General features: G+C 39.6%; 1 long non-coding RNA gene across 1 annotated transcript; it reads right to left on the reverse strand.

The window, feature by feature from the left end:
- Window positions 7648-48629, reverse strand: LOC110398720. Its single transcript, XR_002438575.1, has 3 exons — window positions 48534-48629; window positions 12646-12805; window positions 7648-7703 (listed from the first exon to the last, which is right to left on the reverse strand). It is a non-coding gene; the product is annotated as an uncharacterized LOC110398720 (long non-coding RNA).

Consider the following 69954-nt stretch of genomic DNA (forward strand, 5'->3'; position numbering starts at 1 on the left):
TTAACATTGAAACGACAGGTCACATTTTGTCCTACAAGTCTGGTGCAATTTGAGGAAGATATTTGAATACTAATTTATGTTTGTTAAAGCCAGCATGAGTACCTACGCAAATTAAAATTCTTCAAATCTCTACATCAGAACTAACTCATGCGTTTTAGTACGACTTTCCAGGGGGTTGCGGGATTGTAATTGTGAACACAGTAATTCCTTACAGTCCATGATTTCTTGACTGTTGATTTTGAAGTGCTCAGTGCACAAGAGATATGCTTAGAGAACAAACACTGAGCATTTCTGCTTGGACCTGCTTCAGAACCCTCCTTTAGACAGGAACTCAGCAGAAATAGATAGGATCTATTTATTGCCTGGCTGGTGAGATGGGGCATTTGAAAAGACAAGGTTTGCCTAATTTAACTGAAACTTGCACTTACCTAGAAAAAAAACCCACCTCACCCAGCTAGGCACTTTAAAATGTATAGCTGTTAATATGCTTGTGCAAATCCCACTTGCAGAGCGAGCCTTAATCCTTTAGACACTTTGGCTCATTCTGCTACGTCTATAAACCATCTCATGGGGTTTTTTGCAATTGTAGTTAATTAGACCCTGGCCTTGTGTCTCATCAGAGGATATCACCCACTGGTCACCCTTGAGCACCGCTCTGGGTACCAGCTGCGTTCTTGGGGTGAGATCTGGATGGCACACATGAGAAAGAAAGTATGTGGGAGAGCTGAGAAAAGACACAAAACCACTGAAATTTGTACAGGCCTCTGTGCACAGGGTGTCAAATTAGCTAATCACTGCCTTGCCTTCCTATCAGGGCGGTAACTGGAGTCACTGCAGAATTTGTTGACGACTGAGCCAATGAAAACAGCTGAGCCACTGATGGACGCTGCACTCTCAAATATCAGGATCTTAAAACAAGGTCTTACCTTGGCTGTTAGGGCTGTAAAGCATCATTTGAAGATGGCAAGTCCCCCTCTTGTTGCTGTCACAATTCTGTTCTTCTGATGTTCAACCTGCAGCCTGCACGGCTCCATCCTGTGTGAGTCCATAGGCCACGACCCACAGCCACAGTCCCACTGCTATGGCTGCTTCAGGTAGAAATACCATGGGAGGTGGATAAAGCCATAATCACAGCTGTAACTGCCCATCCAGGCTTGGTTAAAGCAAATAGCAGCGTGCCTACCTCTGGTGAAAATCATATCGTCGTTTTGCTGCAGAGGCGTACTTGGCCATATTTGTGCAATGAGTTCCTGGGTTGTAGGCAGCCTTGCAACATAGAGCTGTGCTAGGTGGCACGATCAATGAGAAAAAAAACAAGCATAAAGAAAATGCTTGATGTTCTCCATCAAGTTATCAGATGCTTTGTGCAGAAATGAAAATCTATGATGTGGCCTCCCCATCTAGCTCTAGAATTTTTACCCTGCTGTGAAGGAAGGGCTATTAGATGCAGAGCCTGTAATTCCTTTACTAATACGGATCCCACTTAACTAATTGAAGGGAAATTGTGGGAAAGCGCCACTAGAGGTCACTCAAAATTAATTGATACCCAATTAGCACAATTTGACCCTAAAGTTCAAGATGTTCTACAGCCCTCTTGTTTAAAGTATTATCAATTATGACTCTTCAGCTAACTGTGAGAAAACTCAGAACAGTTGGAGGCAGAAAATGTTTTATCAGTTCTCCCCTCATTCCAAGGTTCCTAAATCAGTTTTGCCTTTCCCTGTGCCAGCAGCAAATCGTTTCCTCCTCAGCAATGAGCTTACAGATGCTGGCAGGGATGGACTTCTAGAAGCATTGGTTTTAGAGGAATTCAAACCTAGCTGTGTTATCTCAAGCACCTGGTCACCCATTTTGAAAATTAGACTAAAATGAATTGTACAAGCGAGGGAATATATAGGAAAAAACAGTTTAAACTTTTCATGATAAAAGCCCTTTTTAAAAATATATATATACATACAAATATATATAAAATTATAACTACTGTTGCATGGAAGGTAAGCACATGTTTTTATAACAATTTTTTGACTAACTAGAAGAGGTGAAAAGCAAAGTTTAAGTTTGATTAATGGGTACGTGTTGAAACATCTCTGCATGTATTCAATTAAAAGCAGGTGTTCTATTTGCAGGGCTTTTGCCATAATCTGTGGTAATGATGATAGCAATTTATTTGCCAAACCCAACAGGAAAAGGAATATCTAATTAGTATGTTCTATAAGATTAAGCCTACTAACCGCTGGGGCACATGCATGCATCTCCTGAAGTATGTCATCAGGAGACCGAGTCCTCCCAGTGCTCAGTATGTAATTCATGATCCTACATAGACCAGAGTGAGGAAACATTCCTTTCTAATGCAGCTCGATGTAGGAAAATTCATGGGCAGCCAAGCTGCCATGAACAGTGCTCTATCAAAAATGAAGCGCTCTTATTTCCTTCCTCATTTCAGGTTACTGATGATCCTCTTCTCATCCCCACCCCTCACGTTCAGCTTAATGGGCCAAGGGGAGGATTAGCTACTCAGCTTATCAATATGTATGAACATGACAATAGGAAAGATTGTGGCAGTTTCTTGAAATATCCCTTCATAACCTCACAAGACCAGCCAAGGAAGGATGCACGGCATGTGTGCAGCTGTGGAAAAAAATGCTAAAGCACCATAACATGTGCAAGAAATGTATGAGGCTCTGGTCTCCTAATTGTTTCATCAAGGTGATAAATAAATAAATAGATCATCAGCATCTGAAGAGCTTTATGGCTTCTTTCTCCGCTTTCTAGAGAGATTAATCTTGCAGAGGTAGAAAGATAGTTTGCCACAAAATCACACTCACAGGCTCAATGAATGGAATTTGAATGTAATTATCATTTTTTAAAATGGTGAGCCATCTTCTACTTTTCTACACAGCAAGACAGCGAAGTCAAGGAAAATAACTTGGCATTTATTCTCTCCCTTAAAATCTGTAGTGACTGAATAATAAGAGCTACTGCTTCAAGGTGTTCAGATATCCCAGGCTTCCCTCATCTGCACATACTGCATCTGTGCTGGTGGCAGTGAAAGTCTTGCATCGTTCAGTCACACCTGCCTATTCATTAGGGCAAGTTTCACTGTTTGGTGGCCACGTTGCTCCCTCTCATGTAGTACTTAGCTGGGCTTGGACTATGCAGTTAGTTCTCCTTTCTAAAAGTGGATGGATACAGAGAAATAAGGGCTGTTTTACAGAAATCCTAAATAAAACCCAAGATCATCAGAGCCTTCCTTTCAGAAAACCTCTACCATTGGAACTCTTACTCTAAAATGAGTAAAAGTGCTGTTGAGTATAGTCTCTTACTCCTAAACGCGCACAGAAAAGCTTACTGAGCACTTCTCGTGCAACAAAGCATACATTTTGAAAGTCACAGAAGAATTAGATAGTGAGCAGCTGAAGACGAAACGCTGAGGCAGAGAAATGGAGGGAAAGAAAGCACACTAAAGAAGAGACAGAGTTAATACAAAATGCCAACGGCTGAAGATTCTTACTAGAGAAAACGAAAATCAGGTGGGCTCAGGTAGAGAGCCCTTTCCTTTCATTTTCAAGGAAAATGACAGCTTTTGATATGCAAAGAGTTATAGAATTCGAGAAGCCTAGAAGGTGAGCTACGTAAAGCCAGCAGTTACCCCAACTGGTTTGCCACAGAGCAATTTTTTGCTAATTACGTATCCCCCATTCTCTGGTCAGTCCATTCTTCCTCCCATTATTGCACAAGCAGCTATTGTGAAATATTCTCAGATAGGGCAAATAATTTCCTATTAATTTCAGTTAGAAACAAAGATTGTTCAGCGATAGAGGAAAGCAAGTTTTCTACCCAGCTGCCACAACGCATTTCCAAGAGTTCTTCTTCCCCCTAAAAGCCTGCCTTTTATTCTGTGTCCCTCATCATCCAAAAGCTGATCTCCAGTTTACGCCCTCTAATAAACTGCAGCCACAAATCTCCTCCTCTCCATCCCCTGTACAAACTTAACCCAATAGTTAGAAAGTAGGGGGGGAAAAAAATCAAATTTTCTTTTCTTGCTGAAAAAAAACCATGCACAGGTGTTTCTTTTACCAAATATTTACACTGTGCCTTCAATGATGCCATTCTTTTTATCAAACTCTAATTTTAAAAGCATTCAGCACTGAAGAATAAATGTAGGTTTTCTACAGAGGGTTAAAATCTTCACAGAGGTTTAAAACCAGTACCTATACAGTGGGCTTTAGGCGCTCTAATTTTTGCAATAATGCTCAAGCATTGCTTCAAAATGACTACCGAATGCTGGGGGAAATCAAATAATTCTGATGTATTAGCAGAATTATAAAGCAGTAACAGAGGGCACTGTAATTGAATGCATGGAGATGATGAACATCTGAACTCACATGGCTTAAGTCTTTTATTTTAAAATAATCTGTAAACTGGTTTAGCAATTCTCTAAAAGCATATAAAGATATGGATAATTCATTTAAAGCGGCATTTTCAATCCAATCTAAAATCACAGGTTTTAAAACAATAAAAAATATATATATGTGATACTAAAAATATTCAATGCTACTGAATTAAAACATTTTTTCACAGGCTCTGCTATAGTGATTTCTGTTGCTTATATCCTGATTTTACTGGGGAAACTGTGACCAGAACTACTCTGAGCTCGTAGTTTTGTGCTATTCCTGGTGAAGAGCTTTAAATATGCAAAGGAATTCTTCCTATTAAAGAATCGGTTTTGATAGAAATTTCTTAAATGAACCAATTAAGAGAGCGTATTTCCTAGCTAAGCTAAAATGCAAGAAGACCCAGCTAGAAGTAGCACATCTGTAGGAAATCAGTGTTGCAAAACTCCGTATAAAAACACAAAACTTTAAAAAAAAAATGGGAGGATTTGGCCAAATCTCTTGAGCAGCACGATGGACCCACTCAGCCTTACCCTTGGTACTCCTAAGATCCAAGGTGTGTGCCTGAGTGGCCCGATCAGGATCACTTCTGTGTGACAGAGCACAAGGGATGCTGGGGACATCTTTGCTTTATCTTCTGGGTTCTGATGCTGGCCAGGTCCTTTTGCACTTTGCCTTGGTTGCGTTTACCACGATGAGCTCAGTAGCTGCATGCACAAATCCCAGCACGTGCAACCACACACCCAGCACTGCATGCTTTGCGTCCTGCAGGAAATCCAGAAGGGGATTGTTTCAAGAGGGTGCGCTGTGATCGCTGTTTCTTCTGGTGTCACACCAAAAGGAATATGGGATTTTAGGCCCAGCCGTTGGTAATGGTTGCAGTGGAGAGCTTCTGGAAGCGCCTGGTTTCTGTACGTTGATTTCTGCTGCCATCACACATGGTAAATCCTGGAACTGCTGCAGCTTGGAAGCTGTCCCAGACAGGGCACAAAAGGGAGATTGGGAATCACAGGCTGGAATCAAAACCCCTACATTTAGTGACAAATCTTGGACAGGAACTAAAGCCTCAGAAGACGGGAAGAGGCGCTTTGCTGGTATTATCTGGTAATGTGGAGCTAACTGCAGATAAGAAGGCTCTATGTGTCCAGAAAAGAAGCCACTGGATTGGATTATATTGGATGGAGACATGAAGGATTAGTGAACAGGCAGCCTGACAGCGCTGCTTTGTTGGTTACATGCATCCAAACCTTGCCCCAAAATGACGTGTTTGTAAATGAAACTTGTAATTTGGAGAAGAGTCATTAAGGATGACTGAGCATTTCTGGGTGCCCAGAGCAGGGGTTTAGACACCTGTGAACCCCTGAAGATGCTATTTTTCTTTTTCACATCCTTTGTAACATCTTCCTTAATCTTTTGCACAATTCTCCTCCCAGACCTGGAAGTCTGAATGGAAGTGACAACTTGCTCCTCTCCTGACTAACTGGGACTAGAGCGTAGGAATTTCACAAGAGAAAAAAATGATGAACTGGTCTTCCCCACATCTGTTGCGTTTGTCTCCATTTTTGCTTTTGTGCTGTCCAGTCCACTCTGCTGGACTGCCAGCCATCTCCTGGGGATGCTTTCCCCTCTTGACAGCAAGTAGGGCTGAGATGCACCATCTGGAGGCTGGACCTGGGCACGAGGTGGCTGCTCAAAGAGTGCCCTGCAGTGATTCCCACCTTCATTACCACTGTGCAGCTGTTTCAGAGCTCGGAGGAATTCAGGGCTAATGAAGGAGGATTGCCCTCCTTCTGCTGACCTATTTCCTCTCCTTGCTTGGCTCTGGAGGAGCTGGTGGCTGAGTTGCCTTTGGCTCAACTCAATCAACTCCATTTATTTCAGGATTTTAGGTTGCTGCATGTGGAAGCCTCGGTGATGGAGGGATCACATGGCTTTCCTTCACTCAGAGATAGGATTTCATCTTATCAGCCTCCGTGTCAGATTTTGGCACTTTATTCTGTACCAGCGAGCGTGGGCTCGTACAGTTCCCAGAATGCAGCAACTTTATAAGTAAAAAAATAATTGAACGGAACAAATTCCCTTTAAATTCAGTGATCCTGAAAATGGGCCCAGACTGACAATTCTGAGGCAGAGAGATTTGAAGCACCTATTTTTTGCCATTTTATTTTTGGAGTATTTTATTCTGAAGCAGTGGATGCTACTTTCTTTGTAGGAAGCATTATGAGAACATTAAAAGTGCTAGGAACTTAGCTAGACCTGAGGAAATTTAGAAGCCCTGTTCTTCTGTACTGCTTTATCATACCACATCTCCTTCTCCATCCCATAAAATGCTAACTTCTGTAATTGCCTAATTCTTATACGTTTGCAAGGTGATCAATAGAATGTAAAAGCTTCTGTTCACGTGCCTTGGGAACGCTGATGTTACATAAAGATAGGTGCAAATCAGACATACCTCTCAAGCTTCGAAAGTGATATGGAGCCACATTCAATTCCTGCACTGCAAGCTACCGAGGCTATAAAACATAGTGGAAATGCAGAGCACAAAGGCAAAGCATGCCAGCCTCTTTAGAAAGCTGTGCCTGTCATTGGCAAGCGCTGGTTGGCATTCATATCTCTCAGTCCTTTGACTGATTTGTTTCTGAGGTGTAACAGCTGCCTACAGGTTGTACCTACACAAGTGAATCCAATGTGACACAAAGCCAGAACAGTGCAGTACATTGCTTCTTGTACTAATAAATATTTAAGCATACAACCTAAGTGCTTCTTCAGCATCAGATCCTTCCTCTGTTGCAAATGGCATAAGGCAACTAGCAAACTGCTGTTCAAAATGGAAAATAAAAAAGGCCATCTATAAGCTTATGATGATGGATGATGTATGTAATTGGTTTTTATTTTTTTCTCAGTAAATTTCCATAAGCCTTTTGTGTGAGAGGGTTGTTTGTTGGGTTTTTTTGTTTGTTTGTTTTTCATAATAGCCAGTGCTGTCCATATACTTATAGGCTAACAATAAGGGAATGGAAAAAAAAAACAAACTGGCTGCTGGCCCCAGTTCGAGACTCTTATTTGTGAAGCCCAAGGGTAATTTTGTCTAGGAAAGGGAAGAAAACTGTCAGCCTTTCAGGAACAGAGCACACTTCTCCCCTCTTTCCCCATTTGGTCTCATGAGAGACTTACCCAGCGCAGACCCCAGCAATGCTCATTAGCAGAATGGCCTGGATCCAAACAGCAATGCCAACATATTTTACAAGCTTACCTTGCCGAGTCAGTCCAGTGACTCCGGGATGAGCAATCACAGCTTTAGCAGAAACCCTGAAAATAATATTTATACAGTTGCATGACAAACAGGCATGGGCAGAATGCGTTTTATAAAGCAGACAATGTTAATTGCTTCTGAGTGTCTAGAGATAACTCTACCTGAAAATATTTGAAGTTTTTGATGAAAACTCATATATTGTGGCACATCGACTGCAAAGCAAACTTTTCACTTGTTTCCTCCCTGGATTTTGAAATCAGGGACAAAGAGAAGAAAAATTCAGTCTGTATCCAAAAAAATAATTAAAAGAAGAGACGTATATTATGTCAGGAGTTGATTTTTAAACTTCCTACCCGGCTGTGTTGACCTTCCTGGCTGGAGAGTCCTCTGACTGAGTCAAATAGGGCACAAATTTGAGATTATTTTCACCTGGAATCTCAAAGGCTTACTGGGGGCTTTCTGGTTTGTAAATTAGCAATTGAGGATGGGGGGGCAAAAAAAAGGGAAAGCAGCTCCACATTTTCTTCCAGAGACACCCTCCATCCTCAGTTCCACAGTGAGATTCGTCTTTGGTTTCTGTGAACCTTTTGTCTGAGTTAAGAGAAAGCCAGTGGTGTAGTAGTCGCTGTATCTCTTGTTGTGATCATTCTTTTCTTCCTCTCTAGAAAGCACCTCAATCAGAGCAAAAGTCCTAAAGCCAGTTTTTGAGTTGCAGGTGATAAAAAAAAGAGGAAAAAAACAAAGCAATGACTTCATACTAAAGGACTTTACCCATCTTCATTTAACGCACCAGAAAATGTTCACTGGTTGAGCCTCACTGTGGGTTTTAATCTCATTTTCTCTAAAATACCTGGTTATTTTTCTCGACTGGCAGAAGAAAATTAACAAATGTAAATATACGTTTCCATCTCTGAACTGCAGAGTGGAGTTAGCTTAGGGAAGGCTTGGAAATGGATGCCATCAAATTTCTGTGGAAAAGAACAGCCATCCAAAATTCATAGTTTCAGTTTTTATGAGGTATGAGTCCATTCCGTTTCATTATAAACTAGAAGGGATTTTTCACTGGGATCCCAGAAGAAAACAGAAAACAAGAAGATGCAGGAGAGATTCAGAACAACTGCAATTTCACATAGCGTAATTAATTCTGCAGGCATGCAGAAGACAAGGAAATGCAGGTAGGGAAAAATCCACAGGAAATGTATGCTACAGAAATATACCTTCGCTTTAATAGAATCCGTATTTGACTTTCAAAATACTTCTCTCAGTTTTTGCACTAGGCTTACTTTGCTAATGAGTTTACCCTGAGAATTGCTCTTCCATTATAACCGAGAGAGGTCTACAGATCAAAACCCACAAGAACATCACTTTCCTTTCATTTCACAACGCGTATGGGGATACTTGCGGCTGTCATAGGTGGGGCAAGGCCGAAATAATTCTGAACTTCAGCCTTGAGCAGTGCGGAAGCAGTGTTTTCTTCCACAATGCAGAAAGGATATGTCCCATTAGAAATGCAAGTTTATAATTAAATGTGAGATTGGGTTGGATTTGGTCAATCCATGAAGGGGAGTTACTGTTCTGAAGGGCTGTTATTTGAGAGGGTGATTTAAGAGCTTTGAATATTGTTGTCCTCCTCAGTGTTATGAAATGCATGTGTCTCAGCGTGCTGTCTGAGAGCCCTCCCAGCTGCTTCCAAAGAGCAGCTATTATCATCTGCAGGCAAGATTGTTTTGCATCACGGCAGTTATTAGAAAGACTCCTGTGTAATCATTTATAGCATGCGTGGATCTTAGCGTTGTAGCTGAATTTTTCAGACTAGGCTGTAATATATTATGGGCATCACATATTTTCTTCATTATTACTCATATTTCTGCATCTCTACAAATCGAAATAAATGCAAAAGGGCTCCTAGTCTGTTAGCAGTGAGCACTGTGGCTGACGTGTTTTGAATGCAGGTTAAGAAGACAAAAAAGGCAAAATAATTATTGTGCGGTGCCACATGAACTCACAGTCAATAGTCCACGAAGAAGTAATTTATGTAGACATATCGACATTGCAAATTTTCAGTGTCCTCTTCAAAAAGACACTTGTTCTGTATTTCCTTCATTTGTGAATGACAGAGGTCTCTGATTCCCAAGAAAATGCAGAAGGACCTTGAAATGAAATGATGCCATAATGACTTGCAGTGATACACTCCTCCCAAGTTTTCAGGACAATTATATGCTTATTACTTTGGAAGAGTTAGAAAACAAGCAAGCTGCAGCTTTTAATGAAGCTTTCATAGCAGCGAGAAGAACTATGAAAAAGCATTTAAAGCAGCTCATCTCCTCCTCTATTCAGGCTCTCTTTCATTTCCAGAGGCAGTTGCGATGAGAAATTGGATGCTATCCAGTTTGGATTTATAAGGAAGCAGAAAAGGAGATAATGGCGGAAGCGTGCGCTTTTTTCCTCCATGTAAATTCAGATAATCTTTAACGTTTGATCAGATTTTGAGGAACACGAGACAAAAAAGCAGCAGATATTTCCAAGTGGGCACTTTAAAAATTCAAAAGAGCTTTGCAGAGTCTCCCTGCGCCCATGGCTGCTTCAGAGTTTCCTTTTATTATTTTTTGGGAAGATAGAGAACATAGTCATCTTCTCAGCTTGGCTATCTGATTATAAAACCCGACTCAGAGCATCTGAAAGTTCTGCTTACAACGTACAGACATATATCCCAGGCCTTTGTACTGTCATGCTGCTGTTCTAACAAGCTAGAAATATGTATGCGAGAGGGGAAGACACATCAGGATCAGAGGAGCAGGCAGTTAATGCTATGTTACTGAAACTGATCTCCTCGTCAGTCCACAAAATCTACATGTGACCCCAGTGAAGATACCTTCTGTTATGGGGAAGCGATTCCCTCACCCTTTGATGACGCTATTTTTATTGCCACCATTATTTACCATTCCCTGATCAGAAAACACAACTCTGCTACACCAGTTTTCACTCCTCAATTCAGACACACACACACATAGGTTATGGTCATCCCGTTGGTGTGTTAGCATGCTTAGTGCTGCACAGTCCTCCTTTCCTTCCCAGGCATCACACGCAGCAGCCATAGGGCCACAATGCTTGAATACGAGTCTTCCCTTTTCTGCTCTAACCCCGTAACCTCACAGATGCACGTGAAAACTTTGCAACAAAAGCTCGTTTCGGGTTTCAGTTCTGAAAGTACATCCCCATCATGTGAAAAAAGTTATTACAGATGACTGAAAAATGCAACCGTTGCTGCGTCTAAAACTTGACCAAGGGAATTTAACGTTGAAAGTGTTATTGGTTGTTGTTTTGTCTGTCTGTTTTCATGAGTATTGCCATTCGTAGTAGAGTATTAAACCTGAACTTGAGCAGAATCAGATATGAAATATTTCTGTCGTCCCCCAAACTTTCTGGACGACTCTGAAGAAGTCTCTTCATGCAGCCAACTACTAATACCAGAGAGGGTGCAGACTGCCCCAAATCTTCCTTTTCCAGGCTTGGAGGAGTCATAATTCTTTGGCATTTTGAGGGATGTTGTGAATCAATTCCCTACTGAGGGTTTCATTTTAAAGACCCAATACATCCCTAAACGTGAACTGCGTGGAAATGGTTCCTCTATTTATTTTTTTTTATTATTATTTTACTTATTTTTTCTGCTGAAGCCTGTACATATTTCAGTGCTCAGATGTCAATGAAGGGGTTTTATGGCAGGTCTAGTAAAGCACAGTTCTCCAATTACAACCTAGCTATAAAATATACAGTAGTTTTTTTTCCTTTTTACTTCCAGGCAATGAGTTTTGGTCATGTCAGTTAAACCCAGCTAAAAGAAGGAGGAAAAAAAAGAGAGAGATGACTGTTCGGTGAACCTCAGGAGAGTTATGAAGTTATACAACCTCAGAAGGATTTTAGGTAGTTTTATACTGCCTGGCTCAGCTCATATTTATATCATCTGTCTCAGTGCCTGAAATGAGCTGAGCTATGTGCTTGATAGAGAAAAGCACCTCCACTGACTGATGTATCTAAGGAATCCAGTTTGGACATGGCTGGATGAACCAGAAAAGAGGATGATAGCTACACAAATCTTGCTGTGATAGATTTCACGTAAGCGAGAGCTAGATAATGCTCAAAACAACAAAATGAAAAGGATGTGAAGGAAAACATTCACTGAAGAGGTAGAATTTTGTTTAAAGTTTAACACTTCCGTGTGAACTTAGTTATGTCCAAATTACTGTTTAAACTTGGAGGAGGAAACTGGAGGAGAACTGCAGTAATCTGGAAGGTTGTGCTGCAGATGTACCACCTACTCTAGGTAACAACCATAAACACAGCCCAATTCAGTGTAATTATCCACTAACAGTTGCATTTTGACTAAGTGAGACACTCAAAAAAACTCTTCCAAGAACCTGCAGACACTTTGCAGAGTAATGTTCTATCAGTGAAGATTTATCTACGGTTTCACCTGATAAGATTTTTCATCTTGTTTCAAATGGTGCAATTTACCATGCTCAGCACGCTGCATTGCATTCATGTATGTAGAGAGGAACCAGACTGATTGTCTTCAGCCTTCCTGCCATTAAACTCAGCAAATTAGCAGCTCAGGATTCCAGCAAATGACTGCTCTCTTTTTTTTTTTTTTTTTTTCTCTCCTAGTACTTAGGGAGAAATTGAGCTGCGAAGCTTTGGCTGGGAAGCTGAGGACTTATTTTGAAACTCCCCAGAGAGGAAATAGATATCTAGCTGTTGTTATAATTAGTAAAGCAGTACAGCAAAATATGAGGCAGTCATAATGTTTTGGAGAACCCAGAGAAATTGAATAACAGAATGGCTTGGGAAGGAATGAACCTTATAGACCATCCTATTCCAGCCCCCTGCCATTTATTCTAAGCCTAGATAAATGCAATGCGACTTTAGAGTGTCACAAAAATAGCAGAAATAAAAGCCTTCAGAAAGAAAGCCACATCTTTACTGCCATGAGGCACACATTACCTCTTCACAGAGACTCAGTTCTTCCTTGCAGGTGAGAGGTAACGCTTTGCTGGGTGTACCTGTGGCCCTTATCCAGGCTAGAAGTGAGTCCAAGTCTGATCCATTCCAAGATGACCGGCTGTCTTTTCTCTGAGGCCAATTATAGAAGAAGTGTCTGTTTCTGCAAGAAAGGATAAACCACGCTCGATGAGTAATGTGTGGTGCTGGAGTAAAGTGCATTTGATGTTAAAATCCTGGGACTAAAATGGCTCCCAGTAGAGGTCAAAGTGTGCACGAGGGTAGCTAAGAAGAAAATGCGTTCTTTGCAAAGATACTATGTATGGATCACTGTATAGCTACCGTGTTATTGAATTAGCATTGTATGGCACAATCCTTAAATTATTTAAATTGATCTGTTTTCTTTCTTAATTATTCTCGGTTTCGGTTTATCTTGTTACTCTTCTGAAAAACCATGGAGAAAGCGCTGGTATTTTCAAATGTTCTATGAGGTGTTGCCTTTTAAAATATAGATTCAGTTGAAGTTTTGAATATTTCCTTAAGAATATTAAAAGTTTTAAGAAGCTGCTGATGGATTTATGTTTCTGCAAATGGAATCATTGAAGTCTTTTGTGGAAAACGTCTTTAACTGATTTAACCGTGGGAGAAATTTTGCCAGCAGTTTTCTCAAGAGCAAGTTTGGAGTAGCTGTATCAACAGACTACCAGATTAAAACAAATTTAAACACAAAGTTTGGGTTGTACGTTGTTTCACTGCATGCTGGATGGGTTTTGAATCTAGTAGCTTTAGCAGAGCCTTTTTAGAGAAACACAATAAGCAATTGCTATGGAGTAATTCGTTTGGTTAATTAATTAATGTATTTCACGTTTCTTCTAGAATCAATTTAATTTACATAATTAGAGGAATCATTTTAAATGGTCTGTGTCTACAGAAATTATTTTCTCACTCTGCAATAGCAAACCTTACTTGCAGAAAATTCATACCTTGCAGGTTTGGCTTCACCCATGCAGTGATATTTCATACGTCAGCCACTCTCAGTTCTTTCTTTCTTTGCACACAGGACGCATACGTAGCCAGAGATAACGCTTGTGAAAACTATAACATGATAGAGCATATAACAGAATACATTGTGGCCTTCTTATTCATTTTGAGACGTAATGAATGAAAATGGCAGAGCCTAGCCCGTAAATTTTGTATACAAATCATCTCAGCTTAGTACCTGAGGGATAACATGCAGAGATTTTTGCAGTCTGGAAGATCTCATGTGCAGCCATCCTTACCCGGTGCATAAATGAGGAGCAAACGCAGCTTCTGCTGCGAGGCGGTGGGACCAGGCCAGGCCTGGCCTAGCTCAGAGAGGGGCCTGAGCTCTGAGCAAAGGAACGTGTCTGAAGGATTAACTCCACTCTGCAGCAGAACTACAACCTGTCTTGGTGAAAGGGAGAGGGGTAGCAGTGAGGCCGGACTAGCACTGTCCTGGACTTCATCAGGCCACTCTGGCTGCTCACATGACACTTCCCTTGAAAATAAATTCTATTAGATTCAGATAGAGTGGCGTGGCTTTTTTTTTTTTTTCTCTCTGACCACGCATTTTCCTCCATTCGCTCCTCTGAACACCAGTCTGCCTGCTGGTGAGCTTCCTACGCACACCACCAAGGCCAGAGTGGCCTTCCGAGCTCCAATGGAGACCCTGGGTGCATGGGAGGCCTAACCCCATGCAGTGAATTTTGATCATTTTCCTCTCATTTCTGTTAAGTCTCATTCATTCTGAATCCCTCTTCTTGCTTTGTCTTTTAAATGTTATTTGTACCATTTTATCATTGCTCTTCATTTTTTCCCTTCCATAAAAAACAATAAAATATTAATGTGGCATAGAAAAATCTGTCTGTGCTGGTAGTCTCTCAGAACCATTGATGAATCCATGAATAAAATATGAATCTTTATTTTGCCTGTTGTATATCAGATTTCAGGTGCTTATTATATTTTCTGTGAAGTAAGCTTGTCCAACAAAGCTTTTGCTTGTTTGTTTGCCTGCTTTTATTTTAGGTAACCTTTGATTTATTAACCTTTGGAAAAGGTAATGTCTGATACGGTCTTACATGAAACATGAAACTTTCATTCGGATCAATTTTCTAGTCTCTCTCATCCAGAAAAGAAAAAAAAAAAGGAAAAACAGCAAAAGCATCTCTTTCATCCTCATGCTGTAGAGCCACATCTTCCAATATTACCTTGGCCTAAGAAAAGATCTTTTGAATGCAAAGATTGATGTTCGCTATAAAACCAAACACCCCCAAACTGGGGTACTGTAACAGGAACACTGTTTGATATGGAAAAAACTGCTATCTTTAGCAATCTTAATCAACATCTTTATCCCAATTACACACTAATCTGAAAGTTTAAGTGTTTTTTTTTTAAACTATAATTATGCCTTAGTCTCTTTGTGCGAGACTGATGACAATATAAATCTGAAGCAGTTTCTCTGGAGATGTCTGCGCTGCCTACAGTTATGCTGCTTCACTGACAAAGGATCTGCTCATTTGGGTGGCATGTTCTTGAGATAATCTTATCAGAGATGGATTTTTATAGCCTCGATTTTCTAACAATCTGTTTAACCAAGGCAAAAAACTTTGTCTTAAACCTATGAAACAGAGATAAAGAATTAACGATGAACAACTGTCCCTCCGAGAGACGATAGCAAACAGTTTATGCCAGCAGCTATAAAGAATCACTGCCCATTTAGGGTTGTGTGGCTGTCACTGTGGGATGCACCATGATTAAAATATAGATCTTCCTGCTCCAGAAATGCAGATAAAAATCCTGATAAGCTGAACTCTACATGTTTGGTTTGGAGAAGGAAAGTCTACCCTCTCAATGAAAAGCCTGTTACAGATTTGTGAATAGGAAAGAATAGGAAAGCTGTTCTATAATCCATAAATAAAATTTAATTCACAATATTAATATGCAAAATGAATAGTATTTTAAAATTCACTATGAATTTTTCACTATTCACTTTGTTTGGTAGCAGTATATAGCAATATGATTGTTTTACAACTGTACTGCAGCCATCTTTGTTGCTGTATATTTCTTAGGTAAGCGTTGCATTATGTTTACCAGGACACTAAGTCCTGAAGCTCTTCAGGAGCCTTTCCAAGAAAAGACATCATTAAAGGCAAAAGGAAGCTGAAGCCCATACCGAGTTCAGGCTGAAGGCAGAAGGGTTAGGAGAGGCTGCCAGAAAGGTAACATCCCATGATAGAAGTCCCCTAAACTCACAAGTCTAAGCAGAGCCTTAAGGGGAAGCACAGTGTTTGGCTGATAGCATGTTCTGCAGTACTTTAATATTTACTGCTAATCTTTAACAGCATACTGCACACACACTGCTGTATGGTGGCAATGCAGCATAGAGGATTTTCTTTCTTTCTTCTTCATTTTAAACAAACAACATACCCAGAGGAGTGTTTTTTTCCCTCTATACTCCTGTATTTCAAAGGGTAAGTACAGAGCTGGGGAAGGAGCCTTCTCCCATTGCCCTCTCCACTTCACAGCTCTCCTGCCTATCTTCTGGAAAGAGTTAACCATTGACTGAGCCCTTAGAACACAGTGATACAGAAAATGTCCAGTGACAGGAAAATAGCAATCTCAGAGCAGTTTGTGTGGAACGGAGGTCAGATGATGCAACAGCCTAAATTATGGCATGGAGTGATTATCAGTAGACAAGACAAATGGCAAATACACGTACAAATCATGACCTACCCAAAGACCCTCTGCAAGCAACCACCAAAGGTTCTATTTTGAAGAGACTGCTTATACCATTCTGCCTGTGATCGAAGATATAAGATGACAATAGGCCTTGCACTACATACAACATAAGGTGAATTTGCTGAGCTGTGAGAAAATTCATCACATCCTGTTTTGGAGGAGGAATCAGAGGTTTCAATGTACTTCTATTATTAGGGTTTCTTTTCTAGCAGAATGTTCCCTAGAGAAAGGAGGGATACTGGGTCTGAGGATTTCAGACAAAAAAAGATGACTTTATTGACTGGCACCCCTTACTACAAAGTTATAATTAAAAATAAGTATTAAAACTGGTTACAGCGTAACCTGGCACTCTAGCGCTGGCAGTTCACAATAAAAATCACATCATGTTCTCCTTGTCGGAAAAGCCATCCCCAATCCAATTTCAAAGTTCTGCAGTGGTAATTGAAGGCTACAGGAGGCTGTTCAGCAAAACTTCAGATTAGGACTCAGCTGAGAACATATCAGCATGCAGCAACATCTCAGCCACCTCCTGAATGGCTTCTGGGCAGGCAGTGTTGAGAGCAGGGCTTAATATTACAACGAGAGCCTTGCAATATGTAAACTCAATAATTAAGAGTATTTAAAGCATATGTCAGGAAGTGGATACAGCAAACTACTTGCTAGAAATTAGGTCTACTAAAACCAAAGTATTGACCTCGTAACTCTGCTAACTTCTGTACTCTGAGAGCAGGATTGTGTGTTTTGGCCAGGAAGAAAAGTACTGCTGCCAGATGATCAGTCTGTGAGACTGAAAGATCATCCTCTGAGTTCCTAAACAGTATGAATATATATCACATAAATATATTTATAAAGATAGGATAATATATGCTTAACCTTCACTGAAAAGGTCAGGACTAAGCCCTTAGGTATCTCATTTCAGAGAATCGCAGAATCACAGATTTACAGGGGTTGGAAGGGACCTCAAGAGATTATCGATTCCAACCCCTAAGAAGCTGAAGCATGCATTTCTGTAGCTGTTCAAACCCAATCCCTCACACTGCTTCTATTATGTTTTAGTTGCCACACCATGAAAAAAAAAAAAGTAATTTTTAATATATAAATTTCCTGTACTCAGATTCTCAGTTCCTAAGACATCACTACACGAGGGTGTTGTACCTCTGAAAAGCACCTCGGTCCTTGTGCAGCTTCTCCTCTACCCCGGTATGCCACCAGAAAGCAAATTAGTCAACTTTTGTGCTTTTCTTTTCTTCTTCTTTTTTTTTTTTTTTTTTTTCTTTAAATGAGCAAGTGCTCTGTGATCTTATCTGGCTCCTGATTTGTGGTAGCTGCTGATCTTCTATGCTTTGGTGGCAGACGGATGATATCAGTTATAAAATATTAAGGCAACGAGAAGGGTAGCCTGTGAGATTACTAATCAATTTTCTAAAGAATTATCTAGCAGAAATGCCAGCTTTAAATTGTTTCCTATTTCTTTTTAATTTAAACAAAGCCATCTAAGGTGGCCTGCTGGCATCTGTCTGTGTTGACTTTCATGTATTTTATTGGTCTTTTAGCATTGTGTCTATTGCTCATCAGTGACTCTGAATGTCCCCATCGTTTCTCAACAAAAATAAAGATGCTTATTGTGGAAATCATTTCCCTCATTTTGGGACACATTACATTTAACAATCTAATGCTGAATCTCTTTTACGTTACTGTTATTAAGTGAACTGCAATTTAGGCTCTCCCATACTAGGTGCTGCAATTCATAATGGGACATACGCCGACACTTGATCTCATGCGCTGAATGAAGGAGATACAACATGGGGAAGAAAAGTTATCGCCTTCCTCTTCCACAGACACAGAGCAGAGGTGCAGGAAGAGTTGTTCAATTTCACATAAAATAGCCTGTGGCACGGTCAGGTGCTGACTTTTGCTGTTGGGCTCTTCATCTCAGCCCCAGGCACACACATTCATCCTCAGACTTACATTTCCAGAGAAACAGGGGTCCGTCTTTCTGGAGATGTTAGAATGAATCAAAGGCAGAAAGCAATAAACTGGTATGCTGTATATTTGAGAGTTATTGTCAATATGAGTAAGATTACAAAAATTGCTGTATATCACTTCTTAAAGTATCTGATGAAACAGCTTCTTTGATTTTAGAATGTAGAGAAAATTATCTGTCAGTCTCTCTAGAATTTGCTACGTCTCTCAGAGAAGAAAGGAAAAAGTCTAGAGCCTTGAAGAACAATAATCAGTGTGTTAATTTGCAACTCTTCACATTTGCCTTCAAATAATCACAGTGTAGCAGCTAAAAAGGACACGTGATTGTTCCTGCAATAATACTGTTTACAACGAAATGATTTGTTTTTGCTATTAATACATCCGTAGAAGTCTTGGCAGAGCTTTCGTAAAAGCTTATTGGACCTTTCCACCCAAATCTACAATACAACATCTGATGATCCCCTCCATTATTTCCATCAGACAGTAATAGTATTTCGCATTACTTAAAAATCAAGGGCAACCTCCTCAGCTGCTTCAAACAAGAAAGCTGCCTGGGCTGGCAGTCCCACGGTTACACCCACGAAAATTTCACTTCTACTTTAAATAATGTAAACCATTTATATCACTAACAGCAAAACACGGCATTTGTCTGACCTACTTCAGGTAAAACACTCCTTAAGTTATTGTTATTTTCTCTTTAGCTTTCAATAGTTTTTCTGGTGGTAATTTTTATAATGAGAGGAAAATCCAGGATAAGACAAATGGTTTAAATATTTGGATATAACGATTAAACCAGTTACAGTAAGCTTACTTAATCTGGAAAAAATCTGAGCAGTGCAATGATGCCGAGAATTAGCACAGAGGCCGCAAGCAGGAGCAAGGCTTGGAGCATCCATTGGTAGCACCGTCAAGCTTGGTAACGTGCTCCTGTTATCGACAGGTCTGAAAGGAAGGGGAAAGTTCTTCCATCGAGCACTGGGCCAACAGCTCAAGTGATTAATGAATAAGGGCTTAGCTTGGCTTCCAATTCAGACAAAATTTTCCCTTACTAAGGGCTTCAGGATGAGACCCAGCATGACAAAAGGCAGTAGATCAAGAAGGACATAACAAGTTTGCAAAATGCTGAATGTCACTTATGTGCATCCAAAGTCATTTCCTAGCTCTTTTCCCAGGCTGTGTGCCAAGCAAAGCAGTGCCTTCACATTACGAACAAATCACAGATTTTACAGAGTAAAGGTAATTTTTGCTCACTGGGTTTATGGAGGAAAATAGAAAAAGAAAACCAAACCATGTGGTTAGAGTTTAGCTAAATATTACAATATTTACAGAAAAGAACGCCAACTCTGACAGTGAGGTCATCCATCTGACACCAGTGCTTTCTTTTCCTTTTAAACTCCAACCGCATCAGCAAGTCTTCACTTTTATTGGACTTCAAGTGTCACTTGCAAGTCCTTGAAAGAGAATAGGACTAAACGTTTATCACAACAGGATCATAATGAAAGAGGTTCGCTTTCTTCTTCAAAGATCTTGTTAACTTGTTAAGGAGCACTTTATTTTTTTTTCCTCCACGCGCCTACTGCAATATATACTGGAGAGAAATTGAAAGACCTCTTTCCCAGCAAAAAGGTCTTTTTTTCCTCTTTATTTTCCCTCTTGCTCTCGAGGACAATAGGTTGTTAGTGGCCTTTCACTCTCCAGCACAGGAAGTTTTCAGGCTTCAGAAATTTTACCCTGTTGACTGAATGCGCTTCATTGAATTGCCTTATTTCTTTCATGTTGCTATGGTCTGTTTCAGTTTTTGATAGAATAATTAACTGCTACGCAAAACAGGAGAATGAAACTGGAAGCATAAGAGTAATGACAAAGAGTTCCTCAGATAACCTCAGAATGGTAAGAGCTGACTTTTCACTAGCTAGAGGTTCTTAAAATTCAGGGGAAATCATTTAAGAGTGGCTGCAACAAAAGCGTTTTAAAACCTATTGAGTGAAAAAGTAAAATTATAGATTTTCTTACGAAATTAAAACTTGCTCTTGCTCTGGGCTTCTAAAAGGCTTGAAACTTGTTAATAATAAATTTCAAAAAAAGATGAAAGCATTTTATTCAATAAAATTTTTACCTTGGGATTTTTTTTTCCAACGCTTTAGCAGTCTTTTGTTGGTTAAAAACTTAGTAGAAGTGGCAAAGTATTATCATATCAGCTTTGTGAATTGATCTGTCTCTATTTTTGGTGGAAAAAGTACAAGCGAAATGCTTCCTGACCACAGGTCTGATTGGCAGATTAGAATAACAGTGACAAGATGCGCAAGGGAAAGAACACATTGCTTTTCATTATCAGCTATTTGGCTTCTTCCTTACCCGATGATAGGCTGGATATTAGGAAAAAAAAGTCTTCTCCAAAAGAGTGGTCAAAGGCTGGAACAGGCTGCCCAGGGAGGTGGTGGAGTCACCATCCCTGGAGGTGTTCAGCAAACGTTTAGACGTCGTACTGAGGGACATGGTTTAGTGGGGGAATACTGCCACAGTGCTGCAGTGTGTGATAAGGTGTCACATTTACTGCGACAGCAGTTGCAAGAATTTGATCATTAAATCTTCATAGCATGTCACAGTATGGGTCACTCAAGAAAAAGCAAAGTCCATACATTTTCATCACTAAATTCATGTGATTTTCATTCTGAAAATGGAAGGACTACATCTGAAGTTACAACACAACAAGTAGAAGCAAATCTAATCCTGGCTACATTTGTTGACATTCTTGAACTGTGAAAGATGGAAAACTTTACTCCATCTATTCTGAAAGGTCACTTGAGGCAATGGTCAGCTTCGAGAACACATCACTGCACCCAGTGAAAATTCGCATATACCTTTATATTCATCCCGCTGAAAAATTTCTAAATAAAGCCCACTGAAATTCATGTGTGTCAAAATTAGTAGGAAAAATAAAAAATAAAGCTGTCAAAGAATCAACAGAAGGAAGAAAGGAGGTGACATCTATTCAGTCTATCGCTAGCTCAAGCCAGAGTCACCTGTCCTGAAAATATTACTGCTATATATTTAATCCTACTTGAAAGTTTTCACTTCATGGCAAATCCATGCAGAATTATACAGCACTCTTGCAATCAATAACACACAAGTGTATATAAGAAGTTCTCTGCCCAAACTTTTTGAACTGATATGCTGTTCAAAGCAGCCTTGCCAAAATAGAGGAAAGCAATCAACCGCCATTAATTATGGATGCGTGCAAAGAGCACATGGATTTCTTCAAAATCAGCTTGTTGAAAAACATCAAAGAGAGTTGCTGTATCTTGTATTACCTTTCTCTCTGGGCAATCTAAGAGAATAATTATGAGGTTATTGAGTGTGTACTGAAAAGGTCACGTCCTCACCCGTGTAGGCTGACTCAGCCTGGTCTAGTGGTTGGCAGCCCTGCACTCAGCAGGGGGGTTGAGACTTGATGATCTTTGAGGTCCTTTTCAACCCAGGCCATTCTATGATTCTATGTAAATTGGGGCTCACATGTCACCAGGTTACAAAGCCTAACACCAGAACTGCCATAAATATAACACGAGCCACACTAGCTGAAAGCTCAGAGACATCTCAGTATGACATAATATGCCTTGCCATAATGCCAAAACTGAACAGGATCTGATGTTTTCCTTATCAGGGGGAAAATGATTTCAGCTGTTAATCTAATTAGTGCACTGAAAGATTATATTTCGTTCCTTGTTCAGTGTCACAGTGCAGAACGGTTTCATTACAATAGACAGAAAGTATAGAAAGCAAGATGTTAAAAAACATTAAGCTGCGTGTTTTTGTAAATTTCACAGCGGAATAAATATATACAAAGGTTATAAAGCATATATGCTTTATAACAGAGTATGGCACACCCACAGCAGTGGCCACTACGTTACGAGTACTGGTACGGATGTCACGAGAGCATGAAAGGCAAAGTACGTTCCTAAGTGGAATAGATCTTGATCTTTAATATTTTACTACTACCACTTCATTTTGTTGGTTTGTTTTTGCTTGAATTCAACATGAAAACAGCTGTTAAAATTTTCATTCCGAGAGAAATTCCACGTTTATTTTTGAAAGCACGGTTATTTCATCTTGCTGTTATTTAGTAGCAAAAAATCAGCAAAGCTTTGTTATTAAGAGCATAGCTGACTGTTTCCTTGCAGCGTTTGTTTCTTTCCTTACATAGTGACACCATCAGTCATAGCATCATAGAACAGCTCACAATGAAATGGACTTCGGAAGATCATTGGGTCCAGCATTTCATGGGGGAAGCCTAGATGAGGCAGTCATCCCTGTGGCTGGAAGGGTATTGTCCTCCTACTAGGCACTGTGAGCTTCTTGAGAACCTGACTACTTAGAGCTGAACCAACAAGGTTGTTCCTTAGTGGTCTCCTTCAGTTATTCTCTCTATGTTGATCAAAAACAAACAAGCTGAAATGCTGTTTTGTTTTTTTCCTGAGAAAGGACTTCATTTTCTTCACCTCCAAATGTTTTTTCTCTCCTCCTCCAAATTTCTGGATCAGCACTTCTAGTTCCCACTTCATTGCCTTCTCATCTTCACAATTTTTTTGGGGCTATTTCATTCTTTTCCCCCCATTTTGGACCAGTCCTGACCACCCCTAATCTGCTCCCCCACTGCTGGCAGAGATGCTCGCTGGGCTCACTTGGCTAACACCGCTTTTATAGCTTGGAAAAAGCCAGAGGCAAAGTTTATGAGTCCTATCTGTAGCCATTTAAGGATATCATATTTAACAGCTGTTTCTCTTTATGTGTAGCATACATCACGTAACAGGTTGTATTTACATTACAGATACTGGCCCGCAGTTTCTGTTCTCTGACAGAGGAGATCCTTAAGCCACACTGCAATTACTTGAGATTTTCAGTGGTGTACAAACAGCTGGGCTTAGAAACCATCAATCAACCACATACTTACTGGCCTGAGTGTTTATCATTAAAACGGTCTCAGAGCTATTTTCATTGTCTGTCATCTGACAAGGAAAACCTGATTTCAGTTTCACCAGAGCTCCTGACATCAAGCCATCAGCTTCCATCCTCCTAATTATCCCAGACTGACTTGTACTTTGGATCTCTTGTACTTCAGCCCTCTTCCATTTAGTAACAATGTAATAATGGCATTTAGCTCCCAGCAACGATGGGAGATGCAGCCAGCATTTTCTGTCACCGCTGCAGCTTCACAGACTGTTTTTAAATAGCTCACTCCATTTTGGGAATCAATCACACACTATATATATATGTATTTTTTTCATTTTCTCACAAAGTGGCTCTTTAACATGTCCCACGGGGCCATCAAATGACCTAGGAAAACCCTACGTGCATCCTCAGGCAGAGCTTTGGCTTGACCTGAAATTAGTAAATCCCTCTCCTCTCTCTCTGAAGTAATGAGCTCTTTCTTTGCCTGGGACGTATTTGCATAGCTCAACTGACACCAGGCAGCGCAACAGGGAGAGCCTGCTTTAAACCTTGCTAACGATCTCCGCCTTTAATCTTTGCATTTGCAGCACATCTCTTTAGATCAAACTCACAGTAAACTTCTGTGGAAAAAAAAAAAAATTGTGTTTTTTCTTTTCTGGTGACAGTATTTATATCCTCCCTCCTTCTAACAGTGGATTTTTTTTTTTTCCTGGATAAAAAGTAGATGTGTTTTGCTACAGATGTTGTTATTAAATGTATAGATGTACTGAGGGACAAGGTTTAGTGGGAAATATTGGTGGTCGGTTGGACTGGATGATCTTGGAGGTCTTTTCCAACCTTCCTTGGTGATTCTACGATTAAATGAAGTAGTACCCTAACAATGGTTGTTAATTCATTAATATCTCCTCAACGTTCTCAGCAATGTGAATTATAAAACAATGTAATTACATTAGTTGTCATGTTAGTTTGAATCTAAAGCAAATTATCAATAAATAAAACTGAGCCACAGTGATCTACACAAGCTGAAGATTAGGCCAAAAAAAATTGAAGTCATCGTGATAAGCACCCAAGTGATCGAAAGAGTGCTATGCATGTTGATGAACTATTTTCATCTTTTCTCAAAAACAGAAATATTAATGATATGCAGAGAAAAATATCAATCTTTACAATATACTTACTGGCTGCTGACAATGGAAAACACATACGTGGCTACTTCTGAAATTTGTAAGCAGCACAATGAGTTGCCTGCAGTGAGTTTTCAGAGAAAAAAAAAATGTTGAGGCTAACATGTTACCAGACAAAATGGAATAGGCTGGTGGTGGGTTAGAACACCCTCCTAGCACTTGCAGCCTCAGAATGCTGCCGTTTTCCCGTTTCATTTGTGATGTTCAGATCTGATGTGCATCTGCACGATCATGCACCGATGTAGAACACAGGGCGCTTGAGCCGAACTGAGCTTTGCTATGTGTATTGTGGTTCCTGTTTTGCTGCTGTCATACTTTCCCTGGTGCATGAACAAGGTGGGGACTTCTATAAATTCTCTCTTTTATTTTTTGATATTGGCTCTTTAGGGCTCTACGCCTCTTTGTAAGAACATACCTGGCATAATAGAGCTCTGATTTCCTTGGCACCCCGGGTGTACTAATGTATACTGTAATGACTGCCACACAGTGTCATGCCGAAATCAGCTGAAAGCCTCTTTGAGCCCACTCTGACTGTGGGAAAGCTGACTGTGGGAAAGCTCAGAGCTAATAAAAACAGATAAAATACAACTCTGAGAAAGTCCTTTTAAACATGCCAGCTATTGGCATTAGGCAGTAGATAAATATCAAATATTAATATTTTTATTAACGGAGGGTTCAGAAAGTAAACTAATTATAGCCCTAATAAAGAAAAATGTTTGCCAAAGACTTAATCACACCTTGCTGTATTTCACTCCATTAGTTTTGAAAACTTCATCTTAAAGAACTGCCTCTGTATCCCATTCTGGGCACCGATAGATGCAACTAATTGGGAGGAAACAGCTGTTGTAGTATCATTTACTATAACCAAAAAAGAAATGTGGCAAGAAAATATTTTGTTACAAATACTGTCAAGACAGATATTGATGATTCTCAAAGCTAGCAGAAGAAGCATAGTCTGCCCACTATGAAAACAGGGCAGGATTTTTCCCCTGCTCCCTACTGGCTCTAAGTCACCACTCGAGCTTGTTCATGCCTTTGGGTGTTCACAGCAACTGTAAATGAGCATGATGGGAGCTGGAGATAATAGCAGCAAGGAAAAAGGAAATATTCTCTGTGCCAATTCTCTAGACCTCAGCTGCAAACAGCAAGAGACACAACATGGTTGTGTCTGAGAATACCACAGCAATGAACAGGCAAAACAAGATGAAGTTTCTCCAGCTCATCCAGTATGAGCCAGCAGGGTTGCTTCCTAGAACAGACACTAAAGTCAGCTTTCCAGACTGGTATTAAGACTCCCAAATGAAGAGATAACCTGCGGGAATATTCTATGATATTTCTGTACCTGATGTTCAGTCTTCATTTTTCTTTTTCTTACTTTTCGTGGAATTACGCTAGGGGATGAAATTGAGCATGTTATGTTGCTTAATTTGACTCTACAGCATACAAAGTGGGAAAAATATTAGCAAAAGGAAAGGAACAGACGCTTCAGTTGAGATAAAGCAGCGCTAATTATTTATGCTACGAAAGGATCCCATTCAATATTTCTAAGTTTCATGCACAACACATAAATATTGAAAATAATTATATAGAGAGCCTTTATCGTCTGTAGGCATAATTGTTTTCCCTTTTACATTTTCTTAATTTACATAAGAAGAAAATGAGTCGCACCGCTACAATGAATTGTCTGAGGTTAGCGATCCTACATCTCTCAGAGTGAGGAATCTTTGCCCTGAATCTCAACTTTCTTCCTTTCTGTGCTCTATACTAATTCATATATGCGTGCATCTCTGTCAAACACAACACACGACACCGTATAAGAAGTGGTTATGCTTTTTTGATCACAAAAAGAGGACGATAAAAGCTGAACACCTCTAAAACCCTGAGGCAAAAAGGGAGTAAGCAGCATTATATGAGTGTGGGTTTAAAAACAAATAAAACGCTCATATGAGATTGCAGAGAAGATGTAAGGAATCGTCTGCCTTGCCAGGCTATAAAATGAAGTGGAAAGCAGCAGCCATAAAACACTAAGTAGGAAACGTGGTTTAAATTCTACGCCGGTTTGTAGGGCTTTGAAGTTGCATACCTCTGCTCAATCCCGACACAGCATGTACACTGCCAAAGACAGAACGTTATTTAAATTTCCTCTAACCCCCCCATCCTTAAAGCATCACTGATAGGCAGCATAACCTTCTGTCTCTTGTGTTTTCTCTGACTCTCTTTGGTAGCTCATATTCATGTGTTTCCAATAATGAGGGCTTTCTGCTGATAAAACTCTTACATATTTAAATGGTGTTTTCAAGTGGATGTAGTCTGCTCTTCTAAACTTCCAGACAAGACAAGCAAAAAAGAACTCAATTTAAAGGAAGGAGCTATCAACCAGATGGGTAAAAATATGGTCTCCGTGTGCCTGCACTAAAATGAGAGAAGTTATAAAGCAAGATGAATTGGTTTTCTAAAGCATGTTAATGTTGTTACTTCCCTGTTTCTCCGTTGTTTTTTTTTTTTTCATGATACTTGAAAAATGCCAGTTTTCCCCTCCTGAATAAATTAAAGCAAGGCTGAGATCAAGCTTCCCTCCAATCTCAGCTGGTGAGCCTTGGCAGTTCAGAGTGCAGCAGGTCTGCAGAAATTATTCTTGAGAAATTTTGACTGCAGATGGACAGGAACAATTCATTGCCAGGACCAGAGAAACCAGGGGTTTGTAAAAGGGATTCACTCAGTCAAAGCTCCGTGTCTTTATTCAAACAGCTACACAAAAGGTCTAATTTGATGTCATGCTGTGCAGCCAGCATCCTCCTTTGGACTTCAGAAGACCATTCTATAAGATGCCTCAAAGTAGCTAAAGAACTTAAATTAATGCAATCAGTTTTCAAAAAGGGTTATTCAAAAGCTTTGATTGCTTAGCGGAACCAGACCTCTCTGTAAAACTCACTTTATTATGACTCTAGGAGCAACACTTAACAGCACGTTATCGAGTCACAGTTAACAACAGCACCTTCTTGGAGAACTCAAATCAAAAGTTAGGCCTAGCAGGAGCTGGTCCTGAACGGTTTGTAATAGGAAATCAAGCCCTGTGGTGCTATTTTGTGTTTGACACATATGCTATGTTTGAAAAGCTGTGGAGCAGGGCCTTGCCCTGGGGTCCCCTCGGGGCCTCTCTGAGATGAGGCTTGGGCTAACATGGAAAACACAGACTTAACACAAGAGGCAAGATGAGAAGAGATGGAATTAGCAGTGCCTACTCTAAATCTTCTCATTTTTTATACAAATATGTCAGGAATAAGGGATTAAAAAAAAAAGAACAGTAAAGAATTCTTCTCCTGAAAGCAATATAAGAGACTAATATCAATTCTACATCAGAAGACTGTGGACCGACATAACTAATCTACTGAAACCTAATCAAGCCTCAACTGATGTGTAGGGCAGAGCTTCTCCCACATTTGGATATATGAGGAAAGTATACTGAAGTCAGAGTAAAGCATGCCAAAATCATTTTCCTGGCACTGGTGTAAAGCCATCATAATGGCAGAAGTGAGAAAGAAAAAGAGAGAGGGAAAGTACAGGCTGGCTCCAGGGATTGTGGAGAGGAAAATAAGATACAAACCAGCATTAAAAGATGTTTTTTCCTTTCCTGTCCCTGCTGCTTAACACACACACACACACACACACAGAGAGAGAGAAAGCCTACTAAGGGACCGTCAGAGGATGAGGGTGTAGTGAAAACTTCACAACAACACTAAAATGCATTTTTTTTTTCCCCACCCACATTCACTTGAGAGACCAGAAAAGAAGAGATAAGAGGAGGAGAGAAAATGATGTGAAGAATAAAATATTAACATATATACAAAATGTCAGAAACACAAATAATGGACTATTTGCCATTTTGACTCTTTCGAGCATTGTGATCCCCCAAAAGGACTTCTAGGTGCAAGCCTTTCTGGATGAAAGGATTAAATTTGCATTACTATCTTTCCTTCCACTCACATACGATCTTAAGGCATTCTATCTGGGAAGAAAGGAACCATCTACAAGGCAGCATGAAAAGGAGCTCCACAATATTTCATCTGTTGTGGCACTGGATGTGCCCTCGCCATCTCCCTGTCCTCACCGAATGTAACATTTTCTCATGGCATTAAAGCCATCGGAAAAACATCCAGTTGAAGTCCAGAACTGCCATCACAACCTGAGAAAACATTTGGCTTTCTTTCTGAACTATTTTTTTTAAAAATATATCAATACATAGTGGTGTTTACCAAGGTAGATGGCACAAGAAACCATCTCCAGAGGACATATGTTAACCTAATTTAAAGTGTTAATCTAACACATGCTGTTTATTTCTACATGCTTTTCCATGTAGCAAGCTATGAAGCAATGACATTCACTTAATTTTCCACTTCTCTTGGATGCAATGAAAAGCTGGGGCTGATTCAGCAGAGTAGGAATAATTTTGATGCTTGCAGTCACCAGATGAGGTTTAATATAGGGATTCAAGCTCTTATGGGAAATCTGCAAGTGCTTGCAGATTCATAAGATCATCCATAAATATTTAAGAATTTGCGAGTATTGCAGGCTCATTTTCAATTGAAAAATAAAAAGAAGAAAATAAAAAGCTTTAAACACTTTGGGAACTTAACACAAGACGTACAGCTAACAGAAATTCACCTCACTGATAGCAGAGCTGGTCCACAGACAGAACAGCTTTGCTAGATATATCACCAGTTCTCCTGCTGGGAATAATGATCACATCTCCCTGCAAAGCCCGCGGTACATCTGTGCGCAGATACACATCTCCCAACACAAAAGCAGCGCCGTTGGAAGGCTCAGCGATGAAATCCTCCCCCTTGCAACGCTTCCTGGGGATGACCTGCTCTGTTAAAGCCCTCCAACAAATCCAGATTGCGGATCTGGAGGAAAGCTGCCACGCAGGGCTGCATTTGGGGCAGCGCATCTCGTGCCAGTGCCCGGTTTCCCTCAAATTCCAGCTGCTGTAGCTCCCAGCTCCACCAGCGCTGCCAGAACGAGGAGTGTAAATGAAACTACAGGGAAAAAATACAACGCACGCAGTTTCTTCAAGGGCCGCGACTGCGTCAATCTACCATAACCTTTCGCATTCCCCTTCTCCCTCTCTATTTTTATCCTGCCTGGACTCTGTTGTTTTGACAAGGCTGGGGCGCATGCCAGGGGCTGCACGCTGCAGCTGGCTCGCTCTTTTTCTTGTTAACAGTTCCCTGCTTTGGTCAGCTTTGGTCACATTGCTGCATTACCTGTGTGATAGTACTCAAAGCCCACACACCCATCTGAAGCCACTTTTCCCTAAGTAACATGCCCAAGAACCCAGCTAGGGATGCAGAAGCACCATGTACTGTCAGTTGGCTTGACAAGAAATCTCACGGTCGTACTACAGTCTGATTTCTGAAAAATATACCAATGGGGGAAAGTGTGCAGTCCTAGTATATCATTTCTGTTGTGTAGATTACAGAAAGCTTTGTCTGAACTGTGGCTCCTTTGCTTTCAGCACTTAAAACCCAGTTGGAGACAAGCGCTGTCCTACTCTTAGTACCCTATCATCCTTTAACAGGCTTCAGCAAAACCTCACGGTGACGTTGCAACCTCCTCAGACACCTGTGTTATACATCTTAAACTACATTGTGCAAGTATACTCAGCCATCTTCCCCTCCCCTTGGTCATTTCAAATGTTATTCAACTCTATACGTTTTTATGCCATACAATGTGAATGGAGCTCCACTGTTGCTACTTTTTTTTTTCTAAACAGGTATCTGCAGAAATTTCTGCATGTTCAGGCAGCGGCAGCTAGGTATCAACAGCCAAGAGGGATGTCAATGAACATATAGACAAAGAAAGTCTTTAAAAACATTCAGAAAGAAGAGCAGGGAGAAGATCAGTGTGCAGAGAGGCAGTCACTGCCATCACCTGCACTGCAGGTGTGAAATGTGTACATAGCAAGACAAATCATTTACTCAAAGCAATACTGCAAATCTGTGTCACAGAGAACACAATCCCCATCTTTTTTCTTCAACAAGGAAACAAACTCATCCTTTCCAGCATGGAAATATTTGTAAGCAGAACTCTTCTGTTTAACAAAAGGATGTTTCTTGTGCAAAGAGATTACACTTCCTATCCATGAATTTTGGAGTCCCGGTTGCAGAGTCACGGGGTAGAGCATCTTATTATGAGCGCGAAGTAGCAGGCAATATATTGGAAGACAGCACTGCTTTTATCTCCTACAAGATTTTCTCTAGGATCTGTCATCTGTACATCAGCCTATTCCCCAGTGGGAGCAAGTGGCTGTTTCTCACAAACATGCAATAAATGATATTACCAAAAGCTACATAAATAAAAAATAAACAGCATGGGAAATTCAATGGTGATTTAAAATATACTGAGACAGGGAGGGATTTGTGATGGAAGGGGACGATCTCGTTATACCTTGGAGTGCATAAAGGATGAACCCTTGGGGCACTGTGACAAGGGCTGAAGTCTGTCTGCAGAGGAAATAGGCTGCCAACCATTATATTTTACCAAACACAATGATAACTCATTATTAGTGAATATTTTGGCATCTCTAGGCTGGAGGTGGTGGTTCAGTCTCTGTTGGTATTTTCTACTCATAACATACCCCCAGGAAATCTGCCTTAGGGAACTTCCCTGTGGCTGCTGATTGGTCAGAGGAGCTGTTCCAGAAGATGCACAGTATCTATCTTTTCAGTTCACAACATATTTACATTCCTAATCCCGGTCTGAAGCCTGGTATGGGATGATCAAGGCAAGGTTAGTGATTTGTTTCACCTTCAGGCCAGGCAGCAGAATTTAAAAAAAATGAGTAACTTAAGGCCTCTCAAAATTTGAATAATTTCTCAGCATCAGATGAGGATACAGGAATAAGGTGGGCTTTTTTTTTGTTTGTTTTGTTTTTAAGTTAGCTCCTGATCTAGGAATCTTCAGAAACAAAGATAGTCTTAAGTAAATGGGATAGAAAATCTGTTTTCAGTGCTTCAAAAGAAGTACAAAGTAGGGAGGATGGCTGATGGGTTAATGCATCAATACTGGTTTTGTGTCTTCCATATCTGTTTTCATGCACTGATGTGGTGCTGGGTCTTGGACATTTAAAATCACTAAGTGTAAACCATTTCTTTTCCACCACTGATTGTTCATATTCAAATGTTTAAAAAAAATTCAGTTGCACAACCATGCTGAATTACTGCTTGCAAAGAAGAAGGGAAAAAATTTGTTTGCTGTGACAACAGAGAATAAGACATGAAGTAACAAACTTAAATTTTGGGGAGGGCGACTCTGCTCACCTAGGGGCTGCAGGATCTTCTGTATGGCATGAAAAAGTTGATAAGCAAGCAGGGCTGCTTAGCTGGTCATGTCTGAGAGAAGGGAGATGCACTAGATGATTCTTGATTGTGTGACATTTTCTTAAATGATGCCCTTGAACTCATTTTCTTTTTCCCATCTTCCAGCTCTGATATATGTTGTCAAATTACCTCAGGGAAGCCGAAAAGTTCATAGGCAGAAAAGTTCACTCTCATCAAAAAGAACTGGGCAATAAAAAAAAGGGAAACCCAACTTTTTTTTCTTTATCCTTTTGCTAAATGACCTTATTGCACTGTTTGCAAACAGCTGAAAGATTGGAATGATAGCATCTGCTAAGGCTAAGGTGCGGGACTAAAATGAGATATGAAATGGAAAAGGACAGAAATGAAAAAAGATAAAATCTCAGGTATCAAATAAATATTGTCTAAGAGTGACAAGATTTTTTTAGCGCTGAGAAAGTCCCATGTGCTTTTAAAACACGTTTGATATGCTTACTGCTTTCAAATGCTTGATTTTATGCACTATTTACAGAATTCTCATCCATGAAGACCATTTTAGAAAGGGAATTGAAAGAAGGGTGCGGACTAGAAATAAGGCCCTTGTAATCAGTAGGAGACTTTAATATTGATTTCAGGTAGTTAATGTACTATTTAAAGATATGGTTGCATTTAAAGATATGGTAGCAAACATGGCAGGAATCATTTGAGAAAGCACAGGCTGAAAGCAAAGTGAAGGTACTCCTCCCTCCGGGAAACACACTCTCCCCTGGAGGACTGATGATCATTTCTGCAGATATTGCTCCCTCAAAGGATTACCAGAGTAGCAGAGAAAACACCCCCGACCCTTAGTGTAGCCCAGATATTATCTGCATTTCACAGCTCCCTCTGAAAATTAGGCTGTATCTCTTTGTTGGAAGTGAAGGCAGCAATCTGGAATATCTCCTGTATATTTTTACCTGCTAAGGTAACACACGTCCTACAATAATGTATTTTTCCATATTCAATCGCTATTCCATTTCCATTGTTCAAAGCAACAAAAATGGAAGAGATGATGAATTAACATCTGAAGGAGAAATTGAGCTCTTAAGAAGTACTAACTGGGCAAAATATGGCCTTAATTTGACAGTATCATAGAATCACCAAGGTTGGAAAAGACCTCCAAGATCATCCAGTCCAACTGTTCACCTACCACCAATATTTTCCAGCTAAACCATGTCCCTCAGTACCACATCTATGCATTCCTTGAACACCTCCAGGATCAGTGACACCACCACCTCCCTGGGCAGCCCATTCCAGCACCTGACCGCTTTTTTGGAAAAGTAGCATTTCCTAACATCCAGCCTGAACCTCCCCTAGAGCAACTCACAGCCATTCCCTCTAGTCCATGGGAGGACAACTTCCACCTCACCACAATATCCCTTTGGGCAGTTACAGAGAGCAATAAGGTCTTCCCTGAGCCTCCTGTTCTCCAGACTAAATGAACCCAGTTCCTTCAGCTGCTCCCCATAAGGCCTGTGCTCCAGACCCCTCACAGCTTCATCGCCCTTCTCTGAAGATGCTCCAGAGCCCCAGTGTCTTTCTTGTAGTGAGGAGCCCAAAACTGAACACAGTACTCAAGGACTGAATATAGTACTTGAAGGTATTTTACTTAAAAAGTAAAGAAATGCAATTTCAAGAGATGGCAAGCAAGAGAGAAAAACCGCAAAAGATCAGAGATGCAGTGAGCAAAGTGCTCTAAATTTAATTCGCTGAAAAGTAAAATCAAGTGGATACCAGTGATTTGGATAGGAATAGCCTTAGGGCAAATTAAAAATGCTGGATACAGAAAATTAGCAGGTTCTTTCTGCTAAGTTGTTTTGACTATTTTTGGGAGAGGCGTAATAATTCAACAGATGATTTTTATGATTTAATTAATTGAAGAATTTAAACAAAACACTCTTAACACCACCACATTCGATTCAATGTGCAGTGACATTGGCAGCTGAGTATCGCTCAGTTCCCTGAGAATAAACTTCCTTATTTGCACTCTTTCTGAAATCCAGGAAAGATTAATTTCTTTTTCTGGTATTACAATGTTCTTGCTCCCTGTCAAAGGGCAGCAGGATTCTTACAAAAAAAAACAAAAAACACAAACCACCCTCAACAATATTTCCCATTCGTTAGCTGAAAAATACCATGATTTAAATCACCTACCAGCTAGATTCATTTGCACTACTTCAGCTCCCTTTTTCATGGCAAGACTCCTCCTTTATTAGAGGCAATACAAAATAATCAGAGAAAAGCAAATCCTTCACCAAAGAACTTAAAATCTAAACGAAGTGTCGCAATGATTTTTATCCATCTTCAAATGGTTTCGCATTATTTAAAGTAACGCTATTCAGGAACCAGTGAGAGGATCTAGGAGTAGAACACTGCCTGCAGCAGGGCACTGCAGAATGCAACTCTCGCAAGGAAGATCCCACAGGAAAAAAAAAAGATGCTGATGCAAAGCTTTAGGTTCTGGATGTTAGGTTTCCCCAGGGAGGTGGTTGAGTCACCATCCCTGATTGCGTTTGAGTCACCATCCCTGATTGGTTTGAAAGCCATTTGGATGTGGTGCTCAGGGACGTGATTTAGCGGTGCATTGTTAGAGTTAGGGCAGTATGGTCAGGTTACAGTTAGACTTAATTATCTTGAAGGTCTTTTCCAACCTGAGCAATTCTATGATTCTGTGTTGCTTAAGGTTAAACAGAGCAGATAAGACTACAGAAAGTTTAGATAAATTCAAGAGCACGTGGCCTACTAGTGCAAAAAGAGTGACAGCAAGGTTTAGCATGCTGCTTTACTTCTTGAAACAGCTGCTTTGTAGAAGCTCTTGTGAAATACTTTGGTTATGTTTTGCTGGCAATAAAAATTTTAAAATGACTTAACATCCAGTACTGGAAGAGTGTACATCTTTCCATTCCACCAGTTTTGTTTTCCTCTAACCACCAGCATTAGCAGCACCCATCTCCCACCCCCAAAATCTAAAAAGCACGAGCATCACAGAGTTCTGAAACAGAGCTCCTCATCTTCTCTGCAGCTCTGCTCGCTGGCAGTTTGCTTTCTGGTTTCCAGCCCCAGCCCTGTTGCAGCAAGCAGCCTGATCACGCTGCAATGGCTGAGGAACACCTTGCCCTCTACCCATGAGGACTCAGCTCAGCCCCATGGAGCAAGAGGCTCCTGCCTTCCCTCCCACCACCCAACAGGGATCAAAGCACCTACAGAAAGCAAGTTATTTTTTATTTTTAAGGGTACAAAATCCTTAAGGTAAAAGCACTTCGTTAGCTGATTACGGATGAGAAACTTTGCAACACCAGCAACTACTTAAACAAGCCAGATATTCCCAAATCAATTTTATCTCCAGCTAGGAAGAAAGAGAAGGATATGTAAAACTTGGGGGAGTTGCACGAAAACTTATCTAAAATGCTGAGTTCACCATGGGATTTTTGCTCCTTTTTTAACCTTAGGGCACGCAGTATTAGCTAATGGATTTTAAACTAGGTACAGCTCTGCGGAAAAGGCTTTTCAATTGTATCTGCAGCAGGAGAAGTAAGTTTTCAAGCAGCATTTATATTCCTTGCTGGATTGGAGTCCATTTGCCTTTGATCATCACAAAGAAATATAAATCAGCTGTAGCATTCCTTTTGATTATTTACCCTTTTACACCAAACCCTTAGGCAGAATGCATTCGTGTTTGCTTTTGATTAACATGCTCTTGTGTCTTTTAGGAGGGGGTGCTGGCTGTAGATGACAGTTGGAAAGATAAGAGTTTTTCTAATGCTGAAACAGTGGACAAGTCCTCTCATTTCCTCTCATTAGTCCCATTTTAGGAGACATTCAGACTGGGCATAAAACTGCCAGGTTTTAAGCAAACAAGGTGGGAAGCTGTAGATGTGAAGGTTTTATAGAACAGCTATCACTTCACATTTCTCCTGCAAAAGCCCGCCACTGTAACATTTCAGTAGTGCTCACAGGCACTATCAGACCAAGAATTACTTTACGTTAACCCACTGCATCTTAATTAGAAATCTCTTGCATTAAGTTAGGCTTTTCTGGAATCTTTCTGACATACGAAGACAGATTCTTAAAAAAAAATCCCGTTTCAGAAAAAAATCATGCTGAAAGAGTATGCCTTACTGCTAATTTATCAAATTCTGTAAACCCTGGATTTTAGAGACCATTTTCAAAATGAGAAACATGGTATCGTATTATAAGGATGGAAAAGACTTGGGCTCTTTTAAGCATTGTGCAGTAATACCAGCAAGGACCAGCTCCCCAGCTTGACAGGCTCTTGAGCTCCGGGGGCTGAAGGTGGGACACTAGAGGCAACCCAGCAGGGGAAATATGGTTCTTAGATATCCAACCTCCTTGCCTAAATCAAGGGAAAGGGTCTGAGGATTTGGGCATTCTACTTCTTTTGGATATGCAACAGCAGGCAGCGCAACAACAGATTTGAGAAAGAACAAAGAGTAGATGATGCGTCTGGGAGCTTGAAGTCAACTCTAGTGCTACATTTCACTTCTAATACCAGCCTTGGGCATCTGGCAGGAGATCAGCCATAAAACAATATTTGCTTTCATTATCATTTCTCTCCGCTCACAGTTTTACACCTTGAAGGTATACATGAATCACCAAAGATGTGCTTTTCAGGATCAGCCCTCAATGTCAACTATAAAATGCCCCATAAAAAGGTTCACAGTACGGCTTCATTCCCAAGTCAGTGCTCATACTTTAATACTTGTGGTCAACAAGAAATAATGAAATGAAGAAAAGCTGTGTACTATCAAGCATTGAATAGTTATTTCAGATTATCTCCTCTGTTATCTTCTTAAACACGAAAAAAGTTTACCAGATGGTAAATGTGCTTCAGATGAGCTGACCACACCTTCCTGAAATGTCTGGCAATGGTTGAGAATTTTATCTCTTTCAGCCACTGGTGACAGATGTACAGTAGAGAAGAAAATGAGTTAATAGATGACGGTTGGATAGGCACGTACAAGTTGACTGAATATGATTATCATTCTCTAGTTTTATTTATAGATTCTCCTTCATTTTAGGCTTAAACATCCACGGTGTTGACAAAGAAAGTATTTTAGGCTATGAAATTTATGTTGCAGTTATTGCTTTGAAATCTGAGTAGCTCTCAAACCTCCACCAGCTCTGTAAGAGCACAGGTAAGGAGTACAGGCTGGGGTGAGCTACACGGCTGCTCTGGTACGCTTCAAAAATATAACCCTCTATATAATCCCCTACTGCAGCACAGCTCAGTGTAGCCAGAACAAATAGTCAGGTGCTGCTGTTGAATAGTTTTCAATAAGATTAAATGATATAATTTTATTTTTTAAATATCACACAAAAATTTACTAATGGTTTTGCAAGCTTGGCTTTCAGAACAGATCAGAAACCAGAGTGATGTTATACATGCACCCCCCAAGAGACATACAGGGAATCAAAGTGTTATTTTTCTTGGCCACGCTGTTCTCAGTAAAGGCAATATTAGTACATCCAATTTTATTGAAATATAAATGTTAACAAATGGACCCGTATTGCTGACTGTCAGAAGTTACTCCTGAAGTGGTTAAATGCTCAAAGCCACATCAGAGTGGGTAATAAAAGGAGTTCAAGTGCAGGAAAGATGCACACATTCAGATGTTTCCTATGAAGTTGAACAAGGACATCTCATCTCAATTACTGCTTTGAGTGTGAAGGGAAATAAGTAATTGATAAGGCTGAAAGAAAAACTAGGTTTTCTCAAAGCATGCCCTAAAACAAATCAGAGGTCTTCAGCTGGTTCTCGTGCCATTGAAATGCACACAATTCACTTTATAGTAATAAATATCAGTTGCCTCTTATTCATATGCAGAGCTCCCAGATATAATTTCAAGTGTCTTTTGAGGCTGCTTTTCTCAAGATATCAGTAACTGTCAAGAACACAGAATAGGCAGCTAGGTTGCTGACAGACAACCGAGAAGTGAGGAAGAGGCTTTTAGAAGCATACATGCAGCCTGGCAGGGATACTTTGGAAATCAGGAGTGGATGCTCTTGTCAACTTGAGCAGAGCAGAGCCAGCCCAGTTATTGTCTCTTCTGGAAAGTGCCTCCTTTTTGCATATCACAAGCTAATCTGAACTAACGTGAGTCTGAAAAACAGCCCTGGAATCCCCAGAGAAGAGATACCAGTTGTTGGAGAGAATGATCACTGCATATCTTGCTTTTGATTACAACAGAAATACCTCAAAACCTAATCTTTGGGGCTGGATTTCTACAGATCTGTCCTTAGTCCTCCCATTCCTACAGCACCTGCAAACCCACACCAGTGGGTACACCCACAACACCTGGCTTTTTGCCTCACAGCACACCTTCAAAAGAGACCTAAAGACCTGTAGATGTGTTTGGACACCGGTATAAATAAAGCATCAAGGTGCAAAAGGTGTTCAAAATAGTTCTGTGGTCCCTCAGGAGGTGTTGCGCTTTGGCATTTGGAAGTTAAAGACACTAAGAGTTCAAAGCACTATTTGTATAACCGAGGATACAGCTCCTCCCCTGACATATTTGAAAATTAAGCAGAGTACCTGTTGCCCCATTTCTTTTGTCTTTCGGCAGGTAGGAAATATGTTTGACAGACTTGAGATTTTTCTGGCATCAAGGCCAACGGCTGCCCAAGCCGCTGTTCCTTCATTCTAATGAATATTCTAAACTGTTTCATAAAACTAAACATAAAGTAAATGACAGGGACTGCAAGAAAGCCTGGGTGAACATGACACCACTGCTTGCCAGCTGCTGAGAGCTTTGTGGGGCAGCCGTCCACCTCTGCCAGCAACAAGAACAAAATATTACAGGGTCAGGAAGCGATGGGGCTGCTGCCACTTGGCAATTCCTTGATGACAGTGACAGATTTTAAAGCAAATTGGTGCTTAGGTTCCAGGGGAATATTCCTCAGCAGATTACAGCACTATCATGAGGAGTCAGAGCCATCTCAGTTTGGCGGTGCCTTGCTACCTCCTGCCTGGTGCTGCTGACCAGATGTCCAGATGGCACTGACTGCTCTAGTGGTGAAGAGTTGTCCCAGACCTGTCCTGCACATGTCTCAGGAAGCTTTTAGATGTTCTTCCCATAGGTGCGTTAGGTGTGGAAAATAACTTAAGAGAAATCCCATCACACATGAAGTTGTCTCTCCTATCCTCACCAGCTATTTGTTACAGCACAGGCCAAGATCGATGACAAGGGAAAGAGATAGCCATCCTATCTGCTCAGGATCCATATTGTCAGAGCCTATCCTGATGAAACAAACCATTCATGGGCATCCAGTCCCACAACAGGTTCACTGGCAAGACTGGGAGCTGGAGATATTTAACTGGCCAAAGGTTCCTGTTGATGTCTGATTTTTTTTTTTTTTTTTGGTGAAAATTGTGAGTGGCTGGAAAGCTTCTCCTTGTGGCACATCTGGGGGTACTGAGCCAAGATCTGCTTACTCCCCACTGCCATGCGTTCTTTTAAGGAGTGCTGGTCTGCACAAAGCTTTCTGATACAAATATAAGTAAGGAATCAAACAACACCAACAATCTTCCAGACCCCAAAGCAGAAAAGCAGAGGAAATTAAAGGTGCCCAGAAATTCATGAACTAAGTAAAGTATTGACCATACTTAGGAGAAAGACAGCCGTTTGTCTTTGCTGAAAAAGCAATCTGCTACTAATGTAAACCCAAATTGTACTATTGCCATGCTATAACAGCAAAATTAGACTGTATTTACTTCTGTCTCTACATAGCAGACAACACTGATGGTTGCTATACTTAGCTGTTGTTATCCCTGCTATTGAACAATGCTATAGCAAACAAACAAAAGAAAATTAAACCCGAGCACCGGAGAAACTGAGATGACCCTGAGATCAGGACTTGGCTGGCATTTTCAGTCCCATCACTCAACTCGGAGACCATCTGCTTTCAGGTTACCTGGGCTCCACAACATTCCCAGAGACCCAAAAAATGACTTGTGAGAATAAATTGCTGTCAAGGGCGGGTAGAAAATACCTTCTCTTGCACAGCTTTAAATAAGGCAACCCTGAACTTTGTATCTTTTAACCTGCTGATGACGACTTCATCTGCTTTGAAACGAAACAGAAATTACATGCTGGTTGCAGAAGGAGATAGCGCCATCCAGCACCTTGCTCCTGTTAAGCTGAAGCAGACTATTAGTTAAAGTATCCTTGGGCTTCAGCTGCCAATCTATTTAATCAGATCTACTGTCATTTGCTGTCATTTCTACAAGTACTATAGTTCTAAATTAGAGGCCGGATCTCTTCATGTTGCCATTAAAGAGCTGTGAGAGAGCAATGGCCCTGGTAGATAGTGATTATTTTGACAAGGAGATCATATTATACCTCTGTACTCTCCTACAGCAAATCATACTCGATCATTATAATTGAGAGGTGCATTTCTTCAGACTGATGACTTCTATCTTCGTAGCATTGCTTTTCAGCTGAGAATATTACTTGTTTCCTTCCTTTACTGCCACTAGCAGGTAGAGAGTTTTATCCTTCACCATCCCCATAATCTGCTGTTATTTCCCACAAGATAGCCTTTTGAATAAGGTATTTCAATTTCAGTGATTTGATTCCTTTACCAATATTTACATAACTAAAACAAGCCATAACAATCCAATTCAGAGCTTACATGACCGCATTCACTTCCTTTGATCCCCAAACACTTGAAACGCGATTCCTTTCCTCTGAGCAGATACTGTCAAATACAAACATCTCTCAAGCCATATTCAGCCTAGCCCTATCACTTTTAGCAACCTTCGCTTGAAAACAAGAAAATAATAGCCTTATTCCTAGCAAAGTGATGAGCGGAACCATTTCTTCTGTAGCTTAAATTATTGATTGCCCTTAAGCATCTCATTCCAAGCATTTTCAAAGGGGAAGCAAACAAGAATGTATTTTACAAATAAAATAAAAAAATCAGCGTAATGAAAGTTACCATAAGACAAATTGATTAGGATTCTCACTTCATTTTGATTTAAAATATTTTTAAATGATTTTTTTCACTGAACTTTGTAACATACGCATCGATGGAAACTGAAAAGGGAAAGTTGATTAGAGAATGAAAGCTTTTCTGCAGAGGGGATTTACTGAAATGGATCCTTACTTGCTAAGCCTGCAGAACGTATTTGTACATGTGATTCACCATACGGATGTGGGAAAATGTTCAAATATTTGTGTGTCAAGTTTCAGACTTTCCATAAATGTTTGCTGCAGAAAGTAACACTGACTGCAAAATCTTCTTTTTCACTTTAGAAAATAACACTGACTATGAAATATCTTTTGGCTTCAAACTACATAGCCAATTGCCTTCATGGCTTCAATAAACTTGAAATGAGAGAATGACCCAAATGCAAGAGTTTCTACCTGGATAGTAAGGCCCCATTGTGACACTGGGGTCATGCCCTGACTTGGATCGTCCTGTTCACATTTACACAGCAGTTTCTAAATCTGTCCACCCTCTCCAGCAAGTTTTTCAGCCCTTGAAATTCAATATTCTACCAGGACAAGGCTCAGCATCAACGTCATCAGCCTGTGGGTGCCAACCTCCACTACAAGTGATCCACTCGTATTTGATGGCAGTTTCCCCTCCCATCCTTCCTGGGTAGAGAAATCCCCAGCCACAGTTGCGTGGGATCAGTGGTACAGCGTCAGTGCAGGGAGATGCTCAAGCACGTTTGAGGTTAACACAGTTCAGGTTAGCAAAGCTGCATGAGCTCCTAGTGAAAAGGATAAATGACAAAGTTTGTGTTTTAATAATATCTGCAAAAAAAAAAACAACTGGTCCATAGGGCCACATGCTACAGCCAAAATCTCTCCAGGTGACTGGAAGAGCAGTGGATCCCCAAACAACACTGGGGAAACACAGCTTGAACAGAAGGAAGGACTGACAGACTACAGCCAAAGTTGTATTTGCTCTGATGAGCTATCACAAAAAAAACTATACTAAACTTAGCTATAACAAAACCATCAATGTTTTAGTAAAGTTATTTATTATTTAGTTTACTCTTTTGGTCTGTTTCCTTTCTCCCTGCTGTGTAATGGGTTGTCTTTCTCAGCATAATGAAGCTGAAGAAAAAAAATCATAGCTATTTCTATTTTTTGAAGCTCGAAAACTAAGAATTGGAGAAAAACGTAGTATGACTTATCTAGTGCTACAAATCCTGTATGTTAATTCAGCTAACTGATCAACACAGAACAACATAATGATATGGTGCACTTCATAAAAATCGCTGCTACTACAGTCTGTAAAAAAAGTCAGTAAAGGCAGGAATACTTTATTGGCACAGAGGTCAGAGAAGGGTACAGTCTGTTGAAAGTACTACCTTTCTTTACAGAACTGTAGCTCAGCTGGTGTAAAATATGTTGCACTGTCAGTTAACAGGCACAAAAAAAAATCGTAAAAATCTGCTTGAGTCATGTAATCACAGGTACATCTGGCACAGACGCTTTGTCCTACAGAGGAATTACAGATATTTTAGAAAACACATCCGCTTCATATCTTCATCCAAGGAAACAGCCACAAATCAGATTAGAGCAGTGTCTGGGCGATGCAGGAGTTAAGGTTGCGTGTGTCAGCGTTTCTAACAGTTTGATAAGTAACTTGCTGTGAAAAATCTAAACAGTAGCATAGGCAGTCTCTGTAAGTAAGTTGTCTTATTATCTTCCCCAAATTTTAAATCACTGGTCATTTTGAACTCACGTCAGCTTCATTTTGCTGCTGCGTGTCTGCCAACTTCAAGAACATCCTTCTGTGAATATTAATACCTGAAGTGTACCACCTGTGAATGTAATTTTTCTTCTAAGGTTTTGAAAATGAATACTCAGTCCCTCCTGGCAGCGATGCAAGAGTTAAGGCTCCCAACAATTTTGTGCAATGCAAACTTTAAAAACTTCTTAATAAAAAATGATCCAGCAAGTTGAGTCATCTTGCATTTCTTTAACGAAAAGATGTTTAAATATATAAACACAAAGTAAATATTCACCTAAATATGATTCACTGATGCATTTTTAGAGCTTTAATGACAGGTTTTTTTTATAAAGTTTAAGCTACACTGCCAGAAAAAAAGCTTGAGGATGTTGAATTCTGGGCTCTGTTATGCTTTTAAGAATATACAATATGTTCAGTAACAAATCCACTCGGAGAACTCTTGAAAAATGTATAAGATGTTAAATAGGCCAAATTAACCTGGAAGGGAGAAGAAGGCAAAGCTACACGTATCACCAGTGGATATTGAGAAGACTTAATAAGTCACAGTGCAATTACCACATCGCAGAAACTACTTGTAATGCCATTAGACATGCAGGTTAGAAGTGGAAACACCGTGCCCTGAGGTAGACTTCACACAGAACATTATTTTTAGGCATTCATCTGGAAATGAGGCCACTCAAGGGGTTCATTTTCTTTGTCATGTCATGGAGTCACGGCATGGATGAGGCAGGAGTTACCTCTGCAGAGCACGTGGCCTGAACCCTGCTTGAGCAGGGCACGTTGGGCCTTCGTTGTTCCCAAGGTTGAACTCTACAACCTCTCTGGGCAACCTGCTCTGATGTTTGATCAGTTTCAACATTAGAAATAAAGGTTTTCAAACATTACGACTGTATGATAAAGGAATATTGAATTTGGCAGCCAGCTAACCAAGCAAAAAGAACTTCCACATATATTTTTAAATCAAGTCTCCGTTGTAGTGACCCCTGCAGTTGTGCTAAATTTAGGGCAGAGTTGTAATTTTCAACAGCACTAGAATACGTTGAATATCTTTACTAAGAACAAAGCGATTTTTGACAAAACCCTCTTGAAATACTTTTAGAATTGTAGGTATATTTTAAAACAATTCTATGTTTGGCTTTCATTTAAACCTATGGACTATTAATAATATTTTATCTAGCCTAGTTCTAATTGTTTTGTTTCAGGAAGTCGCATTATAATCACATTAAGACACTTCAGGGTGTCTACCCTAACAATAGCATACCCTGCTGTGTTTTATTACTTAAATGTGCTTGCAATTTGCTCTCTCTACTGACTATTCATCTTCTCCAGGCACAGATTGATAGCAACTTTACCAAGCTGTATTCATTTTGGTAAGAAGAGTGTTGATCAGCTGCAAAAGTCAAACTCATTTTTAGAATGATACTATTTTCCCCAGAGAGCCAGATGAGGGGTATTTATTCGCACTGTCTTACAAAGAAATACTTCACATAGGTAGCGAGTGCACTAATAACCCAATGATCATTGCTTCCTCATTTAGGACAACTGGTTACTCTGCAGGAATATTTGCGTAATCAGAGGAATTTAATGCAAATCTAGACTCACAGACGCTTGTTGCTCATCCTCAGAAATCCAGACACTTACAGTTTAGCTGTTGTAAGACACTTGAACTTGATGAGAACAAGAGCTTTGGGAACACAGCACTAAACATCACAAAGAGTGACCAATCACCTATTCCTGTGGCAGCACTACAGCATGAATGCATAGGAAAGCGTTCATATGAAAAGAAGCATTTAACGCTTCAGTGTAATTCAGCATCACAGAATCTAGATTCTTCACCATGAAGACATACAGAAGAGCAACCTTCAGCCTCACAAGTGCTGAAAACTAATGGGCAACAGCTGAGCTTGTGAAGGTGGCATTTTACACCCACCTGGATTCTCCGATATCAAATAAAGGGTCACCTTCAGTTCCAATGCAGGTGATATCCTCCATTTCATTCATCATTTGGTTTGCACGAAGTCTGAAGGAACCAAATAACTTTGTGAACTCCATCTCTTTGTAAAATTTCATTGTAACTGCTTCATGGTTTAAAGAGGCATTAGTATGATAGCTTGACAGGTAAACAAAGGCACGAGTGTGCAAGGTATATTTCTTCTGTTTATCTAATTTGGTTACAATTTTATAGAAAGCGATCAGAAGAGATCTTCCCTTCCATAAACTGTTTGATCTGACTAATGATGAAATCTTCTGGTGACAGAAGAACAGAAAACGAGAACTTCTCACTATTAAGGTTCGTACCTATCTAAAAATTAAACTGCTACTTGACAACATGATTTGACAAGTAGGAAAAGATTATTAATCTTAAAAATAAAAGGCCTTACTAGCAACAAATGCTGTTAAAACTCATTTTGTCTAAGATGCGCTCTCCAAAGCGACAGAGCACAAAGACTGCAATTCGTACAGCTAAAATACAAACAGTTTGGAAACTATTTGTTTAAACAACTAGTCATTTATCTCTAGGTTTGTTAACTCATTCTAAATCTACTAGATGTCTTTCTTGTATCCCAAACCAGGAGCGTAAATATATTATATGGTGTTGTGTAGAAGCCTATAGAAAACCACGCAGCAAACTGGGGCAATTAATTCCTTGTAATACACCTAGGCTGAAGCACTGCTGAGGTTGTCATCAGTATAAACTGCCTTATTTCCAAAGTTGAAAAGAGGAAAAAGGATAGTAATACTGGGATAAACAGCACTGCTTCCGAGAGAAGAAAGAAGGCACTCATAATTAATGGCACATTATCTGAGAACTTTCTTAATATCGCAGAATCCAGGCAGTCAGGTTCCACATTCTTAGCTGTTTTACGATTCCCCCTGCTCTAAAATGAACCATAATTTCATTATCAATTCCAGATATCTATGTCTGAGATATATTTTCAGTGTTTACAATGCTTCTCAAAACAGAACTAATGAACTGTGTGCTTTAAAGGATTCTGTTGGTTTTGTAGGCAGCCTGTTATAAGAGACAGAAAGCAAATGGGAGCAATAAAGTTGAAACGATGCCTGGTGTACAAATAAAAGTTGCAGGCAGCAGGTTCAATATCTTTGCATAATCGTGACTCATCTAACGGAGTTATCTGCAAGCAGTCAGCTCAGGATGCGAAATCATGAAATGTTGTTTCATGAGAGGAAGGAAGAAGTTCTCCATGCTGTGAGCATGCCTAGCACCAACTCCTGTATAAAAATAACTGAGCATCAGCGAGAGATAAGGAGTTTCGCTGTAAAAAGGGCAGTGTGCTCAGCCCGTTGAGTCACCAACAACTACATCCTTGAACTCAAAACAGAGATCGGGGTGGAGGAAAAGAAAGAGAGTATTTGAAGTCATTCTAATGAGCTCTTTTCCCTCTGGTTTTTCCCTAGAAGCTCAGCTGGATAAAAGAAATCTGAAGTCTCACTGAATTATAGTACGGAAATGCCATGGCATTATTCATTGTGCATAATTCTTTTTTATTACGAAGTTTTGGAACAGTCCAAAGCAGATGCCTTGGAAATACTGTGTTGTGTTTTTTTTTTTTTCCCCCCCTGACAAAGAACTCACTATGAACCATTTTTTAATTTGATATTAAGCACCACAGTAAAAAGAGAAAAAAAAAGTCAGTCTAGAGCAATGGAAAAGTTCACTAAAGGTTTCCTTTTAAAAATGCTGAATCCTAAGCATTAAACTATCATATTTCATGCAAGAATGGAGGAAATTTCAAAGATCACTATAGAAAAATAGTCTCTGAAGTACAAAATCCTTTAGGAATAAGATAATACATCAGCAACAAGCTTTTTTTAGCCCAATTTCCTCCATCTTTTTGTTTTTCGTTTCCTTTCCTCTTGTGGCTAAGCCAGTTCCTATAGACATAGCCTCTTGCTGGCTACATGTCTGCCCAGGCACATTGTCCAGAAGTGGTCTCAGCCAATAATGGAACTTTGCTTACATTTCTAGTTCTGATCACTCCCCAAGTTTCTCTCTACTCAAATTAGCTCTTACATCTTCACAGTCTGATATCCACAGGTACCTCTCTGATATTTCATGCTTGAAATCATTTTGGTTCCTGTTAATGTCAGAAACTATCCTCCCCTTATTCAAGCATCTTCTCCAAACACATCTCCTGTTTGAGCATTTTGGTAATTCTGACAACACCTGCATCTTTTAAGAGATCTCATCGTTCAATACAGAAATACTCTAGTTTTATAATAAACGTTTCATATAAAACATATAATATAGCTTTTGAAGTTTTATCCTTGGTCTTACTCTCAGGCAGAAGAGCGAGCAAGGATTGTCAAACCACTCCGCACCTCACTCCAGAAACTCTGTCTTCAGAACAGGTTCAGTTTTGCCTGCACAACACTACTGTTTCCCTGATGTAGGAGATCCATCACACATTTTGTTTTAATGCATGATGGGCCCATTTTCATCCCGGTGCAGACTGTGAACATGGTCAGAATAGCATTCCAAAAGGCAGTGGGTCTATTTTGCCACTAATACATTAACTCCAGAGGAAACAATTCTTCAGAGTCACGTGTTTTCCCTACAGATACCTACATAATTCCTCCCTGGTGACCAAGATATTTGAAGGGCATCACGTGTGTATATATATCACAAAATTACTCCAACATTCCACTGCTTGTTTCTGCTACGTCTTCGCATTGGAGCATTCCCCTTCAGGTGAGCCAAGGTCTCATTATCTCTATCATTATCCTAAGTGAGCCAATTTAGCAATGCTTTCCATCTGGAGCATCTAAGACAAAAATCAAGCCCATGACAGGAACATTTTATCAGATTAGGAAGTAATTTCAGAGTATTTGCGGGGCTTTTCTCCTCGGGGAGAATTTAGCATGAGGAATGGATCATCTTGCAAGGCTGGGATCGATCCCCTAAGGTTAGGATCCTGCCTGCTCTCTATTAAATGACTTGTATTTCTTACACCCTGGGGTCTAAATAGGAAAGGAGGCATAAAAGAGGGCATGGCCTCTACAAAAGGAGTAGAAAGAGGAAAGCTGTGCATCAAGTCATGGTTACCAATATCCAGGAAAAACACTGTGGAAGGAAATCTAGCAACAAACCCTGCTAATTCTATGATTCGATGACTCTACATCCCCACAAGAGTATTTGCTAAATATTTGACTTGCATTAAGTATTTTGGAGTTGTTGTCTATGTATTTTCTTAATCCTTTTTCTCTAAAGAACATCACTAATGAATAGTATCACAATGATCTTAATCAATTAGGCACACCAATGTACCAAAAACATAACAAAACTCTTTCAGCTTGAGTACACCAGGTGTAAAAAAAGGGGCAAGGAAAAACAAAAGCTAAGACCAGATGTTGATCTTATTTAGGTCCTGAGTGTATCGGAGATCCATACACAATCAAAAGTCACTAATCACCCTGTATAGCTCCTTTAGCATCTGTTAGGATTAAGCACTTAAAGCCTTCTAAGTCTTGCCTGAAGTGTGCTTTAAACGTGCTCCTTAGCATATCACAGATGGAAACCACACTTGACTCACACATAACAGAGAAGCAGGAATACATATCTATTGATATTACACAGTTATTTCACAAGACATAATCATAAATGAGGAAACAACTTAACAAGATTTGAAAGAGCAAATTAGACTTGATGAACTACTCCACAGAGTTAAACACATTGATCCAGGAGACCTTCCTCTTGAGCAACAAGATTCAACATAGAACCCCTCACTTCTTAAATTCCTTCTCAGAAAAGCCTACATGTGGTTGAATCCACTCCTAGTTCCAGAAAGTCAACTTGAGAAATTATAGGTGAATGATCAAAGACATAACCTTAGCAAAACTAAGAAAGCTTAAAAAAAAAAAAAAAACAAAAAAACCATTAGTCACTTACCAAGGATCTGTATCAGCAAGGTGTATTGATGTCAGGAAGTAAGAGATCTCTGCAGCAGGTATAAACTCAAACCACACCCCTCTACTTAAAAAGAAGGCCCCATCACACAGCCAGCTATTATACTCAATGGCTCTCTGTCTGCTCACTATTTATGGGGTAAGATGGCTGACTCAGAGTTTTGGCCCATGCTCAATTGAACTTCAGCTGTTGAACCAGCTGCCTGCTATGAGTTCTTTAAGAACCCAGATTGAGACAGTTTGTGGTCGTTACCTGTCTTGACAAAACCTTGACAGTTATCTGCCCTGAGTAAGGCCATGGGCATCTCACTATCTGCCTGAGAAAAGTCTTGTGTGTAACAGCATAGCTGTAGGAGGAACCTGGGAGGATGTAACATATAGTGCTTTTATTCTTCCTGTTGAAAACGTTACGACTGAGTTTGTATTGTAAACTCTGTGTTGAACATAACCTACTGGAGATAAAAAGAAGTTGGTAGCGCCTTTGTTTTGAAAGAACTTCCCCTGATTTTTATGGGACATCTGCTCACAACTCTGCCTTTCCTCTTCTCAGAGGTGATCGATGTTGGCCTCAGCCTCGCAGGATCCTGGGGAAGGGCGTTTTCCTTACAGTGCCTTCAGCTTTGTGAACCTTTGCTGGAAGGTTGGAAGGCTGGAACCTTGAGCTCATTTTAGGATTGAACATCGTAGAGGAAAGCTACCTCATGCAAGATATTTTGTTTCCTTAAAATGCTATACTTTACCTACATCTCGAAATTATTTCCCCTGAGACAAACCAGCAACCTAGAAAGTTTCAACAACAGCTGTAGCAGTGTATACTTCAATAATGGCAAAAGCACAACAGTGTAGTAACTGAGTAGTAGAGGGATACCTCAGAAAAACTCTGGGGCAATTCAAGGAAACTCTAATATGGAGAGCACACACTTCATTCCCCTTTATCCCTCAATGAAGTGGTAGCTGTTCCTAAAGCATTTCCCTCAGCCAAGGTCTACCTGAGAGATGTCCAGAGCTCCTCTCTGTAGGAAAAGATATGGAATCCTCATACTCACTAATTTATATATTGAAATAAGCAAGCAGGAAGAAATGAATTTAAAGCAGGACTTTGAACCTGTATGCACGCGTGATTGGGTACAGTTCCTATTGCCATTTTTGAATGGCAATCTGAGTGGTTACAGAAGGCATTTCAGGTCTTGGGATATTTAAGTATTCCTCTTCACATGATGGTATGGTTATTTCCTCTGTTAGAGTTTCAAGAATAAGACTGTTACAGAGAAAATTTTCACGTATTTAAAATCTCAAAAGGAGGAGTAAATAAGTAAAATAACAGTGGACTTGCAGAGAAACACATGTCTAAAATTAAGGGTGCGAAATAATATTCTATATTATCCATTTTGTCTTCATGTACACGTCAATTAGAGAGCATTTTGCCTTTGATGTTTTATTGCAGATGTTTGTTATTATCGCCAGTTTCCTCAGTAAATCCCACTGTTTGTATACTTGTCCTTTATGCGATGTGGCTGGCTTAGGTCATTCGCTGTCCTCAATTCACAATGCAGTCACACACAGTGCTGAAGGGAAGCATATAGCCCTGAGACAGAAGTCTGGCAGAACAAAAAAATAGCTTGTTAGTTTTCTTGCAAAATAGATGTGTCTGAACTACTGCAGATTACAGAGAAAGCCGGTTGCTGTGTTTACTTGAGGAATATATTTGATCGAAAATAGATGCTGATTATAAATTGATACTCTAGTACAGTTGACCTATCCTCATTTCATTATTTCATTTTCCAGAGGCTTCCCTGGCAGTCAGTGTCAAGGAGAGCAGCAATCTCTCTCCTCGTGGCTTCCCTTGGCATTAAACGTGCCTTCAGGTGAAAGCCACCTGCGTGCCTCATCCTCGCCTGCTGGAAGAGGATGTGCAGGGAGGACAGGGCAGCCTGTGATGCTCTGCCTGCACTCCCTAGGGCTGTCTGCAGGACATGGGAGGCCCCAGGGCTGTTCCTGCTCTGTACACGGTTGAAAATTGCCTGGGGGAGAACAGAGCAGCAGCAAAAGTTTGTATGAAAAGCAAGATGAAACATAACATCATGCTTTTGTGTATGCTTGGAACAAGTCTGGGCTCCGGCTTGTTTGGGGGCAATATTTGCAGAGCTGAAAACGGACAGGGCCAGCTTTGCTGGGTGTTGTCCTTCATGGCCCACTGAGCTGAGCTGCCCACTGACGCCCAGAACTATCTGACCTGGGGCAAAGAAACAGCTGAAATCTCTCCTACATTAGGACTCTACTCAGCTACAAAATATTCCAATTTCTTACCACCTTTAGACGCCTGCTAAAAAGGGCTGATCAGTATTGACAGCAACATTTATTTGCATAGTATTCCTATTTGCAAAGTGACGCTGGCTTTTCAGGCCCTGACAGCCAGGGAGTTTTGGAGATTTTTTTGTTTGCTTGATTAGAGGCTTACATTACTTTGCATGAGGTTGGCATCCCAAACACTCTTAATCTACTGACTGCAGGTCCTTTAAAACTGAGGAGCTTAAATCTCATCCAAATTTGAAAGCTTTTGTATGATCTCCTTTTAGTTCATTTTTAATTCTTTTATACATTTTTTAATTACATTATTAGAGCGCTCATGTTAGAATTCACCTAGAGTGCTGTGCAGAGATAATTAGTTAATGTATAACTAGAAAGCCTATTGTATTGAGTACAGCTGAGGATTACTGGAATTCACAATATTCTGGCTTTTTTAACTTAAAGATTGTACACTAATACGGTCCAAATGAAAATTTGCATACACAGTATTAACCTGGCAAATGTGAATGGGAAAGAACAAAAAGGCAAGCAAACAGCCACCTTCCCTACTAGGCTTATAATGCTCATTATTAGACCTGAACCAGTAATGGCTCAGTGTCTGAATCTTGATTAAACAATTAATTGCTGGCCAAGTCTAAAAAAAAATTGAATAAAACGAACAAGAAAAGTGGTTTTCACAGAGGTGGAATTAATTGTAACACAATGCATTCCTGAATCCAGCAATGCAGTACAAATTCTAATAACATCACCAAACTTATTTACTACACCAAGTTCAGAGTGCTGGAAAACAAACTCTGGTACCGGCAATGATACCTGGCATATTCCTATTTCAAACAGAAAGTTATAACTTGCTATTGATTTCCATATGTATTTGAAAATAATAGTGTTACATTTCTCCTCTGGAATGGTAAATGTTAGCCTTACTGGTTTGTCTCTTTAATTTTTTCTGTGTCTCTTATTGAGTGGTGTAAGACAAATTTGGCTACTTCACCCGAGAAACACTGCTTAGCAAAGCTTAATTCATTTTTAATTCTTTCCAACCGTGATGGTCATACTATACAACTTCATTTGAGATCACGGTGCTGTTACGCTGAGATTTGTGTGCTTAAGGGTAACCTGGAGATCTGGCAGTCAAATAAGCCAAGAAAGAGAAAGTAGGATGGAAAGTGGGCAGCGGGCCGGTAGAACCTGCTCAGTGGCAGAACTAGAAACAAAAAATGTGGCTAATCAGTATTAGTCCAGAGTGCTGCTCACAAGAGAAAAGTATGAAACAATGATGTGAAATGGACTTCAGAGAAAGGCTGGATATTGCTTTGCTGAAAGCTGATATTGTATCCAGTTAGACACTTGAATACTAGTTTGCTTGCCTGAGAAAGCAATTGGTTTCACTGCAGTCCCAAACACTTGCTGCTTCAAACCCATGAGGACTGCTGGAAGGACCTCTGCTCAGTTCATCTCAGTTGCATATGTGAGAGTGGTGAGGCACTGGAACAGGTTGCCTAGTGTTGTTGTTGATGTCCTGTACCTGGAGACTTTGAAGGTGAGGCTGGATCAGGCCCTGGGCAACCTGATCTAGCTGTGGCATTCCTGTTCATCGCAGGGGAGTTGGACTAGATGGCCTTCAGAGGTCCCTTCCAACTCTAAGAATTCTATGATTCTATGATATGATAAATTCAAGCAGGTGTATGCCATAAACTGCCCTGACACCTTGATCTCCTTAAAAAAAAATAACTGTAGAAAGAAAAAAAGAGAGACAGAGTTGTATTTAGTGGTGTTCTGTATAGAAAAGTCCTCAGAAGCATGCAGGGGTGGGTGAAATTTTCCTTGGGGAGCAAAACAACATCTGAAGTTGAAGATGGAAAACCTTTAAATTCCCACATGCTTGTTACTTACTTATGCCAGAAGTCACTTTGAAAAAAAATTAAATGTAGGTGAAATCCAAACAGCCACAGAAAAGATTTTTGCAAAATAAGATTTCTAGCAGTGGAAATTTGGACTTTTCACAAAAGTATAGGAAACTGGCTTTTTTTTTTTTTTTTTTAATTAGACTCAAAAAACTGTCACATAGGGATGCAGAGAGACTGCATCAGAATGGTAGTTCGGCCTTTCTTTGGTCCCTCCATCTTCAGTGAAGTTTCAGTGATGGCCTCATTTCTGGTCCAACGTGGTATAAAACAGTGAGGTATGTATGAGGCTTCTCAGCAAAAGAGAGTCTCAGAACTGAAGACAAAAACCCAATTTTCCACTGAAAAGCTTTGCTCATAAATTTGAGACTGCCCTTTCCCTTCCTGTATATATTTCACTTGAACTCGGGTTTTCTTTATGTTGGTTTTATTATCTTGCCATTTCTAGTGAAATAAATTCCTCCTCTCCGTGCACTCACCCAGGATTAAAAAAGACAAAATCTGCCAGAGGAGAAAATTCCTCTATATTCAGAGGATGGATTTTGCTGCATCCCACACACACGGACCTCGAATGCTCAAAACCTGTCCACGTACTCCAAGCCAATATGGTTAAAGCCCAGCAGTTTCTAAATCAAAAGCATACCAAGAAAGTGTGTGGGCAGTAGCATCAAATCTCTTTGTCTTTGGATCACACTGTCCGTAGGACTCTTCATCCTTCGTACATTTAGATCAAGTGAAGATTTTGTTTGGCACATGGCTGTGCTGTGGAATTCATAAAAAGGCGCAAAGCTTCCCCCTACGTGGGAATTTTGACTGGTCTTCACTTTCCAGGATCTCTGCTGGACAAACCAGCTATGACATTCTAATGGACTTGTGCAAGGAAATGAAAATTAAGCCACATTTTTGGTCCTTATTCCTATTTGAGGTAGTCCACTTTAACTGTACTGTAAAACATCCTTTTTGAGGAAATTACATATCCGCAGCAAAGAAAAGCATCTCCTCCGTGGGGATGAAGGAACACAACTGAAATGGGGAAAAATCTCCAGCTCCTGGAGAAGCCCATTAGTTTCAATATCTTTGTCTTTCTGAAGCAGTGGTACTACTTCTGTTACAGCTGTGAAGTTCCAGAGACAGCTTTCATGCCAAATGTTGAAAGTGATACAAAGCTGTATGTATTGTTGCAATAATAATTACCAGGAAATCTGCAAATTTTGCTTTTCAGTTGCTGACCTGTGCTTGATTTAGAACCTCTTACTGCCACTGCGAGATTTCTTATGGGGGATCAATTTCATTTTTGCATAAGCTCTTTCTGATCATGCTGGTTTTACTTTGTATGTTTCACGACATCTCTGTCAGATGTTGTAATGATCCAACTTGTTAATAGGTGTGCTTGTAAACTACTCTAACTCAAGCTACTCATGTACCTTGCATGCTTGAAATATTTTAATCATTAGACAGTAAATTAAAACAATTTCTGTAAGAACGTGATTATAATTGAAGTCTCTAAGTAGCCTTTCCTCAAAAGATCCATGTAAATGAAACTTCTCTATGCATTTCTTCATAATCAGTCCACTCCTATTTTGCACACTGGTACTTCATTTCAAATATAATTCCGGCCTCCCTAGCTGAATATATATAGTATTCTTAAGCCATTCTTCACCTTCTTTTGACATGGCCTGCCTGGAGCACTGCTCTGCCCCACTATCAGATGGTCCTGCTGTGTACACACGGGTCAGCTAACACTGACTGTTCCCAAGCCTCTGCTCCTAACTTCAAACAACCACAGTTCCAACTTCTAACTCCGAAGTTTGTAGTTTTGGGTGCTGGCCAAAAATGATGCTGTCAAGCTGATACAAACCATCTGCTAGTGTATCTACCTTTCTTTTTTTTTCTTTTCTTTTCTTTCTTTTTTTTTTTTTTTTTTGAGTTCTATACAACTCTGCTTTGAAGAGAAGTCCTTCAGCATAGTCCTTTCCTTAGTGAAATTTATGTCAGAGCTCCCTTAACCAGATAACAACATTTCAAACTTTTAGCTGAGGCTATTTCAACTGGAGAATTTAATCAGAATACTAAAATTTCCACCACAGAGAACACAGGGAAAAGTTTCATCGTAGTATTTTGGCAGGATCATTTAATCTAACAGGACAAACGCAAGAAAAAGGCAGTAACGAAGCTACTAGCAAAACTACTTTTCTCCAAGGGGATCTGCTCCTGCCTCATTGTGCAAAAAATATCTGTAGAAAAAAGGATTATCATAGCTGACCTGCCTCTAATATGGCAAATAACATAAGTTTGTAGCAATTCATTGTTTTACGATACCCACAAAGAGTAAAAGTCAAGCTAATTAGCAACGTAGCAATTTCATCCAGTTCATAAAAAGCCAGCAAGAAATAATCTCGCCATTGTGCAGTGGTCGCAGATCAGTGTCAGTAACCCAAAGGCACAGCCCAAAGTCTTTCATTCTTAAGCACGAAGTGGGAGTGAAATGGTAGCCCGGGAAGTGGAGAAGTTTTTTGTACAGACAAGTCACTTGGATATCAGTTTTTGCCAGAGTTGACAGAAGGGAAAGGACAGCAGAAGCAAGATGATGATTCTGGAAAATCCAAATAATAATAAAAATCCACTAGAAGTAATAATGGTTTAAGTAATCTACTTCACCAGACCTTAGAGCATGCCACTCTATAATCTCCCTGAAAATAAAACATCAGTATTTATCTGTCAACTCCACTTAATATATAGTCAGCAAAATCAGAAATAGGCCCCCATAAAATAAAATCTGGCAAAAGCACAGAGGCTGCTTTCCATCCAGCACTTTTCAAAATGTCACTGAATGACATATTATTGTATTTTGCAGCACAAACCACTGCTGCCCAAGTCCTGAGATTGAAACAGACATATTTATGTGATATTCCTAATCTTGTCCATCAACTAATTAAGTATCTTTTTTATGTTAGAAGTGTGTTGGAAAACTTTGGAAAACGCTGATTAATTTGTCATGGGGTTTTTACCCACGGGCCCTACTATCCTTTAAGGAATTGTTTGGCAAAACAAAATTTTTGGCCTGAAATAAAAGCAATGAAAGAAAAGAGAGGCTTTTGAAACTCCAATCCTCTCCATGTCATGAGATTACGCACAAAGCACAGAAATTATTTCAAAACCAAACATTGTCTCTGCGTGTAATGGATGCAAAGCCAGAGCCCTCTGGCATCCCCAGCATTCATCAGCATCATGGCCAGAGCTTGCAAATCCTTCCACAAAATTGTGACAAACCTGATTACTAAAAAGCTGTCCAATCTTTCCATGTCATGTGCAACTCAGCAAGCAAACAGGAGCCTATAAGAGCTTACCTGATAAATTCTGTTTCTCAACTTTATTACCAAAGGATAAACAGCTAAAACAAAACCCACCCTTGGCTTTTTCACCATTACTTTGAGTTTCTAGGATATGCAGTTTATCTATGTCTATCTGAAAGGAGATCATAAGCATGACTGGGGAGAAAAAGGGAAAGGAGCCATTTTAAGCATGAGGATTAAAGAAACTGCTCAGAAGTAAAAAAATAATCTCTTAGAACTAGCTAAGTGTAAAAATCGACATCTGTTGTTTTTAGCTTAGGTCTCTTTCCTTTCAGCATCATCTGTGACTCCTGTTGAATCTGTGGATTTGATCAAGGGCTCATGCAAACTTAATGCTTCAACATCATTTAATTTCATCATTACCTCACACGCATAGTAATGATGAGTCATGGCACTGCCATGGAAAGAAGACCTTTGAAAACAATGCTAAATGAATGGCACATATTCTTGCAAGTGTTGTATTCAAATAAGCTTGCTTTGGTACTGCCTGTGCTTTGGCACTCATTTTTTAGGACTGGGGTGGTTTAAGTAATGTTTTACTGAGACAAATGTGTGTGGAAATAATTCTGAAATTACTGGTGTTCAGAAAACCTGTTTGTAGATAAAAAGAGTGATTGTGCAGGGACTAGAAGCATTTGTATGCTCAGGCTAATCAGGGAGAAAGATACAGCTGCTAGGGAAAGACAGAGATAAAGGTAAACAACCTCAAATAACCATTTTCTTCAGGATCATCCTTATAAACAGTTATCTGTTAACTGTTAAATTTATTATGAGAAATATTTTATTTTTGTACAGTAATGACATGTGATACTGATGCACTGTTCCTCACTGCTAATTTTCCAGCAGTATTTCTTCCAGGGCTGAATCTTTGGCTCTCACTGGTGGTTTTTTTTGTTTGTTTGTTTTTGAAAGAAGATAAAGGACAATGCTGAAAATCTCATCTCAGGAAAACATTTTCCATTCTCTAATAAAGTTAGTTTTATCCCCAAAGAGTGTACCGTATGCATGAATTGGTAAATCATATTCACCGCTTAGGTAAGGCACAACGTATTCACCATGTTTCATTCAATAGATTAACACTACATTGACTGTTTATTAACATTAAATTGACAGCTTATTAACATTAATATATTTTTAATGTGCAATATCAGCAGCTTCTTTATGCTAATAATGATTAATTGTACTTCTATTTTGGAAAACAGCCTACCTCCAGGAATGTATTAGAAAACCAACTGGCTTTAGCCCATCTTCTGCAAAGCTTACAAATGTTTTTGGTATAGTACAGTGTATTTGACAAAGTCTATTAGTTTTATTGATCTCTTAGTGGATTTCATAAAACTGCTATATCATTTTTTGTGTTTTCTACTGAATGGTTTCTCTGATGTCATCATTCAGTATCCTGGAACCCTAAATCAGGACCTCTCCCAGGCCTGCCTCTATGACTTCACTGGTGTTACACCATCCATTATTTAATGCAAATATTTCCGGAATTCTGAGGTTCTGTGTCTACACCCTGCTTAAAGTAAAGAATGTGAAGAAATTTGTTCTGAAAATACTATCTGTACGATGTAAATACTTGTTAATAGGAATTTAATACTTAGTACACGCTCAAGAAGATTTCAGCCCTGAAAGGGGCCCAAACACCAGAAATTCAGTTTGGATTCTGTAACTTATTCAGAGTCAAAATATGACGAGCATTTTAATACATCTTATAATTGGTCCATGACATGGTGGGGAAAGGTTTATAAAAGTTGTTCCTATTCTCAGAAGAATGGTTCCATATTAATTTTATTTCTAAAATAGGTCACTCTTTGTTATTAAATTACTATTACTCACTTGATTTCTTTCTTTTTCAGAGGGAAACTACAGGACTGACATGAAACTTCGGAGATATTTTTGACTAGAATGTACTTTTAAATGAGACCTACTTCTACTCCTCCTACTCCTTTTCTACATCTCGTATTCATTCCCCTTGTTGAACATTCAAATTCAGGATGAGATTATGCCCTAATTTATTTTTTCTTGCTCTAGGTTGGTTGCAGAGCCATTTTTTCCACCCTATTCACTCTCATCACTTCTTCAAAAGGAGAGGGGATGAAAGGATTGTATTTATGGCAGTTCTTTGTGGTTTATTTTACTTTTTTTTTTTTTAAATGTGTGGCATGGGAGCCTGGGTCCACGGGTGCACACCTACAGATGAATTCAGGAACAGGAGAAATTAAATAAAATTGGCAAGAAGACAATATTACACTTTGCAGTGCCTTTTGGGTAGGACCCGAATAAGGTTATTTTTTACGTAGCAAATACATAAGAATGTAAAAAGAATTCAAAATATCAAGTAGAATACAATGAGACTCAAGAAACTCGCTAAGTCTGTATGTGAAAACATGAAAACAGACTCGGACGGAGATTATCCAGATTGTGGAAAGAGTAAAGACAAGTTCAAAAAGGAACTTGCATGAGATATGCAACCACACTGCAGCTACTTAACCAGCTATGGGCCCCATGAGCCCTCTGGCACCGCCCCTTCACCACCACTCACAAGCATACAGGTGAAGATGTTTCCACTCCATCACAGCTGCTTGGAGTCAGCAGCCTCTCATTTTGTTTCCTAATATGGAGGGATTTTTATTTTATTATTTTTTTTTTTACCATGTGCATCTTGTCTCTCTTCTACTTACTACAGTGCAAGAATATCCACTGTAAAGATGGCAACCGTGGTAATTGCAGCTATATAGTTATACAGCTCACACTCCTGACAAATTGTCAGCAAAGTGCTTCTCATATCTCTTTTAAAAATAGCAATTATGGCATCTTCAGCATTTTATCTCACAATAAAACACCTGATTTTAGGACTTTTGGGGAAATACCAATAAACAGTAGTTTCCACTTGATGTTTGTTGGCCTCATAAACCTTGTTATTACTCATTTTGTTTTGTGTAACTCTACGCCAATTAATTTTTGTTAAAAGAATTAATCTACATACGAACACACAGTCCCCAACTGAGTAATACTTTTCCAATTGTCCCTTTCATTTTCTTCCCCAAATGAGCCACAGTTATTTTAAATGCCTGCTTTAATTGTAAATCTCCAGTACTGCTTAGGAGAAGTGGTCTAGAAAGGAGGATGTAATGCAGAATTTCTTCTAAATGTTCTGGGATTGAGCCACGAAGACCAATTCTTGCACTGCACTCATGTTTGAAATGGAAGCTCGGCGATATTATTTTTAACATGCTGGATTTAATACTCCGGCTTATGCATTATTTCCCAGTGTTGCCAGGTTAACTTTGGAGAATAGGTGACATATCATGTTATTAGAAAGGACATATTTTCTTAGAATTCTGACAGCTAGAGGCAATTTCAAGGTACACATATGGTAGCTTTTCTGTGCTTGTTCTAACCTATACTTGGACTAACATATTTATTGTATGCAGCATCTTAGGAAGTATGCGGCCCTTGAGACAACTGAACTGGCGTACCTGCCAAAATAAGTTACGCTACAGCTAAACAATGTTAGAACCAAAAGATCACTGTGGTAGGGGAAGTGGTGGGAAAAGGTTTAGAGGGAACTTTGTTTTCCCAAAGGTCCCATGTTTCTTTACCTTCCACTCTTACAATCTAAAAATGTTATCTCTATTACCTCAACAATCTTTTTTAAGATATTGCAGATTATTTCTGTTTGCTTCTACATTTTGGCGGCTTTTTTTATGCCTTTGCTCTCTTTTATGTGCACAAGAAAGATGAGTAAAAGCTAGCTGGAAAAACAGAAGATATTCCATTATGAAAGGCATTTCAGATCATTACTTCATTAACCACCAGTACCGCTAGTCATGAAAACTATAAAAAAAATCCCTCACATTCAGAATTCCCATGTGGATTCTCTTAGACAGCAAAATGGGTAAAAAAAATGCTGCATTAAAAAATACAGAATGTACCAACCTACTGTCTTCATTGCCTCACGACTACATTACTTACATTTATCTGATGAAAACAAATATTTACCATAAATGTAAAACAACATATTCTAAAGCAAAAGTATCAGTATTCTGGCACTCAACTGAAGCATTAGCATCAAATAAATTACAGTTATGGCTAATGTATCCAGTTTTCCCATTGTATTTTATATCTTTGTGACTAAAGGTGCACTGAAGAACTGAACACAGACGCTTCATTTACAAACTTTGGTTCGTCGTGAATGCTCAAAAGCCATCAAGTAAATTGCTGAGTATTAAAAACTTCTGCTATTCCATCTAAGTATTACATGTTTTAAAGGATCAAATAGTCACACCTTTCTTACAGCATTCTTCTTCTTGTAATTTAAAGCCACACTCACAGTAAGAAATATTCATCTAAGTTTCTTACTCTGCATTAATCGAAGTTCTATCATCATCATTTAAATGTACATGACATTTTGTACTAATGGACAAGAAGGAACTATCTTTCAGCCTACAGTCCCAGCAGCAATCTCTGCTCGAGCAGTTCCTGAGCTCACCCAAGACCCCAGTGAGGTGATGTAGCACAACAGCATCAGACACAGTTTGAAACCACCTTATTTAGGTAAATTTTATAACCAGTTATAAAGAGAAGTATGAAAATATAGAGAGACAGTGCATTCTAGAAACTCAGCACTGGAAACCTCACAAAAGAAAAGGAAATCTTTTGTCATCTCTTCATCTTTGTCTGAATTAAACATAATTTTAACAAAAATTTTAAAGAAATCCAACAGACTCAAACAAACATATGTCCTTCCTCTTCCAATCTCGTATAGAGCTATGAAGATGTTAAGCTTTTCATTCAGATGTCAACAGCCTCTAGTATTTTAAAATCCTTTTCTATTCAAGTGCTCCTTGAGAAGTTTTGCAGCTCCACTGCAAATCAGTCTTCTCTTCACATCTACAGAGGAGCTCTGTAAGAGTATAGGGGAACTCCTAAAGATACTCACTAAGCGTTCTTAAAAGGAAGAAAGATCCCATAGGCCTGATGATTTCCTGTGCCAAGGGCTCTACCCTGGGGTATACAACTTGATTTTAAACAGGACGTGTTATGATGACAGGTCTCCTTTTAAAAACTGGTAATTTCTATTGCTGGTTCAAGCTGGAAGTCTGAAGTGCAGAACCATAAGGAGAATATTGTGAGGGCAACGCAAGGTTTCTTGTGTTCCAGAAGTGAAGATTATACCGAGGCTTAAAGGATGAACTGTTTGTACCAGAAATGATAAATTAGTGTAAATACTTCAAACATCTGTTTTATAAACAGTGATTAAATTACAATACGTAATTGAAATCAGTACTGTTTAGTTTCTCTTCCTAGTTAGTTGTCCTTAATCGAGGACATTAGACATCTATGATGATGATCTCTGACCCTTTGTACCAAACAAGAAATTAAAAAAAAACCAAAACACACTGCAATGCTGTGCTTCAACAGTCACAGAAGTTTAACACATATGTTCTAGAAACCTCATTTCTGTAAAAATAGGAGTTGATTTTCTGCTCACTGAGATAATTTCCCAAGTGTCAGTGGAGATGCTCCTAGTTCATATAGCTGCGAAAAAGAAAGGTCCATAGTGTTTGCAATAAACTTTGATTCTTGCCTTAAGATAGAGCAACCAGAATTACATTTGCAGCAGAAATAACCACAGCCTCTATCCTATTGATTTTCTATGCTATTGCAGATCTGAAATATTGTCTGCTCCTGTCCAGATGGAGGTGTTTTGTGAATTTCTGAAATTTAAATATTCATCATCCTTTCAGTAATTTCTCAAAGTTTTTTTCTGACTTTTTCAACTTCCCTAAATCTCACACATTCTAAACCTATGGGAAGTAAAAATTTTAAAGCTGCCAAAAGCCAAAGTATTTTTAGAGAAAGCACTACATATTGATTATAGCCAAATCTCAGTGGACTAAGACACTACGTTATTGTCAGCAATTTTATTGCTGCCATTGCTTTTTCTTTTTCCTTTTAATAGTAACAAGTGTCTCCAATATATTTTAGATGAAACTGTTTCACCAGCTAGGAGGCATTGAGGACTTTTCATAAGAATGAAATCTATCTTTAAGAGAGAGTAAATGAATATACTTGCCGTGTTTCAGTTTTTATATTACACTGTCAGTCCACAACAAAAACAGAGAAATGCTATTTCTGTTGTTTTTGAGGAGTAACAAGGATAATCTTGTTCTTTCTTGATCTAGCTATCCCGCTGCAGACTATGAATATCTTATATATAATATAAAAATGTTATGGAAATTGAAATGTATGAAAAACAGACAGAAATAAATCCATCGAGACTCACAGAAACAGGAATTCATGAATATCAGGGGAACCGGGCCCAGGCTGCATAGGGACAGTTTGTGAATGACAAAGATTCTGCCCATCTGGAAAATTCTGCATAAAGTTCCATTCAGTGCATACTCTGATAGGCAAAGTTCCTTGCTTCTGTTTTCCACTGCTTGGTCAGTCTTTAGCCTTTCACCTTGCAGACAACAGAAAGCCAAAGGAAGGCTGAGTGCTCATCCTCGCCTTTTTTTCCTCATAGGCTTTATCTTTATATAGCGCTAGGCCTCGGCGGGGGGAGCAGGGATAGGCCTCACAGAAAGGCCCAGCTTACCGCTTTTAAAATAAAAGGCCTGTGCAACTTCACTCGTGGTATTTACACCATGCATACAGCACTCCTCACTGCAGGAATGCTAAATCATGTTTCTATTCCTTCTGCTCCCGCTGGCTCAGACTGACACAGGGGAAGTGTGCGTGGAGATGGTGTGACAGCTCAAGCAGGAGCTCTAGAGTCCCTGGTTGTCCTCGCTCATTTCGAGACGTGCTGTGCCTCAGTGCCCTCTGTAAGAACAACGGCCTGGAGGAAGGGCACCCGAGGCTGCTCCGTGTCAAAGCAGAAATGCTGCAGCTGGCTTCCACGTGCATGTGGAAGGGACAGAAAACCCTACAGAAAGTAGATGGGGAAGTAACTGATCTCCGCTTGAAAGGACTTGAAGACACGCAGCTTCTCAAGTTACTGAGATCAGTAGGTGACCGAAAGACCAGCCTGACTTTGGCAAACCTGAAGGGCTGCTTTCTCAGTACATATTACCAACATCACCACTCTTTCCTCAGAGAGGCGCCTCTTCTAGTGCTTGCTATGCTTAGGCAAGCAGCAGCATGGAATGAGAGTTGGAGCTATACAAACTCCAAGAACGTTTGAGTGTTTTTATGAGCCTGCTTGCTTCTCTTCACCCGCTCTGGAGAGTGCCCTTCAAACAATTGCTGCAAAGGCAAAGCTTCACATTACCATAGAGCTCATCCTTTACAATAATGCAGGTTTTTTTTTTGCGAAGTTCTAAGCAAAATCTAAAGTCTTGCATAAATTCTGCATACCCAGAGAGCTGTTACAGAGCAAATAATATGGATCACATCATGAGTGTCCCAGCTAAATTCCTAATATACAGCATGGGGCAGCAGCAAAGTTCTATGGTGAATTAAATTAGCAGAGGTTTTCTTTCAACATTTGTTACAAACAAATTCTTTTTTGTACAAATACCATTATTTTCTTTCTGCTTTTGCTCATATTATTCCCAGTGGCTCTCTTTATAGTGCCATTTTGCCATTTCTTACAGGTTCCTCTGTACTGTAATTATGCCACTTTGCTTTTCAAATACACTTTTTGGCATTGAAATACAAAGGTTGGGACTGCATGAAGAAAAGCAGAATAATATTCACAGAATTATTTCTGTCTCTTCAGAGACTGCATGTACTGTTTTTACAACTTTCCTTGTTTTTTTTTCTTCTCCCTATCCTTGTACATATTTGGCAGACACTTCGATAATAAGACAAAGTGACTATTTCAGAGTAGGAAAAAAACTGCCATGCCTGTACAGTTATGAGCACATAGTGCAGTCTACGTAGATATTTTACATGAGAGAAGTGGTTATTGTCAAACAGACTGGTATTATCTCACTTGAACATTTTCAAGCTGGCTCTAGGACTACATATGCAATGCTAGCAGTGATGGAGTAGGTACAATATTCCTGCAGTAGCATAGCTCCCTGCAGACGTCAGTAGGTTTTATCAGGCTCAGAGGGAACATCTGACTGTTTACTGCACTTTTGAAGAAGTTCTCATGCTTTGAAGAGCGCAGAGCAGGCTGAGCTTTTAAAAAGTGCTGACTCTTTAATTTTATATTTTGTTACCAGAAAGCAAACATGCACAGTATTGCCCAGAGACGTCAGGTTTGAATTTATAAGCAACATGTTTAAACAGCATGAAGATTGCCATATAAGATAAAAAAAGACAGAACTAAGTTTCTAAAATTCTGAGCATCCTTTGGGACTGGGTGGTAATAGTTAAACAGTAAAACTCCAGATCTCTCGAGATAAGCAACAGAAATCCACTAAGAGCTGCTGCATTGTGGTGCTGGATGGATATTCAGACACCTACCTTAAAAATACTTGTTCATTGGTATGGGAGGCAAGTTTTCTTGCATTAGCTTGAAACCCTCCCTCCAGCAAGGTTATAGACTAGCTTTATAATTTCATAATAAGATGTAGTGAGGCATAGGATGAGCACAGTCTTCCTGATTATATGTATAAGTCTATTCTGAACCGAAGGCATGAGGAGGTGCCTCGCATTAAACAACAGGAAATTACATACCCCAGTTAAAATACTGACTCAGAATTTTATGCAGCAAAGTGCCTCAGCTTAAGCCCATCCTTTTCCAGCAAAGCTACCCAGAAAAAATAAGTGCCTTAAGTACCAACGTAAGTCAGATGATTTTAATAGGTCTTTGCTGCTTGTTGAATCTAAGAAACAGGAAAACAGCGTAACAAAGATGGTCAAGTTTTCCTAGCAGAGGACAAGAATTAGATCCTGCATTATTTTCTGTCCCTTGAGACCCTGCAGCACAAGCTGGGATTTTGCTGCCTGGCAGCACAGCACCTTTGCCTTTCTCTGACCCCTCAGCTTGTTTGCTACCCAAAGGACGGGTCAGTCACTGTGCCAGAAGGGGAGGAGATCCTTCTAGCAGAGCAGCCTCACTCTGGTACGTAACCCAGTGCAATGGCATTTCTGCTATTGCCTTCCGTTTCCCACTTGCATTTATCCCAACATAACTCTTCTCATCACTCCCCAGAGTATGGCAGAGACAGTAATTAGATATCTGACTCCACTTCCTTCCAGGCACCTGCTTGCCTGAAAACTGTCAAGGGCAGTAAGCGCTGCAATAGGATTAGAAGGATAACAAGCTAAAACCTTATCCTTCCTGATCTGCAAGGTTGGTTATGAAGGAACTGGGGGAACTTACAGTCCAGAATGTGTGTCCCACGTACAATTCAGGATTGCAGTAATCTTGCTGATAGTGATTTACTTACAAATAAAAAATAATGAATGAATAAATAAGAGCTTCTAAAAATAAATTAAGCCAATTAATAGAGGAATATGAGTTTCGAGTGCATTAGGTCCAGACAATCCATTCCAGATGCTAACTGGAGGCAGCTAGAACGGCAGAAGATTTTGGTCTCCGACTTCTCAATTGATATGCTATGGTTGAGTTGGTGGCTGTATTATAAAACTGTTTACAGACACTGTTTGAAATTACAGGCATACTAAGTCCAGAAAAAGTGCTAGTGAAATTGAGGGGAAAATTCGCAGTTCATTGAATTCAGTGTCAACTTCCATTAAATTCAAAGGGACGCAACAGTCTTCATGGAGTTACTGAGCATCTGTAAGCACTTCCAAGTATGTCCCAAGTTATAGGTTTATTTTTCAGTTGACAGAAATTGTTTTATATGTTTACATCTTACTACAGAAATCAGAGGAAAAAAAAACAAGAATGAGACCAGTGTTTTGATTACAAAGATATTTTAAATGCTGAACAAAATCTGGTTATACTTGGGTGCTATACTGTTCGTGAACCCCAGTGGATATGGGGAACCCAGTCTACTCTAACATATGCCCCTTTTTTATCTGTCTTGGCTACACATCCTCTCTAGTGTGACCTCAAAGGCACTCAGCATCCCCATATTTCAGGTGTGCTACACTTCATGTTAAGGTACTGTTGCAAAGCAGGCAATCCTCCATAGGGTACATTCCAAGACTTACAGGCACATTTGGAAACTGCTTCCTTCTCAAGTGACTTCATCAAAAGACAAAAATATCAACAGATATCAAGGACGAGGCAGCAGGACTGTTAGATCTTAAATTCATGAATAAGGCGGCCGCAATGAGAAAAAACACTGCTGTGACAAGGTTAGAGAGCTTCTCTAGTTCAATTAAAGTTAGCTCAAACAATACAGGAAGCAAAAAAGAGAGTAAAGTTATCTGAACAGTTCAGAGATAAATAACATTTAAAGCCCATCCCCCTCCCAGCCGTAACTGGAGAGGTAATTGTGCAAGCTGCAAAAGCGGAACTGGCATCTCAGTCTTTTCTAAATCTTCCTGTGGTGAAGATTAGAGTCAACAATACCTTGCAATTCTTGGGCGTGTGTGACATGCTATTAATTGTCCATTCTTCTTAGTTATAAATACATGCTTTTTTTTTTTTTTTTTTTTCTGCATGTGTGTCATGTCATAACCTGTACATTGACTTCCACTGAAAGAGTTATTGACTTCTCCTGGAAGACTGAGGGGTGGCTCAGCTGCTGAATCAGTGTTCAGTTTAGAGCCTACAAACTTCAGCTGTGAAGTTTTCACTGACTTCATTCACTTTAGAATAAGATTTCTAGTGCAAAATATTGAACCTATTTGCAGCAAACAGAGAATGAAATCCAAAGATGTTTGAAAATAAAATCACAAAGTTTTCTTTAAATCCTGGCTTTTAATGGCTGTTCAGAGCTAAAAAGCAAACAGAGGAGCTGGGGAAAGCTCTGCTAGGTTGGAGCTTTAATAGTTATAAACAAGTGGGAGTGTTATGAAAGGCAAAATATTTGTTAGGAAATGGACGGACTGCAGCTGAATTCTGCATTAGAGAACATCCTGGTTGGCAACCATTGTAGAAAATTGCCATTTTTAAAAAAATAACGCAGAGAAATCCTGCAAATTTCTTAAGGTTGCATAATACTATGTACAGTACAGGCAACACAGGGAGAAAAATTAAGAAATGCTATTTTACATTACAGGTTAGGCACAAAGCCAAGTATGACTCAGCTGAAATTTAGTAGTTGTTAAACCAGGTCATTGTTGGGGTTGTTGCTCTGTTTGGAATACTTGACAAGACAGAATTTCGCCAAGAGAGCGAACAAAAAGTTTTCCTTCACAGCACAGGCTGGTAGTAAAGCAAAACAGCACAGTCAGCACTTTTGACCACCTTTCTGGTTATGTTTGGCAAATCTGAGATCTACAGTCAATGAACTGAGCTTCTCTATATAGTATTGAATTATAGTGTGTCTCAGAAGCAGCTAAGATACCTGGCTAGGGGACGATAAAGTGAAGTCAAGCAGATAAGCCCTGATTCCCAAACAATATACGAGAAACGCCATAATTCAAATAGAAATACCCCTGGAGCAGTGCATATATTTATTGCAAAAAATAATTTATTTCTTTAAATTTTATTTTACGAATTCTCCATTATTTGCTTCAGTTACGGTGAAACGGCCTACTGTATTTCAAGATATTTCAGGCTGATTTTATACTTCACTTTTCCATGTCAAGGAACATTCAGACAATTGAACAATCAGATTACTGAAAAGCTGTTAAATGCCTTGTGATGCAATAAAGTGTGAACTATTTGAGAACTAAAGTGAAAAAAATGGCACCTTATACAATATCAAGGTAAGGCTAAAAGAGAAAAAGGAAGAATAAGTCTGCCACGATTGGACTTCATATGCACATGTTTGAAAATTGTGAGAGAATAATGTTATTTCCTGGGAGATTTTTCTTAGGACTTTAGAGGGAGACATCTCCGGAATGCACATTTTGCCCTTGCACTCTCCACGGTTCTAAGAGTTATCTGATCAAAAAGATTTGGATGCACACAAAATGAGAATTTTCTTTATTTTACACCGGAGAAGTTAAAATGAATCTTCTGTATTAAAAATTGCACAGATTATATAAAGAAGCAGCATTCGATCCACCTTTTTTTTTTTTTTAAGCAGAAATAAGGTCAAAGACAAAAAAGTTGCATAAATGATTATTATTTGGCAGCTCTGTAGAGCTTTCTATGGAAAGAGAAGCTGCCCAGCTCATTTGAATGGATACACCACAAAACCATTCTTTTGAATATCTGGTTGCTTTGGCTGATGGGCTAAGCAAGCATTTGCATGCACCACATGAAAAAAGGAGGAGGCAATGTTTGGCTGCATTTTATTGATTAAGAGTTCTCAAAGTCTCAGTGCTGAACTAAGCCTGCTCCCTCTGAGGTTAAAAAGGTAGGGAAGTAGAAACAGATGAACTCCCACAACACAGATGGGCAAAGCAAGATACAAGGAGTTAAAAAGAACCCTGCCCTTCTTTTGAAGAAGAGCCAGCTTGCAGTCAGTTGCTTTCCCGTGTGAAGTGGGCTTTTATTTTGGAGCTTTGCAAAATGGATGATTTAACTGAGAAAGGAAAAAAAACAAACAACCACCTTCACAGGAGAATGACAGCACTGAATGAGCCATGTGTAACAGAGCTTCTGGACTGACATGTCCCCATGGGAAGAGCACTTCTGGGTCATCCAAGAGAAGGAGGAAGGGCCCCAACATGAGCCTGCTTCTCTGTGTTCCCAGACCCACGGTCTGCCCGATCACCCAACCTGTCCAATGGGAAACCATCTGTTATCCATTCCCACTTTTAGGGCAGCGTCAGAAAGCTTGCAAGAGTAAGTGACTGTGTTTCACTCTTATAGGATATCTTTAACCACAGCAAACAAAATCTGGCTTTCAATTGCTGAGGTGACATGCCAGTTGTTGTTTCCCAGTCCCAGAAACCTTCCTACTCCCTAGTACCATAGTTTCCATACCAAAAAGGTCACAGTTTGAGCTTAACTTGCTGAACTTCTAATGCTCTAAAACATATTTAGGTTACACTCAAAGTCTACATCTGTCTTAAAAGGAACTAGGAAACTGGCAATACCAGTAGTTCATGAGTTGTGTGCTCATAAAGCAAGAAAAGTCTTATATAAAAAAAGTATTTCTGATATTACATACTCAAAACATAACAGAAACTGTTTGTAATAGTCTCTAAGATGCAAATGCAACCAAAAATTGCTAAATTTATATTAAAGAAATCTAAAGTTGATGGTTGTTTAAGATGCAGTGCCAAAGAATTTATGCGGGTTGAGTGCCCATATCCATTAAAATGTGTCAAAGCCAAAATAATGTGATATTTTCATGAAGTCCAAAGGATTGCAATGGAAGTGTAAAGATACTTATAATTATAGTGTTTTCCATCAATGCATGCTTAGAGAAGATATAACCTACAGAAAGACAGCATGTCTTTATGTGAGGAAAGGTGAGGAGAGTCAGAAGAAAAGCACATTCTACTGAAATTAGGGAATATGGGTACTGTAATTAACAGATCAAATTGCCAAGGAATTGCAAAGAGGATCAGAGGGTATAAAGATAATGAGCAGATCAAAGGGTAAGAAGCCAAGCACTGAAATAAAGCAGCAGTAATACAGAGAGCTAAAGAGGAATTATTGACCAATAATTGTATTGCTTCAGGCAATGTATGCTTTGCTAAAACCATTATTAACAAGATCTTTAATGGACTAATCTATTCTTATAAATGTGGTGTTACGAACGTTAAATGCCATGAACTCATGGTACAGCCATACAAACCCCTAAAAACTAGGGCACTACCTGTAATACAAAAGAGATGCAGAAGGAATTTGGACTTCAGTAGATGATGACATGCTCAAGGCAGATTTCTTTGAATACAA

This window comes from Numida meleagris, chromosome 4 (genome assembly GCF_002078875.1).
Source record: "Numida meleagris isolate 19003 breed g44 Domestic line chromosome 4, NumMel1.0, whole genome shotgun sequence".
Taxonomy (NCBI): domain Eukaryota; kingdom Metazoa; phylum Chordata; class Aves; order Galliformes; family Numididae; genus Numida; species Numida meleagris.